At 35.9% G+C, this 72,089-nt stretch overlaps 2 long non-coding RNA genes across 2 annotated transcripts in view; both read right to left on the reverse strand.

Moving 5' to 3' along the window:
• LOC110923182 overlaps positions 1 to 10,533 on the reverse strand; it is an 11,203-nt gene extending 670 nt beyond the window's left edge. Inside the window, exons 1-2 of the long non-coding RNA XR_002583807.2 lie at positions 10,396 to 10,533; positions 9,786 to 9,841 (exon numbers count right to left, since the gene is read on the reverse strand). This is a non-coding gene — a long non-coding RNA (uncharacterized LOC110923182). The remainder of the gene's footprint in view (positions 1 to 9,785; positions 9,842 to 10,395) is intronic.
• A 44,063-nt stretch (positions 10,534 to 54,596) lies between these two features.
• Positions 54,597 to 56,194, reverse strand: LOC110926760. Its single transcript, XR_002585393.2, has 3 exons — positions 56,057 to 56,194; positions 55,447 to 55,502; positions 54,597 to 54,906 (listed from the first exon to the last, which is right to left on the reverse strand). It is a non-coding gene; the product is annotated as an uncharacterized LOC110926760 (long non-coding RNA).
• Positions 56,195 to 72,089: the final 15,895 nt, after the last annotated feature.

The raw sequence follows: 72,089 nt of genomic DNA on the forward strand, positions 1-72,089 counted from the left end.
GTAGCGGAAGCATAAGTAAGGTAGTTTAAAACAAGTTCATGATTCAAAATGAGGTAACACCCAACACAGGGGTGAACAGACACTACGCGTTCCCAAGCTGCAAGCTCCATCGTCACTGGTTACCTGCAAAGCATGCAGTAAGGGGTCAACAATAATGCTGAGTGAGTTCACTAGTTGTCCAGTTTTAATTACCCAAAAACTTTGTTTCACCGGTTAATTTATCCGTTTACACATGCCCTGGGGAGCTACCCCAAAAGTTAGCGACTAAACTGTTTTTCCAATACCGAACACTAGGTAACCGTTGCGTATCCGCAGGATGCCCCGATGTCAATGTTCTATCATCATTGACGGATTTCTGAGTACATTAGTTCACGCCCGTCCCAAACCAGGGCACGGTGTGAGGCTGGTAAACACCTAAATAGCGCTATCAACTAATAACCCGCTCGCCTAACCCGGCGACTAATCGGTATTTGTAGTAGGGACTTGAGTGATAGAGCTTCGTTTAGTGCTGTTAGTTGCAATCCGTATAAACAGTAATTAACCAAAAGGTTTCCCAATACCCGGGAAGGAAAAGTAAGTTTTGTTCCCAATAACTAGGGAAGGTATGTAAATGGTATCCCCTTTTTACCAGGGGATAGGATTGTTAGTCTCGTGTCCCAAACCACCGGGACGCATGCTTTTAAGTTGTGAACTCACCTTGGGTTGCTCGGTAGGTTTAGGTTACTTGTCAATCACGTTGGTCACCACGTCCTAACATGGTTACCGGTATAGGTCAGGTTCGGTGTACAAGCATTCACGTAAAAGCACATATAGGCACGTAACATACATACAGGTAAACAGTCATTGGGTTATTGGGCCGGCCTAAACAATTAAACAGTCAACAGCAACACATAGTCCATTTAACAGATAGCCCAAGTTAACACAAAATGGCCCAATAACCAAAATGGACAGCCCACTCGCAACCAGCTGGTCTCGAGTCGCAATCGTGGTCTCGAGTTGTCACGTGTTGGTTGCGAGTCGCAACCGTCGTAGTCTCGAGTCGAAATCTCGTGGTTTCGACTTGTCATGCTTTGGTTGCGAGTCGCAACCGTGTGGTTTCGAGTCGTAATGCCGTCGTTGCGAGTCGGAATGCTGTCGTTGCGAGTCGTAATCTGTCACTTTCATATACACGTGATGATGCAGAAAAGACAGTCCAAATTGTACATATGAAATCAGACCCATATTTGGAAACAGCCAATAAGGTTTCTACAAACACTTTTCCTAATTTTGACCATATACAACAATAGATCAAACATTACCATTTTAAAATCTTCAAACTATCTTCAACAAGTTCATCAAGTTCATAGTTTTTCCTAGGGTTTTCATGTTAACATAATCACACATTTTTGGACCGAAAATCACCTATTTCTAACAAGATTAATATGCAAGAACAAGTAAAACATACACTTAGTGGCATTAACATAACTCGGTTGGCCCTAAACATCCTTAAACCATTATTCCATAACCATTTAAGCATGTTAGCAAGTATCATACATAGGGTTTAACACACATAGTCAAAACTTCACAATCTTCCTAAAAATCATGCATAGTATTTCTAACCAAGCATAATACTTCTAGTTCATTTAACCAACATAAATCTTATACACAAAAGATACACAAAGATAACACTAACCGGTTATGAAAGGAGGAGCCGAAAACAAAGAAAAGAGAACCGAGAAGATGGAGTGTCCGAATTTGGTCTTGACCGAGTTTCCTCGTCCGAGATCCTTGAGCTTGAACCGAAAGTTTGGAAGAGTTTGGATGTTGTTGGCTTGGGGTTTTTAGTTGAGAGAAAATAGAAGAGGTGTGTGTTTGTTTGGTGTAACAAATGAAGGAAATGAGGAGGAGGTGGGATATATATATGGGGTGTTTCGGGTTGGGCTTGGGGGTTTCGGCCCAAACCGGTTACGACCCAAGGGCCACTCGAAACCAAGAGGCCCACTCGCAACCGCCCGGTTGCGAGTCATGGTCTCGGGTCGTGGTTTCGGCTCTCATATAAATATATACATAATACATACATATCACACATATCATGCAAAAATCACGTTTCCATTTAATAATATATATATACACACAAAATATTACAAGGTGATCGTTCGGAAAAACCTCGAGTGTCACATTATCCCCAAGTTTTAAGAACTTTCGTCCCGAAAGTTGAAGCAGCCACTGCCAAGCTAGCGTGTTTCAACGGGGTGTCACATCATCCCCCCGTTAGTTTGGAATTTCGTCCCGAAATTCGGCTGTAGCTTCAGTGCTGGGGTTTTCGTTTGGGAATAACTGGGGATACTTGGACTTCATCTGGTCCTCCCGCTCCCAGGTAAACTCTGGGCCGCGCCGTGAGTTCCAACGAACTCGTACAAGGGGTATCTGGCTACGTTTGAGGGTTTTGATTTCTCGATCCGTGATCTCAATCGGTTCCTCAGTAAAGTGTAGCTGTTCATCAATAGTCAGTTCCTTAAAAGGAATTACAAGTGTTTCATCCGACAAACACTTCTTCAGGTTAGATACGTGAAAAACGTTGTGCACTGCACTCAGCTCTGCAGGCAGGTTTAATCTATAAGCAACCTTACCGATTTTCTCGGTAATTTCGAATGGTCCAACATACCGTGGATTCAGCTTGCCCCGTTTACCGAAACGGACCACACCCTTCCAGGGTGAGACTTTAAGTAGAACCCGGTCCCCGACCTGGAATTCTAAAGGTTTCCTACGCTTATCAGCGTAGCTTTTCTGACGGTCACGAGCTGCCGCCATGCGTTGCCTGATCTGTGAAATCTTTTCAGTTGTATCTACCACTAACTCTGGGCCTGTGAGTTGACTGTCACCGACTTCCGCCCAGCAGAGAGGTGATCGGCATTTACGACCGTACAATGCCTCAAAAGGTGCCGCCTGAATGCTAGTGTGGTAGCTGTTGTTGTAGGAGAATTCCACCAACGGTAGATGCTTCTCCCAGTTCTTGCCAAAATCGATCACACATGCTCTAAGCATGTCTTCCAGGGTTTGGATGGTGCGTTCAGACTGCCCATCCGTTTGCGGGTGATAAGCGGTGCTCATGTCCAAACGTGAGCCAAAGGATTTGTGCATAGCTTGCCACAACTCGGAAGTAAAACGAGCGTCTCGGTCGGAAATAATAGAAGTTGGCACCCCGTGCCTGGAGACTACTTCCTTCAAATAGATTTCTGCCAAGGTGGAAAACTTGTCTGTTTCCTTAATGGCCAGAAAGTGTGCAGACTTAGTCAAACGATCTACTATCACCCAAATAGTATCATTCCCGCGTTGAGATCTAGGTAGCCCTGTAACAAAATCCATGGAAATCTGTTCCCATTTCCATTTCGGGATTTCGGGTTGCTGTAGTAGGCCTGCTGGTTTCTGATACTCGATCTTGACTCTTGCACAGGTCAAACACTTGCCAACATAGGCTGCTATGTGGGCTTTCATGCCAGGCCACCAGTATGTGGTTTTCAAGTCGTGGTACATCTTATCTGCACCAGGATGTACTGAATAACGGGACTTATGGGCTTCGTCCATCACAAGCTCTCGTAGATCTCCGTAAAGTGGGACCCAAATGCGCCCTGCCACATAGTAGGCGCCGTCCTCTTTCTGTTCTAGTTGCTGTCTCGATCCTCGCAGGGACTCAGCCCTGATGTTTTCCGGTTTCAAAGCTTCAACCTGAGCATTTCGGATCTGGGTAGGGAGACTAGACCGGATGGTAAGTTGTAATGCTCGCACGCGCTTTGGTACAGTGTCTTTCCGGCTGAGGGCGTCTGCCACAACATTGGCCTTGCCCGGATGATACTTGATGGCGCATTCATAATCATTCAAAAGTTCAACCCACCGGCGTTGTCGCATGTTTAATTCTTTCTGCTTAAAGATATGCTCGAGACTCCTGTGATCGGTGTAAATGGTGCACTTGGTACCGTACAGGTAATGTCTCCATATCTTAAGCGCAAATATCACTGCTCCCAGTTCCAAATCATGCGTTGTGTAGTTCCTTTCGTGTGTCTTGAGTTGTCGGGATGCATAGGCAATAACTTTCTCGCGTTGCATCAACACGCAACCGAGTCCATGAATAGACGCATCGCAGTAGACCACAAAGTCGTCAGTGCCTTCAGGTAACGAGAGAATAGGAGCACTGCAGAGGTTATCCTTAAGCCTCTGAAAAGCAGATTCCTGTGCTTCATTCCACTTGTAGGCGACGCCTTTCTGAGTGAGTGTAGTGAGGGGTTGAGCGATCCTTGAGAATCCCTGAATAAATCTGCGGTAGTAACCTGCCAATCCCAAGAATTGGCGAACTTCAGTCGGAGTCTTAGGGGTAGGCCAATTCTTTATAGAGTCGATCTTAGCTGGGTCGACGTGGATTCCATCCTTGTTAACCACGTGCCCAAGGAAATGGACTTCTCGAAGCCAGAAGTCGCATTTCGAGAACTTGGCATACAGTTGCTCATTGCGAAGGAGTTCGAGGATAAGGCGTAGGTGCTGTTCATGCTCTTCCTGACTTTTCGAGTAGATCAAGATGTCGTCTATAAACACAATCACGAACTTGTCGAGGTAGGGTTTGCATACTCGGTTCATAAGATCCATGAACACTGCAGGGGCGTTGGTCATTCCAAAGGGCATAACGAGGAATTCATAATGACCATAACGAGTTCTGAATGCAGTTTTGGAAATGTCTTCATTACGGACCCTTAACTGATGGTAGCCTGATCGCAGATCAATCTTAGAATAGTAGCTCGATCCTTGCAGTTGATCAAACAAATCGTCGATGCGCGGGAGAGGGTAACGATTCTTGATGGTAACCTTGTTCAACTCACGATAGTCTATGCACATTCGGAACGTGCCATCCTTCTTCTTAACAAAGAGTACCGGTGCTCCCCAGGGTGATGAACTAGGACGGATAAATCCTTTATCCAAAAGTTCCTGTAGTTGTGCCGAGAGTTCCTTCAATTCTGCGGGGGCTAATCGATAAGGTGCACGAGCTATAGGCGCTGCTCCGGGAGCTAGCTCGATTTGGAATTCGACCTGACGATGGGGAGGGAGTCCAGGTAATTCCTCAGGAACTACCTCGGGGTAGTCACGCACTACTGGAAAGTCTTCAATCCTCTTTTCCTTTTCCTGCGTGTTGGTGACAAGTGCCAAGATAGCGGTGTGCCCTTTCCGTAAACACTTCTGGGCCTTCAAGAACGAGATAATGCCGGAGATTTCTCCACTTTTGCCACCTTGTACAATGAGGGGTTTGCCAGAACGGCGAGGAATACGAACTGCTTTCTCTTGACAGAGGATCTCAGCGCGATGCTTGGATAACCAATCCATACCAATAACGACGTCGAAGCTTCCAAGAGTAACAGGGAAAAGATCGATACTAAATGTCTGACCAGACAACTCTAGTTTGCAGCTTTTGACAACATGTGAGGCCTCGATGTTTCTACCATTAGCTAACTCGACGAGGTGAGGAGAACTTAGTAACGAAAGCGGACGCTTAAGCTTCTTACTAATACGTAGGGATACATAACTAGCATCGGCACCGGAATCAAATAACACAGAAACATAACGATCATCGAGTAGGAACTTACCCGCCACGACATTGGGGTCATTCCTTGCTTCACCAGCTCCAATCACGAAAGCCCTTCCTCTAGCACCATTCCCAGCATTGTTGTTCTGATTGTTGTTCCCAGCTCCCTGATTATTGTTGCGATTCTGATTCAGTTCAGGGCAATCCTTCTTAAAGTGCCCCTCAGCTCCACACTTAAAACATGCCCGGTTGTTTCCCTGCTGCTGTTGCTGTTGAGGTTGTTGCTGGTTCTGTCTAGCTGGGAACTGACTTCTACAATCCTTGGCCTCATGCCCCATTTTGTTACATCGCTGACACTGGCCCTTCACACACTGCCCGCTGTGATGTCGATTGCACTTGTTGCACTTGGGGTGGTTTCCACGATAGCCACCCTGTTGTTGAGCGCCCTTGTTGTTTTCGGTTTTCCTTTGCTGTGCTGGGGCCTGAGTGGGGTTAGCATCCTTGCTTTGACTTCCTTCCCACTTACGCTTGTTGTCACTAGAAGTTCCGACAGTAGCATTGATCCTCTTGGGCAACCGGCCCTCTTCTACGGCCTGATCAGTAAGTTTGTGAGCAAGTCGAACAATCGGCTGAATGGTAGTGTGGTTGGCTGTAGTGACATGGCTTCGAATTTCAGGAGCCAAACCCTTGATGTACAGTTCGATTCGTCGATACATTGGTCGAGACATGTTTGGGCAAAGAGCAGCATAGTCGTTGGACAACTTGGTGTAGGTTTCAATCTCTGACCCAACCATCTTGAGCTCATAGTACTCATTCTCAAGCTTGTGGATGTCATCTCGGTGACAGTATTCATCCTTAATCATATCCTTGAAATCCTCCCATGCCGTAGCATTTGCAGTTTCCAACCCAAACATCTGAATCTGCGCCTTCCACCAAGAAAGCGCGCTTCCTTCAAGCGTAGCAGTAGCAAACTTCACCCAGTTCGCAGGGGGACACTCGCAAACAGCAAAAACAGCTTCAATTTTCTCAATCCAATGCAGAAGACCTATGGCACCCTCCGTGCCGTTGAAAGGGAGAGGCTTGCAATCCATGAAAGTTTTGAAAGTACACACTGGTGGTTGCGCAGGTGCATGCTGACCTGTTCGTGAGAAGCGAAGCGTATAGGTTTAGAGGCGAAAAGTCGATGTGGCGGTAGGATCTAAACATCCTAAAACAACGAGCTTACCTAAAGGGTGAGCTGCAAAAGCCGCAGCCACTGTGTTGAGCAGGTTAGTGAACTGAGCCTGCGTCATGTTGATGTTTCCTCTTCCGCGTCCACTCATTGTCTTCATAACCAGAAAACACAGTATGAGTGTGATGCCGTAGTGTAGCGAGAATGAGATAGAAGAGAGAGGTGTATCTATCTAGTTAGGCACACTAGTACGTATAGCATAACAGGAAACATAAGTAAACAAGTAAACACTGGTCCGAGCTATGAGGTCAAATGTGTCGAGCCTTGCACTTGGAGTGTAGTGTCGTCGCGAGTCACAGGTTATAGTCTGGTTTTCTCCAAAAAGATTTTCCCCTTTTTAAAACCAAGTTCACTATAACCAATGGCTCTGATACCAATCTGTCACACCCCCAAAATCCACCTGCGGATAACACCCGCTTCGGGGGCGTGACTGACCAGGATCCAGCCACCAATTATACTGAATACTTTAGTTGATAACAAAAGTAATACTTACTATTCGTAAGCTTAGCAAATATTAAGTTCAGAGTTTAAAGTTTTGGTTCAAAACAGTACTAAGTAGCGGAAGCATAAGTAAGGTAGTTTAAAACAAGTTCATGATTCAAAATGAGGTAACACCCAACACAGGGGTGAACAGACACTACGCGTTCCCAAGCTGCAAGCTCCATCGTCACTGGTTACCTGCAAAGCATGCAGTAAGGGGTCAACAATAATGCTGAGTGAGTTCACTAGTTGTCCAGTTTTAATTACCCAAAAACTTTGTTTCACCGGTTAATTTATCCGTTTATACATGCCCTGGGGAGCTACCCCAAAAGTTAGCGACTAAACTGTTTTTCCAATACCGAACACTAGGTAACCGTTGCGTATCCGCAGGATGCCCCGATGTCAATGTTCTATCATCATTGACGGATTTCTGAGTACATTAGTTCACGCCCGTCCCAAACCAGGGCACGGTGTGAGGCTGGTAAACACCTAAATAGCGCTATCAACTAATAACCCGCTCGCCTAACCCGGTGACTAATCGGTATTTGTAGTAGGGACTTGAGTGATAGAGCTTCGTTTAGTGCTGTTAGTTGCAATCCGTATAAACAGTAATTAACCAAAAGGTTTCCCAATACCCGGGAAGGAAAAGTAAGTTTTGTTCCCAATAACTAGGGAAGGTATGTAAATGGTATCCCCTTTTTACCAGGGGATAGGATTGTTAGTCTCGTGTCCCAAACCACCGGGACGCATGCTTTTAAGTTGTGAACTCACCTTGGGTTGCTCGGTAGGTTTAGGTTACTTGTCAATCACGTTGGTCACCACGTCCTAACATGGTTACCGGTATAGGTCAGGTTCGGTGTACAAGCATTCACGTAAAAGCACATATAGGCACGTAACATACATACAGGTAAACAGTCATTGGGTTATTGGGCCGGCCTAAACAATTAAACAGTCAACAGCAACACATAGTCCATTTAACAGATAGCCCAAGTTAACACAAAATGGCCCAATAACCAAAATGGACAGCCCACTCGCAACCAGCTGGTCTCGAGTCGCAATCGTGGTCTCGAGTTGTCACGTGTTGGTTGCGAGTCGCAACCGTCGTAGTCTCGAGTCGAAATCTCGTGGTTTCGACTTGTCATGCTTTGGTTGCGAGTCGCAACCGTGTGGTTTCGAGTCGTAATGCCGTCGTTGCGAGTCGGAATGCTGTCGTTGCGAGTCGTAATCTGTCACTTTCATATACACGTGATGATGCAGAAAAGACAGTCCAAATTGTACATATGAAATCAGACCCATATTTGGAAACAGCCAATAAGGTTTCTACAAACACTTTTCCTAATTTTGACCATATACAACAATAGATCAAACATTACCATTTTAAAATCTTCAAACTATCTTCAACAAGTTCATCAAGTTCATAGTTTTTCCTAGGGTTTTCATGTTAACATAATCACACATTTTTGGACCGAAAATCACCTATTTCTAACAAGATTAATATGCAAGAACAAGTAAAACATACACTTAGTGGCATTAACATAACTCGGTTGGCCCTAAACATCCTTAAACCATTATTCCATAACCATTTAAGCATGTTAGCAAGTATCATACATAGGGTTTAACACACATAGTCAAAACTTCACAATCTTCCTAAAAATCATGCATAGTATTTCTAACCAAGCATAATACTTCTAGTTCATTTAACCAACATAAATCTTATACACAAAAGATACACAAAGATAACACTAACCGGTTATGAAAGGAGGAGCCGAAAACAAAGAAAAGAGAACCGAGAAGATGGAGTGTCCGAATTTGGTCTTGACCGAGTTTCCTCGTCCGAGATCCTTGAGCTTGAACCGAAAGTTTGGAAGAGTTTGGATGTTGTTGGCTTGGGGTTTTTAGTTGAGAGAAAATAGAAGAGGTGTGTGTTTGTTTGGTGTAACAAATGAAGGAAATGAGGAGGAGGTGGGATATATATATGGGGTGTTTCGGGTTGGGCTTGGGGGTTTCGGCCCAAACCGGTTACGACCCAAGGGCCACTCGAAACCAAGAGGCCCACTCGCAACCGCCCGGTTGCGAGTCATGGTCTCGGGTCGTGGTTTCGGCTCTCATATAAATATATACATAATACATACATATCACACATATCATGCAAAAATCACGTTTCCATTTAATAATATATATATACACACAAAATATTACAAGGTGATCGTTCGGAAAAACCTCGAGTGTCACAGTTATAGCATTCAAAACCACCCATTCGAAACGGATGGTAGCATTATTCTTATTCGACTTGTTCAACTAGAACCGGTCGACTCGCATAGCTTATCATAACTTTCGTTAGCATAACCAAATCCGCAATGGATTTGCTATTTCGCATTCGTTACAACATAACTTCTAAACCCTCTTCGATATATTTCCTTACATCTAAATCAATTTTTAATCCACAACGGAAAATAGTACGAATTCATATTATCATTAATATTATTCATAAATCCACTAGTAGAGTAAACGAAGTTCATAAGAACTTACCGGAGTTGTGCGCTCCTATTTCCTTTGCTTGGCTTGATTCTCCTCTTTTCTTCGACCTATAAGGTGCATCACATTCACGTTTAGCTTTCACATTATACATTGCTTTCACGCATTTACATCATTACTATAACGTTCATTATTCGTATTCATATTTCATGCCATCATTAGATCATTAAAACTACAATTTCTCATGTTCATACATAACCAATTCGGCTCAAGCATTTCATCGAACACCTTATGTGCGTACAATCTTAACTAGCACAATATACAAGCATAGCAAACGCATCTCTACCAAGTCATTCTAAAATCATGGCAATACATCTCAAACACATAAATTCCTCAAATATTCAGATTATTATAACATCATTATGCATATATTAACCTTACCCATCATACTACATCAAGAATAAACACATGCATCATTATCTCTAATCATATCATCACAACTTCAAATGGGTTTTCACTAAAATCTTCATACCAAACTGAAGTCAACATGGTTTCTTGTTCTAGAGAGCAATTCAAACTCAGATTTATCACATTTGACACAAGAAATCGAGATTGGGTTTAACCCCTCATTCTACAAATCATAAATTCAGAAAATTAAACTCACCACTTCACTAGTTAGGGTTAGTTTTTCGCAAAAGAGGCCTCATGCATCGAATTTTCTTGTGATTTAGGCTTCAATTTCTTGATACATTGAGTTTAGGGTTTCCCTTCTCTTTGCCTGTTCTTGGTCGATCGATCCCCAGGGATCTTTTACTATCTTTTTGTGTTTTAATTTGTTTTTAGTAATTAAGTTTTATCATTTTGCACTTAACCCCTTACACTTAATTACTAATTACAATTCTTAATGTTTAACCACATTTAGCTACCATCTTGCCATACATCCTTAACTATGTTAAGTTTACTATTTACCTTTATTATTATATATATATATATATATATATTTTATCATTTTGGGGTGTTACAAGTCTACCCTTCTTAAAAGAGGTTTCGTCCTCGAAACCTTGCTCATTTCCACGGGACCCAAGTCCTTAACTGACCGGTCCCTCTACGTAACACAATTCTGAAATACATTCACATATCTTTAAATTCTGAATTCTTGTCTCATGTTAGCTCCTTAGTGGTGTTCATCAGTGCACGTTTATTCATTCATTTCATTCAAAATAAATACAATGGCAAGAATGCACCCATATTTTGTAAAAAGGGTCTCATTCATGAACATACATAGCTATACGTCCTATCGTTACTTTCTTCAATCAAGTATAATACTCATATACTTATAATTACACGTATGCTCCTACATACCTTCATGAATACATTTACACATACATACATACATACATACGTACATACGTACATACGTACATACGTACATACGTACATACGTACATACGTACATACGTACATACGTACATACGTACATACGTACATACGTACATACGTACATACGTACATACGTACATACGTACATACGTACATACGTACCTACGTACATACGTACATACATACATACATACATACATACATACATACATACATACATACATACATACGCTGGCTTGCGCGTGTTGTAAAGTTAATTGGAAATTTTCTTCCATATGCATTTTTTATTCTTTTAACTACTATCAAGTGATGACATGGTGTTTTTAGTATAATTTGGTAGGCTACTATATCAAAAGTAATTTTGTTAAATCTTTCTAAAAAATCATTTCCTAATAATACATCTGATCCAGAATTATAAAAGTAAAATGGTGGACATTTAACCATGTATGATCCGATTATTATTATTGGATTTTTTATTCCTCTTTTTAGGGGAACGATAGTTTTTGAAAAGCTAACTCCATTACATGGTGTTAAATCCTCATGATATTCCTTTGGAAAACAATCTGGTTTACATATACACAATCCTGAGCCACTATCTATATAAGCAGCAAAGTATTCAGCTTTGTAATCTTTATAAGTAATACCTATTGGGATGTATATGCTTTTAGGGCTTGTCATTTAGGTATATAAATCATTTTGCCATTGTATGTAATTTTTAATCCATATGAGGTTATTTGATATGGTTTTACATTTTCTAAGAAAGTTAATCCTAACATGATTTCTAATGAATCGTTTTCATCTTCATTACCTATTAAGAGTCTTAAAGGAATTTTTTCTTCTCCAAACTTTATTATGGTTTCTACAGCTTCATTAATTTCATGTAGTTCACCATTAAAGTTTGTGTATTGATGGGGTTCTTCTAATGGATATTTTTGTAAGTATTTACAAATTTTATGGTTTATATAATTCCCATTAGCGCCTGTATCTATTAGCATATTTACTTCCGAAAATCTTTTTCCATTGAAATATTCTCCTTGAATTTTGTAATTCCTTACATTATCTTCTTTTGCACTAATTATATCATTATATCTATTTGAATTGGATATTCTTAGAGGATAACTTATTACCTCTTTGTTTTGAGAACAACAATCTAGGGGTTATCTGGTTAGAAGACATCATTGGTTTATCTCGTAAATCAAGACTTAAAGGTCTTGAATCTATTTCTTCTATTTTAGGTAAGGTCGGTATTTGTATTTGACAAACATCGTTAAACAAATAAGGAAAATCAATAGTGTCTTTTATACTAAAACATTCAGAATGATGAGTATTTGACACTGCATAAGAAATAGCATATGTAATAGAATAAGGTCTATTTTGTTGTTTAAAGAAATCTTTTCTCTTAAAATCTTGTAATAGACTTAAAGTTTTATCAAAATCTTTATCTTGAATATTATAGGAATTGCCTTGGGAAGTTAGACATTTAAGACCTGCATCTTTTGTCTTTATGGACATGTCTACCCACTTTATTTATGTCAATCTTATCTTTACTTTTTCCAATACCAAGTTTTGTACGTATCGGTTAGAAATCTAGAAGAGAATCTTCTATCATAATTAGGTGTTTAAACTCACATGTTTAAACCCTTTAATCTATGCTTAATGCCTATTCATTAGAATTTAAGCTATCCCTTGATGAGTTGGTACTCATATTGGTCTTATTAGGAGAACATGATGGGCAGGTTCCAGGAGGGTGTTTCCTATATTGACAAATTTTATACTGTGCTTCCGGACTTGATCTGACTGAACCAGTTTCTAACAAATTAATCTTGCTATTTAAAAATTTTATCGCTGCATCTGGTGATTTTCGGGCCGGAGCAATCATAACTGGAGAATTTTTATATTCTCCTCCATAAGTTCTGAATGGTTTTTTAAGAGTAGATTCCATTCCCTGAATTACTACTCTTATCCCAATAGCCCTTCTGTAGTGAATATCATTTTCATTAAAGTTTGTAATAGAATAAGGTCTATTTTGTGTATGCAATACTATCAGATTATTTACTTAAACATAAAATTGTTTTATCTAAATACCCAATAGGTATTTACTTAAACATAAATATAAAATTTTGGTATAAATAAACTAGTTTCATTATCCATTTTCTTTGATAAAATGAGTGGGATCACAAATTAAAAAGAGTGTTTAAGTAAATTAATTTGTCAAAATCAGTTTCTAGTATTTGTTGGCGTAGTTGTAGAGCCCCCGCAAAAGAAATATCGGTGGCTCTGATACCATTTTGGGTGGTAGTAGCCGAAATATTTTGTCGGTTCAAAATCGTTACTTCATGTAGGCAATTATCAAAATAGTTTAAAAACATATCAAAAGTTCCTATAGTTGTTATTTTTATCATCCACATATTGTATAATTAATTTATATCTTAGAAAAATCAAAAGACATAGTACACCTTAATTTCAGATTAAAATTTATATTATCATCAAAAACATCACAAAATTTAATTAAGATTTTCTTTTGTTTGTAAAATATTTCCTTACAAAAACTAAGAGTAACAATTATTTAGTGATATTTCAAAATTAAAAAGAAAAAAGGGTCCAACATGCTTCCGTACCTTTTTCCCGTTTTGACCAAGATATCGCCGGGTTATACCAAGAGTCTTTTTACTAGGCTCTTTCAGGCCAAACCTAAGTTGTCTTAGGTAACTCCTCTTTGGCTCCTTCAGCAATATTCAGCACAAACTGGTTTCGTTTCCTACCTCCGGTGTAAGGAAAAAAGAGACAGTTTGAGGTTGGAGGATTTTTCTTATTAAGAGAAAAATATCTCTAAATAAAGATGAACACTCTCAGAATTTATAAGGAAATCAAAGACTTTTATTCCATGGTGGAAATCTTACAAAGGGAAATATCTTACAAAAGGGAAAATAAAAACACTCTAAACACTCTTGAAAATACAAAAGACTTTTATTACATGAAAGAAAACATTCTAAGACATGAGTGAAGACCGATGCCTTTCCTTCCTCTCTTTTCCCTTTTTTATAGGCCTTTATTCATGATGAGTCTTCTTGTTGCAAGATACGTGTCCTCTTTTGCATTTCTTTTGGCTAGGTGACTTTATGGCTTGCCTTGAAGTGTCCCATCTCTTATTTCAAAGTTGCCTTGGGAAGTTAGACATTTAAGACCTGCATCTTTTGTCTTTATGGACATGTCTACCCACTTTATTTATGTCAATCTTATCTTTACTTTTTCCAATACCAAGTTTTGTACGTATCGGTTAGAAATCTAGAAGAGAATCTTCTATCATAATTAGGTGTTTAAACTCACATGTTTAAACCCTTTAATCTATGCTTAATGCCTATTCATTAGAATTTAAGCTATCCCTTGATGAGTTGGTACTCATATTGGTCTTATTAGGAGAACATGATGGGCAGGTTCCAGGAGGGTGTTTCCTATATTGACAAATTTTATACTGTGCTTCCGGACTTGATCTGACTGAACCAGTTTCTAACAAATTAATCTTGCTATTTAAAAATTTTATCGCTGCATCTGGTGATTTTCGGGCCGGAGCAATCATAACTGGAGAATTTTTATATTCTCCTCCATAAGTTCTGAATGGTTTTTTAAGAGTAGATTCCATTCCCTGAATTACTACTCTTATCCCAATAGCCCTTCTGTAGTGAATATCATTTTCATTAAAGTTTGTAAATTCTTTTCTTTTGGAATCGATTTTGCAGGAAAATGCTTGACATTTTTCAAGATGTATAAAATGATAAGCAAGGTAATAGTAATCATTGAAAAAATCTGGTCCTGCAGATAAAAACTTTAGAGCTAAAGTATCTCTAGGGGTCATGGTTGGGTTATTTTGATAACAATTTTTCACTGAAGTTATGACCCATCTTGGTAAATCTGATAATTCAGGAAAATCAGGTGAGGTAAGATAAAATCATGTTTATGGCACCAAAATCGTACCAATATCTGATCTCATCTGCTGGTGATCCTTGCAGATAATTTAATCTAGGGTATACCCCTGTGAAATCAACATACCTTGACTCAGTTTGAGCAAGGCTGTATAGCTCTATCATTTTATTCCTCTGTCTAGCAACAGGATCTAATAAAAAAGGTTGTTGTTGGGGAGGAATCTGTGGTTGGAGAGGAATCTGTTGGGGAACTTTTCCAAAAGTGGTTGTTTTATCTGAATGAGGTTTAAAAGAAAATTTTTCTCTTACCTCTTCTTCAATGTCTGGAGCATTTTCCATCACATGATCTCCCGAAGAAGTAGATGGAATATCTGTTTTTTCTAGAATGAATGACATATCTACTTTTTCTATCATTTGATGTTTTATCATAAGCTTCATCTTCATACTATCGAACTCATACATGGTAACTTTGTTACTTATCATCCTGAAGTGGCTTTTCACAAGATTTTTTATTTCTGCAATATGTTCAGGAATGGTTTCGATTATATCTATGAGTTCTCCCATATCGGTTGCAATTTCTTTAATTGCTTGTATCTGTTCGTCCATCATCTTTAGACGGCTATCAAGTTGTTGTCCTAATTCTTCCATCTCTAGTCAAGAAATCTGCCAAAACATTTTTATCAGATTTTATTATTTCAATATCAAAATTATATTCAGATAAAAGGGTTTGCCATCTTATGAGCCTTTTATACTCAGGTTTAGAAGGCAAATTATTCTTTATAAAAGCTTTTACCTGGGTATTATCAGTTCTTAAAAGAAATTTGTTAGGTAATAAGAAATAATAAAACTTTTGGCAGCTTCTAATAACTGCTAGTAATTCTTTTTCATTAATATGATATCTTGTTTCAGTGTCACTAAAAGTCCCTGAACAATATCTACAAATGCTTTCACCAATTTTTTCTTCTTCAGAGTTATAGTCTATCCTTTTAAGTATCCCACTCCAATAGTATTCTGAAGCATCAGTTTCTAAAATTAAATCATCCTTTTCTTTGGGTAATTGTAATTTTGGTAACCTTTTACAATATTCTTTTATCTTTTTTACTTGTTCTTCTAGACCTTTATCAAAACTAAATACTTTATCCTTTTTAAGAAGAGCTTGAAAGGGTCTTCTTAAAGCTGCAAGATTTTCTATAAAATCAGAAGCATAATTTAATATCCCAAGAAAACTTTGAACTTGTTTTTTATCAGTCAATTTATTTGGGAAGGCAGTTATTTTTTCCAAAATATGGGTTTGAAGTTCTATCCCCTGGCCATCTATCTTCATTCCCAAAAAATCTATAGTTTCTTGTAACAAACTAGTTTTTCTTTCCGAAAGAGCTAATCCATGTTTCATACATAAATCTGTAAAAATGTCAAGATGTTTTAAATGAGAATTAATATCATCTGATAGGATTAGGATATCATCTATGTATACAAAAATAAAGTCATAGTTTCTAAATATAATATCCATTTTTCTTTGAAATATTTGAGGAGCATTTTTCAATCCAAAAGGCATTACAAGCCATTCATATTGCCCTTGAGGAGTAGAAAATGCTGTGTATGCAATACTATCAGGATGCATTTTTATTTGCCAAAATCCACTTTTACAATCAAATTTTGAAAATATCTTTTTGTTTCTAGTCGAATTTATTAAACTTTCTTTATGAGGTAAAAAATATCCATCAAAAACAGTATTATCATTTAGTTTTTTATAATTTATTACCATTCTAGGTTTACCTCTTGCAACCTCAGCATGTTTTCTTACTAAGAAGGCAGGAGAGCTGTGTGGACTATGGCTAGCTCTGATCAACTTTAAATCTAGGAGTTCTTTTATCTGGGACCTAAATTCTTTTTGGTCTTCTGGATTGTATCTCATTGGTTTTACTCTAATCTCTTTATCTTTATCTTTCATTTCTAATTTTGCTGTAATCTGATTTTTATCCCAAAATTGTAACGGGTTACTTGTATAACATTGTTTTAACTTATCTTTTATGTTTTCTATATGGTTATCCAATCTTCTTAAATTTACTTGATAATCTAAGGGTTCTCTTAAGTAATATTCCAAGACCGGTATCCCTTTTTCTAATTTTGGATTTTGTTTGTATCCCATATCACCACGCTGGCTTGCGCGTGTTGTAAAGTTAATTGGAAATTTTCTTCCATATGCATTTTTTATTCTTTTAACTACTATCAAGTGATGACATGGTGTTTTTAGTATAATTTGGTAGGCTACTATATCAAAAGTAATTTTGTTAAATCTTTCTAAAAAATCATTTCCTAATAATACATCTGATCCAGAATTATAAAAGTAAAATAGTGGACATTTAACCATGTATGATCCGATTATTATTATTGGATTTTTTATTCCTCTTTTTAGGGGAACGATAGTTTTTGAAAAGCTAACTCCATTACATGGTGTTAAATCCTCATGATATTCCTTTGGAAAACAATCTGGTTTACATATACACAATCCTGAGCCACTATCTATATAAGCAGCAAAGTATTCAGCTTTGTAATCTTTATAAGTAATACCTATTGGGATGTATATGCTTTTAGGGCTTGTCATTTAGGTATATAAATCATTTTGCCATTGTATGTAATTTTTAATCCATATGAGGTTATTTGATATGGTTTTACATTTTCTAAGAAAGTTAATCCTAACATGATTTCTAATGAATCGTTTTCATCTTCATTACCTATTAAGAGTCTTAAAGGAATTTTTTCTTCTCCAAACTTTATTATGGTTTCTACAGCTTCATTAATTTCATGTAGTTCACCATTAAAGTTTGTGTATTGATGGGGTTCTTCTAATGGATATTTTTGTAAGTATTTACAAATTTTATGGTTTATATAATTCCCATTAGCGCCTGTATCTATTAGCATATTTACTTCCGAAAATCTTTTTCCATTGAAATATTCTCCTTGAATTTTGTAATTCCTTACATTATCTTCTTTTGCACTAATTATATCATTATATCTATTTGAATTGGATATTCTTAGAGGATAACTTATTACCTCTTTGTTTGAGAACAACAATCTAGGGGTTATCTGGTTAGAAGACATCATTGGTTTATCTCGTAAATCAAGACTTAAAGGTCTTGAATCTATTTCTTCTATTTTAGGTAAGGTCGGTATTTGTATTTGACAAACATCGTTAAACAAATAAGGAAAATCAATAGTGTCTTTTATACTAAAACATTCAGAATGATGAGTATTTGACACTGCATAAGAAATAGCATATGTAATAGAATAAGGTCTATTTTGTTGTTTAAAGAAATCTTTTCTCTTAAAATCTTGTAATAGACTTAAAGTTTTATCAAAATCTTTATCTTGAATATTATAGGAAATTCTAGGATAGATATTAAATTTCAGTTTTCCATATTGTAAATTTCCTCTTAATATTCCAAGGCATGCTTCTTCTCTATTTTGTATTCTATTATCCATAACAGCTAATTCTATAGGGGTATCTATACCTTCTTTAAAGGTGGATTTTATTATTATTTGAATAGCTCCTATATGTACCCATCCCAAAGTGTTTCTTATTTCTGGTTTTATCTTTTGTAATTTTTCTTGGATATCTTTTTTAGATAATAAAGGTATCATAACTTTGTTAGATGTTATGTTAATATCTAAAGCCCTTTCTTGAATATTTAGCCCATAATATAAATGATGATCTCTAGGTTTTATTCCTAGTTTTTGTAAAGTATTCATTTTAAATCCTGAATGATTTGATAATGAGAAATTTTCATGTTGTATTTGTTTAAGTTTTTTCTTATCTATTAATACTTCTTGTTTATATTCTCCAAATTGTTCATTTTGGCAATCAATTATATCATCATCTATTTTACTAGTGGTGGCTATATCTAATCTATTCATCTTCGGATGATGTGTATTCTGTTTCGGTTAATATAAATATGCTTTCATCAGAATCTTCATTATGAAAATCATTAATTTGTATAAATTCTCCTTCATTCATCATTTTTTCAATGTCTTCATCTATTTCAAAGATCTTGAGATTTTTATTAAATTTCTTAGGACATTTATTTGCATAATGTCCTTCTTCATGACAAAGAAAACACCTACACTTTTTAGGACTTTGCTTTCTTTTATAGGTAGGTTTAAAAGTCTTTTTATATCCTTTTCTTTTATAAAATTTTGTTTTACGCTTTTTGAAAAATCTTTTTCTAAAATGAGTTCGTTTCTTATATCTTCTTTTTATCTTTCCGTAATAATAAGAACTATCACAACCTATCATTAAAGGCATTTTTGGGTTACTACAACATAAAGATATTTTTCTTTTCAATCCTTTGCTCAATTTAGCTAATATTGCATCCCCACACCACTCGCTTAATTTGTCTCTGACATGCGTTATTCTTTTTCCTAAGGTATCTGATGTTCCTGGGTTATAAGTACTTATTAGTTTTTGTCCCCAAGGATCAGGTATTTTTGCAAAAAATAAGGGTAAATAATTACCCGTATCAGGTACTTGATTATAGATATGGTAATAATAATCTTGAAAAACACAAATATATCTATCAATTTCACAAATATCACATAATTGTAATCTTAGTAAAGCTGTTAAATATTTTTGTATAGTTGCTGGGTCTCTTATTATATTACCTTCTCCACAAAACTCTAATCTAAAAGCCTCTACGGCTCTTGTTATTATGTTGGCCAAATCTTCATCTGAATTAAATATATATTGTTTAGCATCAGGACTTATATTTTGCCAATATCTTAAAGCACTATTTAATAGAGTTCTTTCTAAAAATCCTTTTATTGTTTCTATATCCATTTTATTAACAGAAACGGCTATTCTAAAAGCGGTTTCCCATTTGTCAATTGCTTCTTCCGTGTTATTAACACAATCTAAATCTAAATATATTCCAAAAGGATTTATTGGTTCATTCTTCATTGAAGGATAAGGCCTATAATTATCTTCCTGTCTTATTGTTGATTTTATAGCGGCGTATCCTAGGGATGGTCTTTGAGATTCATTTCTTATTGGTAATCTAGTGCTTGTACTAGCTGTATCATTTATATTAAAATTTTCTTGAGTTTTAATATTGATGAAATTATCATTTAATTCCATATCCCCTATTTTTGTTGTTAAATTTTCTATTTCAGAATCGTCTAACTTAGGAATTATATTATTTTCACTTTCCGTATCTGAATTCATTTTAATTGTTTTTATAACCTTTAGGTATCTTCATATTTTGCAAAAGTTGAACTAAAGGGTCTTGTAAATTAGTTATTGTTTCTTTATCTTTCCTACTAGGATAGGCAGATTGAAGTAATTCCATAATTTTATCTAGTCTAAATATTATTTTATCTCCATAAAAAATTATTGTTTTTTGTATTTCTATTATATCTTTATCTATTTTTAAAGAATTTTCACCTTCTTTTAGTTTATTAAAATTTTTGTTTTCCATTAAGAAGAACTATATTGCCAATCAGTATCATCATAAGTAAAATCAGAACTTGTCCATTCATAGTGACTAAAATTAAAATCTTCATCAGAAATATAATCATCATCAAAATCAGTATTTGTGCTCAAAACTTCACTTTCAATAAAATTAGTTTGGGTATTTAGCTTAATAAGTCTAATTTCATTATCAATCAATTTTATGTTTAAGTAAATTAATTTGTCAAAATCAGTTTCTAGTATTTGTTGGCGTAGTTGTAGAGCCCCCGCAAAAGAAATATCGGTGGCTCTGATACCATTTTGGGTGGTAGTAGCCGAAATATTTTGTCGGTTCAAAATCGTTACTTCATGTAGGCAATTATCAAAATAGTTTAAAAACATATCAAAAGTTCCTATAGTTGTTATTTTTATCATCCACATATTGTATAATTAATTTATAGGAAATTCTAGGATAGATATTAAATTTCAGTTTTCCATATTGTAAATTTCCTCTTAATATTCCAAGGCATGCTTCTTCTCTATTTTGTATTCTATTATCCATAACAGCTAATTCTATAGGGGTATCTATACCTTCTTTAAAGGTGGATTTTATTATTATTTGAATAGCTCCTATATGTACCCATCCCAAAGTGTTTCTTATTTCTGGTTTTATCTTTTGTAATTTTTCTTGGATATCTTTTTTAGAGAATAAAGGTATCATAACTTTGTTAGATGTTATGTTAATATCTAAAGCCCTTTCTTGAATATTTAGCCCATAATATAAATGATGATCTCTAGGTTTTATTCCTAGTTTTTGTAAAGTATTCATTTTAAATCCTGAATGATTTGATAATGAGAAATTTTCATGTTGTATTTGTTTAAGTTTTTTCTTATCTATTAATACTTCTTGTTTATATTCTCCAAATTGTTCATTTTGGCAATCAATTATATCATCATCTATTTTACTAGTGGTGGCTATATCTAATCTATTCATCTTCGGATGATGTGTATTCTGTTTTTGACCAAGATATCGCCGGGTTATACCAAGAGTCTTTTTACTAGGCTCTTTCAGGCCAAACCTAAGTTGTCTTAGGTAACTCCTCTTTGGCTCCTTCAGCAATATTCAGCACAACCTGGTTTCGTTTCCTACCTCCGGTGTAAGGAAAAAAGAGACAGTTTGAGGTTGGAGGATTTTTCTTATTAAGAGAAAAATATCTCTAAATAAAGATGAACACTCTCAGAATTTATAAGGAAATCAAAGACTTTTATTCCATGGTGGAAATCTTACAAAGGGAAATATCTTACAAAAGGGAAAATAAAAACACTCTAAACACTCTTGAAAATACAAAAGACTTTTATTACATGAAAGAAAACATTCTAAGACATGAGTGAAGACCGATGCCTTTCCTTCCTCTCTTTTCCCTTTTTTATAGGCCTTTATTCATGATGAGTCTTCTTGTTGCAAGATACGTGTCCTCTTTTGCATTTCTTTTGGCTAGGTGACTTTATGGCTTGCCTTGAAGTGTCCCATCTCTTATTTCAAAGTTGCCTTGGGAAGTTAGACATTTAAGACCTGCATCTTTTGTCTTTATGGACATGTCTACCCACTTTATTTATGTCAATCTTATCTTTACTTTTTCCAATACCAAGTTTTGTACGTATCGGTTAGAAATCTAGAAGAGAATCTTCTATCATAATTAGGTGTTTAAACTCACATGTTTAAACCCTTTAATCTATGCTTAATGCCTATTCATTAGAATTTAAGCTATCCCTTGATGAGTTGGTACTCATATTGGTCTTATTAGGAGAACATGATGGGCAGGTTCCAGGAGGGTGTTTCCTATATTGACAAATTTTATACTGTGCTTCCGGACTTGATCTGACTGAACCAGTTTCTAACAAATTAATCTTGCTATTTAAAAATTTTATCGCTGCATCTGGTGATTTTCGGGCCGGAGCAATCATAACTGGAGAATTTTTATATTCTCCTCCATAAGTTCTGAATGGTTTTTTAAGAGTAGATTCCATTCCCTGAATTACTACTCTTATCCCAAGCCCTTCTGTAGTGAATATCATTTTCATTAAAGTTTGTAAATTCTTTTCTTTTGGAATCGATTTTGCAGGAAAATGCTTGACATTTTTCAAGATGTATAAAATGATAAGCAGGGTAATAGTAATCATTGAAAAAATCTGGTCCTGCAGATAAAAACTTTAGAGCTAAAGTATCTCTAGGGGTCATGGTTGGGTTATTTTGATAACAATTTTTCACTGAAGTTATGACCCATCTTGGTAAATCTGATAATTCAGGAAAATCAGGTGAGGTAAGATAAAATCATGTTTATGGCACCAAAATCGTACCAATATCTGATCTCATCTGCTGGTGATCCTTGCAGATAATTTAATCTAGGGTATACCCCTGTGAAATCAACATACCTTGACTCAGTTTGAGCAAGGCTGTATAGCTCTATCATTTTATTCCTCTGTCTAGCAACAGGATCTAATAAAAAAGGTTGTTGTTGGGGAGGAATCTGTGGTTGGAGAGGAATCTGTTGGGGAACTTTTCCAAAAGTGGTTGTTTTATCTGAATGAGGTTTAAAAGAAAATTTTTCTCTTACCTCTTCTTCAATGTCTGGAGCATTTTCCATCACATGATCTCCCGAAGAAGTAGATGGAATATCTGTTTTTTCTAGAATGAATGACATATCTACTTTTTCTATCATTTGATGTTTTATCATAAGCTTCATCTTCATACTATCGAACTCATACATGGTAACTTTGTTACTTATCATCCTGAAGTGGCTTTTCACAAGATTTTTTATTTCTGCAATATGTTCAGGAATGGTTTCGATTATATCTATGAGTTCTCCCATATCGGTTGCAATTTCTTTAATTGCTTGTATCTGTTCGTCCATCATCTTTAGACGGCTATCAAGTTGTTGTCCTAATTCTTCCATCTCTAGTCAAGAAATCTGCCAAAACATTTTTATCAGATTTTATTATTTCAATATCAAAATTATATTCAGATAAAAGGGTTTGCCATCTTATGAGCCTTTTATACTCAGGTTTAGAAGGCAAATTATTCTTTATAAAAGCTTTTACCTGGGTATTATCAGTTCTTAAAAGAAATTTGTTAGGTAATAAGAAATAATAAAACTTTTGGCAGCTTCTAATAACTGCTAGTAATTCTTTTTCATTAATATGATATCTTGTTTCAGTGTCACTAAAAGTCCCTGAACAATATCTACAAATGCTTTCACCAATTTTTTCTTCTTCAGAGTTATAGTCTATCCTTTTAAGTATCCCACTCCAATAGTATTCTGAAGCATCAGTTTCTAAAATTAAATCATCCTTTTCTTTGGGTAATTGTAATTTTGGTAACCTTTTACAATATTCTTTTATCTTTTTTACTTGTTCTTCTAGACCTTTATCAAAACTAAATACTTTATCCTTTTTAAGAAGAGCTTGAAAGGGTCTTCTTAAAGCTGCAAGATTTTCTATAAAATCAGAAGCATAATTTAATATCCCAAGAAAACTTTGAACTTGTTTTTTATCAGTCAATTTATTTGGGAAGGCAGTTATTTTTTCCAAAATATGGGTTTGAAGTTCTATCCCCTGGCCATCTATCTTCATTCCCAAAAAATCTATAGTTTCTTGTAACAAACTAGTTTTTCTTTCCGAAAGAGCTAATCCATGTTTCATACATAAATCTGTAAAAATGTCAAGATGTTTTAAATGAGAATTAATATCATCTGATAGGATTAGGATATCATCTATGTATACAAAAATAAAGTCATAGTTTCTAAATATAATATCCATTTTTCTTTGAAATATTTGAGGAGCATTTTTCAATCCAAAAGGCATTACAAGCCATTCATATTGCCCTTGAGGAGTAGAAAATGCTGTGTATGCAATACTATCAGGATGCATTTTTATTTGCCAAAATCCACTTTTACAATCAAATTTTGAAAATATCTTTTTGTTTCTAGTCGAATTTATTAAACTTTCTTTATGAGGTAAAAAATATCCATCAAAAACAGTATTATCATTTAGTTTTTTATAATTTATTACCATTCTAGGTTTACCTCTTGCAACCTCAGCATGTTTTCTTACTAAGAAGGCAGGAGAGCTGTGTGGACTATGGCTAGCTCTGATCAACTTTAAATCTAGGAGTTCTTTTATCTGGGACCTAAATTCTTTTTGGTCTTCTGGATTGTATCTCATTGGTTTTACTCTAATCTCTTTATCTTTATCTTTCATTTCTAATTTTGCTGTAATCTGATTTTTATCCCAAAATTGTAACGGGTTACTTGTATAACATTGTTTTAACTTATCTTTTATGTTTTCTATATGGTTATCCAATCTTCTTAGATTTACTTGATAATCTAAGGGTTCTCTTAAGTAATATTCCAAGACCGGTATCCCTTTTTCTAATTTTGGATTTTGTTTGTATCCCATATCACCACGCTGGCTTGCGCGTGTTGTAAAGTTAATTGGAAATTTTCTTCCATATGCATTTTTTATTCTTTTAACTACTATCAAGTGATGACATGGTGTTTTTAGTATAATTTGGTAGGCTACTATATCAAAAGTAATTTTGTTAAATCTTTCTAAAAAATCATTTCCTAATAATACATCTGATCCAGAATTATAAAAGTAAAATGGTGGACATTTAACCATGTATGATCCGATTATTATTATTGGATTTTTTATTCCTCTTTTTAGGGGAACGATAGTTTTTGAAAAGCTAACTCCATTACATGGTGTTAAATCCTCATGATATTCCTTTGGAAAACAATCTGGTTTACATATACACAATCCTGAGCCACTATCTATATAAGCAGCAAAGTATTCAGCTTTGTAATCTTTATAAGTAATACCTATTGGGATGTATATGCTTTTAGGGCTTGTCATTTAGGTATATAAATCATTTTGCCATTGTATGTAATTTTTAATCCATATGAGGTTATTTGATATGGTTTTACATTTTCTAAGAAAGTTAATCCTAACATGATTTCTAATGAATCGTTTTCATCTTCATTACCTATTAAGAGTCTTAAAGGAATTTTTTCTTCTCCAAACTTTATTATGGTTTCTACAGCTTCATTAATTTCATGTAGTTCACCATTAAAGTTTGTGTATTGATGGGGTTCTTCTAATGGATATTTTTGTAAGTATTTACAAATTTTATGGTTTATATAATTCCCATTAGCGCCTGTATCTATTAGCATATTTACTTCCGAAAATCTTTTTCCATTGAAATATTCTCCTTGAATTTTGTAATTCCTTACATTATCTTCTTTTGCACTAATTATATCATTATATCTATTTGAATTGGATATTCTTAGAGGATAACTTATTACCTCTTTGTTTGAGAACAACAATCTAGGGGTTATCTGGTTAGAAGACATCATTGGTTTATCTCGTAAATCAAGACTTAAAGGTCTTGAATCTATTTCTTCTATTTTAGGTAAGGTCGGTATTTGTATTTGACAAACATCGTTAAACAAATAAGGAAAATCAATAGTGTCTTTTATACTAAAACATTCAGAATGATGAGTATTTGACACTGCATAAGAAATAGCATATGTAATAGAATAAGGTCTATTTTGTTGTTTAAAGAAATCTTTTCTCTTAAAATCTTGTAATAGACTTAAAGTTTTATCAAAATCTTTATCTTGAATATTATAGGAAATTCTAGGATAGATATTAAATTTCAGTTTTCCATATTGTAAATTTCCTCTTAATATTCCAAGGCATGCTTCTTCTCTATTTTGTATTCTATTATCCATAACAGCTAATTCTATAGGGGTATCTATACCTTCTTTAAAGGTGGATTTTATTATTATTTGAATAGCTCCTATATGTACCCATCCCAAAGTGTTTCTTATTTCTGGTTTTATCTTTTGTAATTTTTCTTGGATATCTTTTTTAGATAATAAAGGTATCATAACTTTGTTAGATGTTATGTTAATATCTAAAGCCCTTTCTTGAATATTTAGCCCATAATATAAATGATGATCTCTAGGTTTTATTCCTAGTTTTTGTAAAGTATTCATTTTAAATCCTGAATGATTTGATAATGAGAAATTTTCATGTTGTATTTGTTTAAGTTTTTTCTTATCTATTAATACTTCTTGTTTATATTCTCCAAATTGTTCATTTTGGCAATCAATTATATCATCATCTATTTTACTAGTGGTGGCTATATCTAATCTATTCATCTTCGGATGATGTGTATTCTGTTTCGGTTAATATAAATATGCTTTCATCAGAATCTTCATTATGAAAATCATTAATTTGTATAAATTCTCCTTCATTCATCATTTTTTCAATGTCTTCATCTATTTCAAAGATCTTGAGATTTTTATTAAATTTCTTAGGACATTTATTTGCATAATGTCCTTCTTCATGACAAAGAAAACACCTACACTTTTTAGGACTTTGCTTTCTTTTATAGGTAGGTTTAAAAGTCTTTTTATATCCTTTTCTTTTATAAAATTTTGTTTTACGCTTTTTGAAAAATCTTTTTCTAAAATGAGTTCGTTTCTTATATCTTCTTTTTATCTTTCCGTAATAATAAGAACTATCACAACCTATCATTAAAGGCATTTTTGGGTTACTACAACATAAAGATATTTTTCTTTTCAATCCTTTGCTCAATTTAGCTAATATTGCATCCCCACACCACTCGCTTAATTTGTCTCTGACATGCGTTATTCTTTTTCCTAAGGTATCTGATGTTCCTGGGTTATAAGTACTTATTAGTTTTTGTCCCCAAGGATCAGGTATTTTTGCAAAAAATAAGGGTAAATAATTACCCGTATCAGGTACTTGATTATAGATATGGTAATAATAATCTTGAAAAACACAAATATATCTATCAATTTCACAAATATCACATAATTGTAATCTTAGTAAAGCTGTTAAATATTTTTGTATAGTTGCTGGGTCTCTTATTATATTACCTTCTCCACAAAACTCTAATCTAAAAGCCTCTACGGCTCTTGTTATTATGTTGGCCAAATCTTCATCTGAATTAAATATATATTGTTTAGCATCAGGACTTATATTTTGCCAATATCTTAAAGCACTATTTAATAGAGTTCTTTCTAAAAATCCTTTTATTGTTTCTATATCCATTTTATTAACAGAAACGGCTATTCTAAAAGCGGTTTCCCATTTGTCAATTGCTTCTTCCGTGTTATTAACACAATCTAAATCTAAATATATTCCAAAAGGATTTATTGGTTCATTCTTCATTGAAGGATAAGGCCTATAATTATCTTCCTGTCTTATTGTTGATTTTATAGCGGCGTATCCTAGGGATGGTCTTTGAGATTCATTTCTTATTGGTAATCTAGTGCTTGTACTAGCTGTATCATTTATATTAAAATTTTCTTGAGTTTTAATATTGATGAAATTATCATTTAATTCCATATCCCCTATTTTTGTTGTTAAATTTTCTATTTCAGAATCGTCTAACTTAGGAATTATATTATTTTCACTTTCCGTATCTGAATTCATTTTAATTGTTTTTATAACCTTTAGGTATCTTCATATTTTGCAAAAGTTGAACTAAAGGGTCTTGTAAATTAGTTATTGTTTCTTTATCTTTCCTACTAGGATAGGCAGATTGAAGTAATTCCATAATTTTATCTAGTCTAAATATTATTTTATCTCCATAAAAAATTATTGTTTTTTGTATTTCTATTATATCTTTATCTATTTTTAAAGAATTTTCACCTTCTTTTAGTTTATTAAAATTTTTGTTTTCCATTAAGAAGAACTATATTGCCAATCAGGTCTATTACAAAGGGAAATATCTTACAAAAGGGACACGTATCTTGCAACAAGAAGACTCATCATGAATAAAGGCCTATAAAAAAGGGAAAAGAGAGGAAGGAAAGGCATCGGTCTTCACTCATGTCTTAGAATGTTTTCTTTCATGTAATAAAAGTCTTTTGTATTTTCAAGAGTGTTTAGAGTGTTTTTATTTTGTTGTTTTCACTTTCCGTATCTGAATTCATTTTAATTGTTTTTATAACCTTTAGGTATCTTCATATTTTGCAAAAGTTGAACTAAAGGGTCTTGTAAATTAGTTATTGTTTCTTTATCTTTCCTACTAGGATAGGCAGATTGAAGTAATTCCATAATTTTATCTAGTCTAAATATTATTTTATCTCCATAAAAAATTATTGTTTTTTGTATTTCTATTATATCTTTATCTATTTTTAAAGAATTTTCACCTTCTTTTAGTTTATTAAAATTTTTGTTTTCCATTAAGAAGAACTATATTGCCAATCAGTATCATCATAAGTAAAATCAGAACTTGTCCATTCATAGTGACTAAAATTAAAATCTTCATCAGAAATATAATCATCATCAAAATCAGTATTTGTGCTCAAAACTTCACTTTCAATAAAATTAGTTTGGGTATTTAGCTTAATAAGTCTAATTTCATTATCAATCAATTTTATGTTTAAGTAAATTAATTTGTCAAAATTAGTTTCTAGTATTTGTTGGCGTAGTTGTAGAGCCCCCGCAAAAGAAATATCGGTGGCTCTGATACCATTTTGGGTGGTAGTAGCCGAAATATTTTGTCGGTTCAAAATCGTTACTTCATGTAGGCAATTATCAAAATAGTTTAAAAACATATCAAAAGTTCCTATAGTTGTTATTTTTATCATCCACATATTGTATAATTAATTTATATCTTAGAAAAATCAAAAGACATAGTACACCTTAATTTCAGATTAAAATTTATATTATCATCAAAAACATCACAAAATTTAATTAAGATTTTCTTTTGTTTGTAAAATATTTCCTTACAAAAACTAAGAGTAACAATTATTTAGTGATATTTCAAAATTAAAAAGAAAAAACGGTCCAACATGCTTCCGTACCTTTTTCCCGTTTTGACCAAGATATCGCCGGGTTATACCAAGAGTCTTTTTACTAGGCTCTTTCAGGCCAATCCTAAGTTGTCTTAGGTAACTCCTCTTTGGCTCCTTCAGCAATATTCAGCACAACCTGGTTTCGTTTCCTACCTCCGGTGTAAGGAAAAAAGAGACAGTTTGAGGTTGGAGGATTTTTCTTATTAAGAGAAAAATATCTCTAAATAAAGATGAACACTCTCAGAATTTATAAGGAAATCAAAGACTTTTATTCCATGGTGGAAATCTTACAAAGGGAAATATCTTACAAAAGGGAAAATAAAAACACTCTAAACACTCTTGAAAATACAAAAGACTTTTATTACATGAAAGAAAACATTCTAAGGTATGTATAAATTTAGGATGATTTAATTTTAGAAATAGCATATGTAATAGAATAAGGTCTATTTTGTTGTTTAAAGAAATCTTTTCTCTTAAAATCTTGTAATAGACTTAAAGTTTTATCAAAATCTTTATCTTGAATATTATAGGAAATTCTAGGATAGATATTAAATTTCAGTTTTCCATATTGTAAATTTCCTCTTAATATTCCAAGGCATGCTTCTTCTCTATTTTGTATTCTATTATCCATAAATTAGAGAAATGCAAAAGAGGACACGTATCTTGCAACAAGAAGACTCATCATGAATAAAGGCCTATAAAAAAGGGAAAAGAGAGGAAGGAAAGGCATCGGTCTTCACTCATGTCTTAGAATGTTTTCTTTCATGTAATAAAAGTACTTATCTTTTATGTTTTCTATATGGTTATCCAATCTTCTTAGATTTACTTGATAATCTAAGGGTTCTCTTAAGTAATATTCCAAGACCGGTATCCCTTTTTCTAATTTTGGATTTTGTTTGTATCCAATATCACCACGCTGGCTTAAAAAATGCATATGGAAGAAAATTTCCAATTAACTTTACAACACGCGCAAGCCAGCGTGGTGATATTGGATACAAACAAAATCCAAAAGGTGAACTACATGATAGAGCTATATTGACAAATTTTATACTGTGCTTCCGGACTTGATCTGACTGAACCAGTTTCTAACAAATTAATCTTGCTATTTAAAAATTTTATCGCTGCATCTGGTGATTTTCGGGCCGGAGCACATGTGAGTTTAAACACCTAATTATGATAGAAGATTCTCTTCTAGATTTCTAACCGATACGTACAAAACTTGGTATTGGAAAAAGTAAAGATAAGATTGACATAAATAAAGTGGGTAGACATGTCCATAAAGACAAAAGATGCAGGTCTTAAATGTCTAACTTCCCAAGGCAACTTTGAAATAAGAGATGGGACACTTCAAGGCCTTCTTAAAGCTGCAAACCAGATAAAAGGCATTACAAGCCATTTAAGACCTGCATCTTTTGTCTTATTTAAAACATCTTGACATTTTTACAGATTTATGTATGAAACATGGATTAGCTCTTTCGGAAAGAAAAACTAGTTTGTTACAAGAAACTATAGATTTTTTGGATTCGAAATTTATTATCAAATAAAAGGATTTTTAGAAAGAACTCTATTAAATAGTGCTTTAAGATATATCTGAAGAAGAAAAAATTGGTGAAAGCATTTGTAGATATTGTTCAGGGACTTTTAGTGACACTGAAACAAGATATCATATTAATGAAAAAGAATTACTAGCAGTTATTAGAAGCTGCCAAAAGTTTTATTATTTCTTATTACCTAACAAATTTCTTTTAAGAACTGATAATACCCAGGTAAAAGCTTTTATAAAGAATAATTTGCCTTCTAAACCTGAGTATAAAAGGCTCATAAGATGGCAAACCCTTTTATCTGAATATAATTTTGATATTGAAATAATAAAATCTGATAAAAATGTTTTGGCAGATTTCTTGACTAGAGATGGAAGAATTAGGACAACAACTTGATAGCCGTCTAAAGATGATGGACGAACAGATACAAGCAATTAAAGAAATTGCAACCGATATGGGAGAACTCATAGATATAATCGAAACCATTCCTGAACATATTGCAGAAATAAAAAATCTTGTGAAAAGCCACTTCAGGATGATAAGTAACAAAGTTACCATGTATGAGTTCGATAGTATGAAGATGAAGCTTATGATAAAACATCAAATGATAGAAAAAGTAGATATGTCATTCATTCTAGAAAAAACAGATATTCCATCTACTTCTTCGGGAGATCATGTGATGGAAAATGCTCCAGACATTGAAGAAGAGGTAAGAGAAAAATTTTCTTTTAAACCTCATTCAGATAAAACAACCACTTTTGGAAAAGTTCCCCAACAGATTCCTCTCCAACCACAGATTCCTCCCCAACAACAACCTTTTTTATTAGATCCTGTTGCTAGACAGAGGAATAAAATGATAGAGCTATACAGCCTTGCTCAAACTGAGTCAAGGTATGTTGATTTCACAGGGGTATACCCTAGATTAAATTATCTGCAAGGATCACCAGCAGATGAGATCAGATATTGGTACGATTTTGGTGCCATAAACATGATTTTATCTTACCTCACCTGATTTTCCTGAATTATCAGATTTACCAAGATGGGTCATAACTTCAGTGAAAAATTGTTATCAAAATAACCCAACCATGACCCCTAGAGATACTTTAGCTCTAAAGTTTTTATCTGCAGGACCAGATTTTTTCAATGATTACTATTACCTTGCTTATCATTTTATACATCTTGAAAAATGTCAAGCATTTTCCTGCAAAATCGATTCCAAAAGAAAAGAATTTACAAACTTTAATGAAAATGATATTCACTACAGAAGGGCTATTGGGATAAGAGTAGTAATTCAGGGAATGGAATCTACTCTTAAAAAACCATTCAGAACTTATGGAGGAGAATATAAAAATTCTCCAGTTATGATTGCTCCGGCCCGAAAATCACCAGATGCAGCGATAAAATTTTTAAATAGCAAGATTAATTTGTTAGAAACTGGTTCAGTCAGATCAAGTCCGGAAGCACAGTATAAAATTTGTCAATATAGGAAACACCCTCCTGGAACCTGCCCATCATGTTCTCCTAATAAGACCAATATGAGTACCAACTCATCAAGGGATAGCTTAAATTCTAATGAATAGGCATTAAGCATAGATTAAAGGGTTTAAACATGTGAGTTTAAACACCTAATTATGATAGAAGATTCTCTTCTAGATTTCTAACCGATACGTACAAAACTTGGTATTGGAAAAAGTAAAGATAAGATTGACATAAATAAAGTGGGTAGACATGTCCATAAAGACAAAAGATGCAGGTCTTAAATGTCTAACTTCCCAAGGCAACTTTGAAATAAGAGATGGGACACTTCAAGGCAAGCCATAAAGTCACCTAGCCAAAAGAAATGCAAAAGAGGACACGTATCTTGCAACAAGAAGACTCATCATGAATAAAGGCCTATAAAAAAGGGAAAAGAGAGGAAGGAAAGGCATCGGTCTTCACTCATGTCTTAGAATGTTTTCTTTCATGTAATAAAAGTCTTTTGTATTTTCAAGAGTGTTTAGAGTGTTTTTATTTTCCGTTTTGTAAGATATTTCCCTTTGTAAGATTTCCACCATGGAATAAAAGTCTTTGATTTCCTTATAAATTCTGAGAGTGTTCATCTTTATTTAGAGATATTTTTCTCTTAATAAGAAAAATCCTCCAACCTCAAACTGTCTCTTTTTTCCTTACACCGGAGGTAGGAAACGAAACCAGGTTATGCTGAATATTGCTGAAGGAGCCAAAGAGGAGTTACCTAAGACAACTTAGGTTTGGCCTGAAAGAGCCTAGTAAAAAGACTCTTGGTATAACCCGGCGATATCTTGGTCAAAACGGGAAAAAGGTACGGAAGCATGTTGGACCCTTTTTTCTTTTTAATTTTGAAATATCACTAAATAATTGTTACTCTTAGTTTTTGTAAGGAAATATTTTACAAACAAAAGAAAATCTTAATTAAATTTTGTGATGTTTTTGATGATAATATAAATTTTAATCTGAAATTAAGGTGTACTATGTCTTTTGATTTTTCTAAGATATAAATTAATTATACAATATGTGGATGATAAAAATAACAACTATAGGAACTTTTGATATGTTTTTAAACTATTTTGATAATTGCCTACATGAAGTAACGATTTTGAACCGACAAAATATTTCGGCTACTACCACCCAAAATGGTATCAGAGCCACCGATATTTCTTTTGCGGGGGCTCTACAACTACGCCAACAAATACTAGAAACTGATTTTGACAAATTAATTTACTTAAACATAAAATTGATTGATAATGAAATTAGACTTATTAAGCTAAATACCCAAACTAATTTTATTGAAAGTGAAGTTTTGAGCACAAATACTGATTTTGATGATGATTATATTTCTGATGAAGATTTTAATTTTAGTCACTATGAATGGACAAGTTCTGATTTTACTTATGATGATACTGATTGGCAATATAGTTCTTCTTAATGGAAAACAAAAATTTTAATAAACTAAAAGAAGGTGAAAATTCTTTAAAAATAGATAAAGATATAATAGAAATACAAAAAACAATAATTTTTTATGGAGATAAAATAATATTTAGACTAGATAAAATTATGGAATTACTTCAATCTGCCTATCCTAGTAGGAAAGATAAAGAAACAATAACTAATTTACAAGACCCTTTAGTTCAACTTTTGCAAAATATGAAGATACCTAAAGGTTATAAAAACAATTAAAATGAATTCAGATACGGAAAGTGAAAATAATATAATTCCTAAGTTAGACGATTCTGAAATAGAAAATTTAACAACAAAAATAGGGGATATGGAATTAAATGATAATTTCATCAATATTAAAACTCAAGAAAATTTTAATATAAATGATACAGCTAGTACAAGCACTAGATTACCAATAAGAAATGAATCTCAAAGACCATCCCTAGGATACGCCGCTATAAAATCAACAATAAGACAGGAAGATAATTATAGGCCTTATCCTTCAATGAAGAATGAACCAATAAATCCTTTTGGAATATATTTAGATTTAGATTGTGTTAATAACACGGAAGAAGCAATTGACAAATGGGAAACCGCTTTTAGAATAGCCGTTTCTGTTAATAAAATGGATATAGAAACAATAAAAGGATTTTTAGAAAGAACTCTATTAAATAGTGCTTTAAGATATTGGCAAAATATAAGTCCTGATGCTAAACAATATATATTTAATTCAGATGAAGATTTGGCCAACATAATAACAAGAGCCGTAGAGGCTTTTAGATTAGAGTTTTGTGGAGAAGGTAATATAATAAGAGACCCAGCAACTATACAAAAATATTTAACAGCTTTACTAAGATTACAATTATGTGATATTTGTGAAATTGATAGATATATTTGTGTTTTTCAAGATTATTATTACCATATCTATAATCAAGTACCTGATACGGGTAATTATTTACCCTTATTTTTTGCAAAAATACCTGATCCTTGGGGACAAAAACTAATAAGTACTTATAACCCAGGAACATCAGATACCTTAGGAAAAAGAATAACGCATGTCAGAGACAAATTAAGCGAGTGGTGTGGGGATGCAATATTAGCTAAATTGAGCAAAGGATTGAAAAGAAAAATATCTTTATGTTGTAGTAACCCAAAAATGCCTTTAATGATAGGTTGTGATAGTTCTTATTATTACGGAAAGATAAAAAGAAGATATAAGAAACGAACTCATTTTAGAAAAAGATTTTTCAAAAAGCGTAAAACAAAATTTTATAAAAGAAAAGGATATAAAAAGACTTTTAAACCTACCTATAAAAGAAAGCAAAGTCCTAAAAAGTGTAGGTGTTTTCTTTGTCATGAAGAAGGACATTATGCAAATAAATGTCCTAAGAAATTTAATAAAAATCTCAAGATCTTTGAAATAGATGAAGACATTGAAAAAATGATGAATGAAGGAGAATTTATACAAATTAATGATTTTCATAATGAAGATTCTGATGAAAGCATATTTATATTAACCGAAACAGAATACACATCATCCGAAGATGAATAGATTAGATATAGCCACCACTAGTAAAATAGATGATGATATAATTGATTGCCAAAATGAACAATTTGGAGAATATAAACAAGAAGTATTAATAGATAAGAAAAAACTTAAACAAATACAACATGAAAATTTCTCATTATCAAATCATTCAGGATTTAAAATGAATACTTTACAAAAACTAGGAATAAAACCTAGAGATCATCATTTATATTATGGGCTAAATATTCAAGAAAGGGCTTTAGATATTAACATAACATCTAACAAAGTTATGATACCTTTATTATCTAAAAAAGATATCCAAGAAAAATTACAAAAGATAAAACCAGAAATAAGAAACACTTTGGGATGGGTACATATAGGAGCTATTCAAATAATAATAAAATCCACCTTTAAAGAAGGTATAGATACCCCTATAGAATTAGCTGTTATGGATAATAGAATACAAAATAGAGAAGAAGCATGCCTTGGAATATTAAGAGGAAATTTACAATATGGAAAACTGAAATTTAATATCTATCCTAGAATTTCCTATAATATTCAAGATAAAGATTTTGATAAAACTTTAAGTCTATTACAAGATTTTAAGAGAAAAGATTTCTTTAAACAACAAAATAGACCTTATTCTATTACATATGCTATTTCTTATGCAGTGTCAAATACTCATCATTCTGAATGTTTTAGTATAAAAGACACTATTGATTTTCCTTATTTGTTTAACGATGTTTGTCAAATACAAATACCGACCTTACCTAAAATAGAAGAAATAGATTCAAGACCTTTAAGTCTTGATTTACGAGATAAACCAATGATGTCTTCTAACCAGATAACCCCTAGATTGTTGTTCTCAAACAAAGAGGTAATAAGTTATCCTCTAAGAATATCCAATTCAAATAAATATAATGATATAATTAGTGCAAAAGAAGATAATGTAAGGAATTACAAAATTCAAGGAGAATATTTCAATGGAAAAAGATTTTCGGAAGTAAATATGCTAATAGATACAGGCGCTAATGGGAATTATATAAACCATAAAATTTGTAAATACTTACAAAAATATCCATTAGAAGAACCCCATCAATACACAAACTTTAATGGTGAACTACATGAAATTAATGAAGCTGTAGAAACCATAATAAAGTTTGGAGAAGAAAAAATTCCTTTAAGACTCTTAATAGGTAATGAAGATGAAAACGATTCATTAGAAATCATGTTAGGATTAACTTTCTTAGAAAATGTAAAACCATATCAAATAACCTCATATGGATTAAAAATTACATACAATGGCAAAATGATTTATATACCTAAATGACAAGCCCTAAAAGCATATACATCCCAATAGGTATTACTTATAAAGATTACAAAGCTGAATACTTTGCTGCTTATATAGATAGTGGCTCAGGATTGTGTATATGTAAACCAGATTGTTTTCCAAAGGAATATCATGAGGATTTAACACCATGTAATGGAGTTAGCTTTTCAAAAACTATCGTTCCCCTAAAAAGAGGAATAAAAAATCCAATAATAATAATCGGATCATACATGGTTAAATGTCCACCATTTTACTTTTATAATTCTGGATCAGATGTATTATTAGGAAATGATTTTTTAGAAAGATTTAACAAAATTACTTTTGATATAGTAGCCTACCAAATTATACTAAAAACACCATGTCATCACTTGATAGGAGTTAAAAGAATAAAAAATGCATATGGAAGAAAATTTCCAATTAACTTTACAACACGCGCAAGCCAGCATGGTGATATTGGATACAAACAAAATCCAAAATTAGAAAAAGGGATACCGGTCTTGGAATATTACTTAAGAGAACCCTTAGATTATCAAGTAAATCTAAGAAGATTGGATAACCATATAGAAAACATAAAAGATAAGTTAAAACAATGTTATACAAGTAACCCGTTACAATTTTGGGATAAAAATCAGATTACAGCAAAATTAGAAATGAAAGATAAAGATAAAGAGATTAGAGTAAAACCAATGAGATACAATCCAGAAGACCAAAAAGAATTTAGGTCCCAGATAAAAGAACTCCTAGATTTAAAGTTGATCAGAGCTAGCCATAGTCCACACAGCTCTCCTGCCTTCTTAGTAAGAAAACATGCTGAGGTTGCAAGAGGTAAACCTAGAATGGTAATAAATTATAAAAAACTAAATGATAATACTGTTTTTGATGGATATTTTTTACCTCATAAAGAAAGTTTAATAAATTCGACTAGAAACAAAAAGATATTTTCAAAATTTGATTGTAAAAGTGGATTTTGGCAAATAAAAATGCATCCTGATAGTATTGCATACACAGCATTTTCTACTCCTCAAGGGCAATATGAATGGCTTGTAATGCCTTTTGGATTGAAAAATGCTCCTCAAATATTTCAAAGAAAAATGGATATTATATTTAGAAACTATGACTTTATTTTTGTATACATAGATGATATCCTAATCCTATCAGATGATATTAATTCTCATTTAAAACATCTTGACATTTTTACAGATTTATGTATGAAACATGGATTAGCTCTTTCGGAAAGAAAAACTAGTTTGTTACAAGAAACTATAGATTTTTTGGGAATGAAGATAGATGGCCAGGGGATAGAACTTCAAACCCATATTTTGGAAAAAATAACTGCCTTCCCAAATAAATTGACTGATAAAAAACAAGTTCAAAGTTTTCTTGGGATATTAAATTATGCTTCTGATTTTATAGAAAATCTTGCAGCTTTAAGAAGACCCTTTCAAGCTCTTCTTAAAAAGGATAAAGTATTTAGTTTTGATAAAGGTCTAGAAGAACAAGTAAAAAAGATAAAAGAATATTGTAAAAGGTTACCAAAATTACAATTACCCAAAGAAAAGGATGATTTAATTTTAGAAACTGATGCTTCAGAATACTATTGGAGTGGGATACTTAAAAGGATAGACTATAACTCTGAAGAAGAAAAAATTGGTGAAAGCATTTGTAGATATTGTTCAGGGACTTTTAGTGACACTGAAACAAGATATCATATTAATGAAAAAGAATTACTAGCAGTTATTAGAAGCTGCCAAAAGTTTTATTATTTCTTATTACCTAACAAATTTCTTTTAAGAACTGATAATACCCAGGTAAAAGCTTTTATAAAGAATAATTTGCCTTCTAAACCTGAGTATAAAAGGCTCATAAGATGGCTAGCTCTGATCAACTTTAAATCTAGGAGTTCTTTTATCTGGGACCTAAATTCTTTTTGGTCTTCTGGATTGTATCTCATTGGTTTTACTCTAATCTCTTTATCTTTATCTTTCATTTCTAATTTTGCTGTAATCTGATTTTTATCCCAAAATTGTAACGGGTTACTTGTATAACATTGTTTTAACTTATCTTTTATGTTTTCTATATGGTTATCCAATCTTCTTAGATTTACTTGATAATCATTGTTTTAACTTATCTTTTATGTTTTCTATATGGTTATCCAATCTTCTTAGATTGGATAACCATATAGAAAACATAAAAGATAAGTTTATCATCATCTATTTTACTAGTGGTGGCTATATCTAATCTATTCATCTTCGGATGATGTGTATTCTGTTTCGGTTAATATAAATATGCTTTCATCAGAATCTTCATTATGAAAATCATTAATTTGTATAAATTCTCCTTCATTCATCATTTTTTCAATGTCTTCATCTATTTCAAAGATCTTGAGATTTTTATTAAATTTCTTAGGACATTTATTTGCATAATGTCCTTCTTCATGACAAAGAAAACACCTACACTTTTTAGGACTTTGCTTTCTTTTATAGGTAGGTTTAAAAGTCTTTTTATATCCTTTTCTTTTATATCTCCTAATAAGACCAATATGAGTACCAACTCATCAAGGGATAGCTTAAATTCTAATGAATAGGCATTAAGCATAGATTAAAGGGTTTAAACATGTGAGTTTAAACACCTAATTATGATAGAAGATTCTCTTCTAGATTTCTAACCGATACGTACAAAACTTGGTATTGGAAAAAGTAAAGATAAGATTGACATAAATAAAGTGGGTAGACATGTCCATAAAGACAAAAGATGCAGGTCTTAAATGTCTAACTTCCCAAGGCAACTTTGAAATAAGAGATGGGACACTTCAAGGCAAGCCATATACATACATACATACATACATACATACATACATACATACATACATACATACATACATACATACATACATACATACATACATACATACAAACATACATACATACATACATACATACATACATACATACATACATACATACATACATACATACATACATACATACATACATACATACATACATACATACATACATACATACATACATACATACATACATACATACATACATACATACATACATACATACATACATACATACATACATACATACATACATACATACATACATACATACATACATACATACATACATACATACATACATACATACATACATACATACATACATACATACATACATACATACATACATACATACATGTGACACTTCGGACTTTCCCGAACAATCCTTTCGATGTAACAAACGTGTACGTAATCGACTAACAGTAAAAATATATAAAAACTATTTGCTATTATGTGTTATGTGCCGATTTGCTTATGTGTATGTATATATATATATAAGTGTTATACACGTAAACCGAAACCACAAGCAACCCGACTCGAGACCATGGTCTCGAGTGAACATTAGTAATGGGCCGGCTAGGCCTTGGCCTCGTAGGAATTAAACCCAACCCAAGCCCACACTCGCAACACTATATAAACCCAACCCCACCTCCCTTAACCATTTTACACACTCTCTTCTCACACTCTCATCTCTCACACCAAAACCCTAAAGCTCTAGCAACCAAGACCACTCTTCTCATCCTTCTCCTTCTTCTCGGGTCAACCAACATCAAGAACCTACTCGGTTTTAGCTCGGAACCGCCAACCGGAAGCTCATTCATCGATCCATCATACCCGCACACCTTGAATCTATAGCCGGTTAGTGGTTTTAGCTCTTTCTAGATGTTCATGTGTTAGTAAGGTCACTATGTGTTACCATGATTCTTGCTTGTATTAATATAGGATGATGGTATAAATTTCGGATAAAAGATTTGATGCTTGATTATGTTTGAAAAGCATGCCTAGATAACTTAGGGTGAATGTTTATGAAAGTATGTGAGTATTCGGTTTTGTGGGGAGATAGTTTTGTTTCCGGTTAACAAGGGTTTGGTTAAAGGGGATTTGGACATGATGTTGGATTGAGTGTTCATGACTTTCATGATTTGAGATTGTGGTTAAATATTGCTTGAATAACCTGATTTTGGTTAATTGTCATTTGGATACTTGTGATTGAATATGTTGAATGTGTGAAGAACAATTTGAATGTGTTATGAACATGATAAATATTTGAAATTGTGCTTGTTTGATCTGTTTTGGTTTGTAATCAGACAAGAAAACATGTTTTAGTGGAAATGGTACATATTGGTTTCATGAAAATGCATTTCCATTGGTTCGTACATATGACAGGTTCTAGAAGGTCTTCATGCACACGTAACTACGGTTGCGAGTCGCAACCTTTGGTTGCTACTCGAGACCGCACCAAGATCTGTCGAGACCTCCCGGTTGCGAGTCGTAATCAACGCGTATCGATCTGATTGCGAGTCGTAACCACAGCTGCTTTGTCGGAATCGCCGGTTGCGAGTCGGAATCTCTGATTGCGAGTCGCAACCAAAGCATGACGGACCGAGACCGCAGTTGCGAGTCGCAACCTCGGTTGCGAGTCGCAACCACCTTAGTTTCGACTGGGCTGTTTTATGTTATTGGGCCTTGACTGTTTGTCTTGTTGTTTTGGGCTTCAACTGTTGGGCCTCCTATTGACTGGACTTCATTCTGATCTGCTACTGTATGTACATATGTTACTGTTTGTAGTTCTGCCTGTTAACTGTTTGTATACGTGCATGCTATACGTGTTTACTTGTACCCGACTTGACCCATATTTGGTAACCATGTTAGGACGTGGTGACCAACATACTTAACCAAGTAACGTATCATACCGAGCAACCCAAGGTGAGTTCACAAATTAAAAGCATGCGTCCCGGTGGTTTGGGACACGAGACTAAAACAACCCTATCCCCTTGTAAAGGGGATACCGTCTACACTCCTTCCCTAGTTATTGGGAAACAAACTTACTTTATCTTCCCTTGTATTGGGAAACCTTTTTAGTTAATTACTGTTTATACGGATTGCAACTAACGGCACTAAACGCAACTCTATCACTCAAGTCCCTACTACATAATACCGATTAGTCGCCGGTGCCAGGCGAACGGGTTATTAGTTGATAGCGCTATTTAGGTCTTACCAGCCTCACACCGTGCCATGGTATGGGATCGGTCGTGAACTAATGTACTCAGGCATCCGTCAATGATGATAGAACATTGACATCGGGGCATCCTGCGGAAACGCATTCGGTTACCTAGTGTTCGGTATTGGAAAAACAGTTTAGTCGCTAACTTTTGGGGTAGCTCCCCATGGCATGTATAAACGGATAAATTAACTGGTGAAACAAGTTTTTGGTAATGAAAACTGGACAACTAGTGAACTCACTCAGCATTATTGTTGACCCCTTTACTGCATGCTTTGCAGGTGGCCAGTGACTGGAGCAGCTACTTGGGATGTGTAGTGGTCGTCTGCCCGTGTGTTGGGCATTTATTATGCTTACCTTATGAACACTGTTTAAAAACTATTTAATTATGCTTCCGCTACTTGTTACTGTTTAAACTTTAAAACCTTTAACTCTGAACTTGATATTTGCTAATTTTTATGGTTAGCAAGTATTACTTTAATATTAACCAATGCTTAGTATAATTGGTGGCTGGATCCTGGTCAGTCACGCCCCCGAAGCGGGTGTTATCCGCGGGTGGATTTTGGGGGTGTGACAGATTGGTATCAGAGCCATTGGTTATAGTGAACTTGGTTTTAAAAAGGGGAAAAATCTTTTTGAGAAAAACCAGACTATAACCCGTGACTCGTGACGACACTACACTCCAAGTACAAGGCTCGACTTATCTGACCTCATAGCTCGGACCCATAGTTACTTGCTTACTTGTCTTATGCTTTCTGCTTTACTATACGTACTAGTTGCCTGATTAGACAGATACATCTTCTCTCTTCTATCTTATTCTCGCTATCACGCACTCATACTATGTTTTCTGGTTATGAAGACAATGAGTGGACGCGGACGAGGAAACGTCAACATGACCCCGGCTCAGTTCACTAGCCTGCTCAACACTGTGGCTGCAGCTTTCGCAGCTCACCCTATAGGTCAGCCTGCACCTGTGCAACCACGTGTTTGTACCTTCAAGACCTTTATGGATTGCAAGCCTCTTCCTTTCAATGGCACGGAGGGTGCCATAGGCCTTCTGCACTGGATTGAGAAGGTCGAAGCTGTTTTTGCTGTCTGTGAATGCCCAACTGCTAATTGGGTGAAGTTTGCTACTGGTACTCTAGAGGGAAGCGCACTTTCATGGTGGAAGGCGCAAATTCAAATGCTTGGCTTGGAGACTGCAAACGCTACCGCGTGGGAAGATTTCAAGGATATGATCAAGGAAGAGTACTGTCACAGGGATGACATCCACAAGCTGGAAAATGAGTACTATGAACTCAAGATGGTTGGGTCAGAGATTGAGACCTACACCAAGCTGTCCAACGACTATGCTGCTCTTTGTCCAAACATGTCTCGACCTATGTATCGAAGGATCGAACTGTACATCAAGGGTCTGGCTCCAGAAATTCGAAGCCATGTAACTTCAGCCAACCACACTACCATTCAGCCGATCGTTCGACTTGCTCACAAACTCACGGATCAGGCTGTGGAAGAGGGCAGGTTGCCCAAAAGGATCAGTGCTGCGGAAGGAACTTCCAGTGATGGCAAACGAAAGTGGGATGGAAATCAGGGTAAGGATGCTAACCCTACTCAAGCCCCAGCTCAGCAAAGGAAAACTGACAACAACAAGGGCAATCAGCAACAGGGTGGCTACCGGGGAAACTACCCTAAGTGCAACAAGTGTAACAGGCACCACAATGGGGCATGTAACAAGGGTCAGTGTCAGCGATGCCACAAGATGGGGCACGAAGCCAAGGATTGCAGAAGTCAGTTCCCAGCAAGGCAGAATCAGCAACAACCTCAACAGCAACAGCAGCAGGGAAACAACAGAGCTTGTTTTAAATGTGGGGCAACAGGGCACATGCGAAAGGATTGCCCTGAACTGAATCAGAATCGCAACAACAACCAGGGAGCTGGGAACAATGAGCAGAATAACAATGCTGGAAATGCAAGGGGCAGAGCTTTCGTGATTGGAGCTGGAGAAGCTAGGAACGATCCCAACGTCGTGGCGGGTAAGTTCCTACTTGATGATCGTTATGTTTCTGTGTTATTTGATTCCGGTGCCGATGCCAGTTATGTATCCCTTCGCATTAGTAAGAAACTTAAGCATTCGCCCGCATTATTAAGTTCTAAGCATACCGTCGAGATAGCTAATGGTAAGAACATCGAGGCCACGCACGTGATCCACGACTGCACCCTAGAATTGTCTGGCCATACGTTTAGTATCGATCTTTTCCCTGTCAAACTTGGAAGCTTCGACGTCGTCATTGGTATGGATTGGTTATCCAAACATCGTGCTGAGATCCTCTGTCAAGAGAAAGCAGTTCGCATACCTCGTCGTTCCGGTCAACCCCTCATCGTCAAAGGCAACAAAAGTGGAGAAGTCACAGGCATTATCTCGCTTCTAAAAGCCCAGAAGTGTTTACAGAAAGGGCACACCGCTATCCTAGCACTCGTCACCAATACTCGCGAAAAGGAAAAGAGGATTGAAGATTTTCCTATAGTACGCGATTATCCCGAAGTATTTCCTGAGGAACTACCTGGACTCCCTCCTCACCGTCAGGTCGAATTCCAAATCGAGCTAGCTCCCGGAGCAGCACCCATAGCTCGTGCACCGTACCGATTGGCTCCTGCAGAACTGAAGGAACTCTCTACGCAACTACAAGAACTATTGGATAAAGGATTTATCCGTCCTAGTTCATCACCCTGGGGAGCCCCAGTACTCTTTGTCAAGAAGAAGGATGGCACATTCCGAATGTGCATCGACTATCGTGAGTTGAACAAGGTTACCATCAAGAATCGTTACCCTCTCCCGCGCATCGACGACCTATTCGATCAGTTGCAAGGGTCGAGCTACTATTCAAAGATTGACCTGCGATCAGGCTATCATCAGCTGAGAGTTCGTAATGAAGACATCTCCAAGACTGCATTCAGGACTCGTTATGGTCATTACGAGTTCCTCGTCATGCCTTTTGGAATGACCAACGCACCTGCAGTGTTCATGGATCTTATGAACCGCGTATGTAAACCTTACCTCGATAAATTTGTGATTGTGTTTATCGATGACATCTTGATTTACTCGAAGAGTCAAGAAGAGCATGAACAGCACCTACGCCTTATCCTCGAACTTCTTCGCAACGAGCAACTGTACGCCAAATTCTCTAAATGTGACTTCTGGCTTCGGGAAGTCCATTTCCTCGGTCATGTAGTTAATAAGGACGGAATTCACGTCGACCCAGCTAAGATCGAATCGATAAAGAACTGGCCTACGCCTAAGACCCCCACTGAAGTTCGCCAATTCTTGGGTTTGGCGGGCTACTACCGCAGATTCATTCAGGGATTCTCAAAGATTGCACAACCTCTCACAACACTCACTCAGAAAGGCGTCGCCTACAAGTGGAATGCAGCGCAGGAATCTGCTTTTCAGAGGCTTAAGGATAACCTCTGTAGCGCTCCTATTCTCACGTTGCCTGACGGCACTGACGACTTTGTGGTTTACTGCGATGCGTCTATTCATGGACTCGGTTGCGTGTTAATGCAACGCGAGAAAGTTATCGCCTATGCCTCTCGACAACTCAAGACGCATGAGAAGAACTACACGACGCACGACTTGGAACTAGGAGCAGTGGTTTTTGCTCTTAAGATATGGAGACATTACCTGTACGGTACCAAGTGCACTATTTACACCGATCACAGGAGTCTCGAGCATATCTTTAGGCAAAAGGAATTGAACATGAGACAACGTCGATGGGTCGAACTCTTGAACGACTACGAATGCGCCATCAAATACCATCCGGGCAAGGCCAATGTCGTGGCAGACGCCCTCAGTCGAAAGGACACCGTACCAAAGCGCGTGCGAGCACTGCAACTTACCATCCAGTCTAACCTCCCTACCCAGATTCGAAATGCCCAAGTTGAAGCATTGAAGCAGGAAAACATTAGGGCTGAGTCTCTGCGTGGATCGAGACAGCAAATGGAACAGAAAGAAGATGGTGCTTACTATGTGACAGGGCGTATCTGGGTTCCACTCTTTGGAGGTTTACGTGAACTCGTGATGGACGAAGCCCACAAGTCCCGCTACTCAGTACATCCTGGTTCGGACAAGATGTACCATGATTTAAAGACTACCTACTGGTGGCCTGGTATGAAGGCCCACATAGCAACATACGTTAGCAAATGTTTGACTTGCGCGAGAGTCAAGACAGAATACCAGAAGCCAGCAGGTCTACTCCAACAACCAGAAATCCCGAAATGGAAATGGGAGCAAATTTCCATGGATTTTGTTACAGGGTTACCTAGATCTCAACGAGGAAATGATGCTATTTGGGTAATCGTAGATCGATTGACCAAGTCCGCGCACTTTCTGGCTATTAAGGAAACAGACAAGTTTTCTACCTTGGCAGAGATTTACTTAAAGGAAGTAGTTTCGAGGCACGGAGTGCCAACCTCGATTATTTCCGACCGAGACGCTCGATTTACTTCGGAATTGTGGCAAGCTATGCACAAATGCTTTGGCTCACGTTTGGATATGAGCACTGCTTATCACCCGCAAACGGATGGACAGTCCGAACGTACCATCCAAACTCTAGAAGACATGCTTAGAGCGTGTGTGATCGACTTTGGCAAGAACTGGGAGAAGCATCTACCGTTAGTAGAGTTCTCATACAACAACAGCTACCACACTAGCATTCAGGCAGCACCTTTTGAGGCATTGTACGGTCGTAAATGCCGGTCACCTCTCTGCTGGGCGGAAAACGGTGATAGTCAAATCACGGGCCCAGAGATGGTGGTAGATACAACGGAAAAGATTGCCCAGATCAGACAACGCATGGCGGCAGCTCGTGACCGTCAGAAGAGCTACGCTGATAAGCATAGGAAACCATTGGAATTCCAGGTCGGTGACCGGGTTCTACTTAAAGTCTCACCCTGGAAGGGTGTGGTTCGCTTTGGTAAACGGGGCAAGCTTAATCCGCGATATATCGGACCATTCGAAATTACCGAGAAGATCGGTAAGGTCGCTTACAGATTGAACCTGCCTGAAGAACTGAGTGCGGTACACAACGTTTTTCACGTATCTAACCTGAAGAAGTGTTTGTCGGATGAAACACTTGTGATTCCTTTTAAGGAACTGACGATTGACGAACAGCTACACTTTACTGAGGAACCGATTGAGATCACGGATCGAGAGATCAAAATCCTCAAACGTAGCCAGATACCTCTTGTACGAGTTCGTTGGAACTCGCGACGTGGCCCAGAGTATACCTGGGAGCGGGAAGACCAGATGAAGCACAAGTATCCCCAGTTGTTCCCTAACGAAAACCCCAGCACTGAAGCTACGAACGAATTTCGGGACGAAATTCCAAACTAACGGGGGGGGATGATGTGACACCCCGTTGAAACGCTTTCACTTACACTAGCTTGACAGTGGCTGCCTTAACTTTCGGGACGAAAGTTCCTAAAACTTGGGGATAATGTGACACTTCGGACTTTCCCGAACAATCCTTTCGATGTAACAAACGTGTACGTAATCGACTAACAGTAAAAATATATAAAAACTATTTGCTATTATGTGTTATGTGCCGATTTGCTTATGTGTATGTATATATATATAAGTGTTATACACGTAAACCGAAACCACAAGCAACCCGACTCGAGACCATGGTCTCGAGTGAACATTAGTAATGGGCCGGCTAGGCCTTGGCCTCGTAGGAATTAAACCCAACCCAAGCCCACACTCGCAACACTATATAAACCCAACCCCACCTCCCTTAACCATTTTACACACTCTCTTCTCACACTCTCATCTCTCACACCAAAACCCTAAAGCTCTAGCAACCAAGACCACTCTTCTCATCCTTCTCCTTCTTCTCGGGTCAACCAACATCAAGAACCTACTCGGTTTTAGCTCGGAACCGCCAACCGGAAGCTCATTCATCGATCCATCATACCCGCACACCTTGAATCTATAGCCGGTTAGTGGTTTTAGCTCTTTCTAGATGTTCATGTGTTAGTAAGGTCACTATGTGTTACCATGATTCTTGCTTGTATTAATATAGGATGATGGTATAAATTTCGGATAAAAGATTTGATGCTTGATTATGTTTGAAAAGCATGCCTAGATAACTTAGGGTGAATGTTTATGAAAGTATGTGAGTATTCGGTTTTGTGGGGAGATAGTTTTGTTTCCGGTTAACAAGGGTTTGGTTAAAGGGGATTTGGACATGATGTTGGATTGAGTGTTCATGACTTTCATGATTTGAGATTGTGGTTAAATATTGCTTGAATAACCTGATTTTGGTTAATTGTCATTTGGATACTTGTGATTGAATATGTTGAATGTGTGAAGAACAATTTGAATGTGTTATGAACATGATAAATATTTGAAATTGTGCTTGTTTGATCTGTTTTGGTTTGTAATCAGACAAGAAAACATGTTTTAGTGGAAATGGTACATATTGGTTTCATGAAAATGCATTTCCATTGGTTCGTACATATGACAGGTTCTAGAAGGTCTTCATGCACACGTAACTACGGTTGCGAGTCGCAACCTTTGGTTGCTACTCGAGACCGCACCAAGATCTGTCGAGACCTCCCGGTTGCGAGTCGTAATCAACGCGTATCGATCTGATTGCGAGTCGTAACCACAGCTGCTTTGTCGGAATCGCCGGTTGCGAGTCGGAATCTCTGATTGCGAGTCGCAACCAAAGCATGACGGACCGAGACCGCAGTTGCGAGTCGCAACCTCGGTTGCGAGTCGCAACCACCTTAGTTTCGACTGGGCTGTTTTATGTTATTGGGCCTTGACTGTTTGTCTTGTTGTTTTGGGCTTCAACTGTTGGGCCTCCTATTGACTGGACTTCATTCTGATCTGCTACTGTATGTACATATGTTACTGTTTGTAGTTCTGCCTGTTAACTGTTTGTATACGTGCATGCTATACGTGTTTACTTGTACCCGACTTGACCCATATTTGGTAACCATGTTAGGACGTGGTGACCAACATACTTAACCAAGTAACGTATCATACCGAGCAACCCAAGGTGAGTTCACAAATTAAAAGCATGCGTCCCGGTGGTTTGGGACACGAGACTAAAACAACCCTATCCCCTTGTAAAGGGGATACCGTCTACACTCCTTCCCTAGTTATTGGGAAACAAACTTACTTTATCTTCCCTTGTATTGGGAAACCTTTTTAGTTAATTACTGTTTATACGGATTGCAACTAACGGCACTAAACGCAACTCTATCACTCAAGTCCCTACTACATAATACCGATTAGTCGCCGGTGCCAGGCGAACGGGTTATTAGTTGATAGCGCTATTTAGGTCTTACCAGCCTCACACCGTGCCATGGTATGGGATCGGTCGTGAACTAATGTACTCAGGCATCCGTCAATGATGATAGAACATTGACATCGGGGCATCCTGCGGAAACGCATTCGGTTACCTAGTGTTCGGTATTGGAAAAACAGTTTAGTCGCTAACTTTTGGGGTAGCTCCCCATGGCATGTATAAACGGATAAATTAACTGGTGAAACAAGTTTTTGGTAATGAAAACTGGACAACTAGTGAACTCACTCAGCATTATTGTTGACCCCTTTACTGCATGCTTTGCAGGTGGCCAGTGACTGGAGCAGCTACTTGGGATGTGTAGTGGTCGTCTGCCCGTGTGTTGGGCATTTATTATGCTTACCTTATGAACACTGTTTAAAAACTATTTAATTATGCTTCCGCTACTTGTTACTGTTTAAACTTTAAAACCTTTAACTCTGAACTTGATATTTGCTAATTTTTATGGTTAGCAAGTATTACTTTAATATTAACCAATGCTTAGTATAATTGGTGGCTGGATCCTGGTCAGTCACGCCCCCGAAGCGGGTGTTATCCGCGGGTGGATTTTGGGGGTGTGACAATACATACATACATACATACATACATACATACATACATACATACATACATACATACATACATACATACATACATACATACATACATACATACATACATACATACATACATACATACATACATACATACATACATACATACATACATACATACATACATACATACATACATACATACATACATACATACATACATACATACATACATACATACATACATACATACATACATACATACAATACATACATACATACATACATACATACATACATACATACATACATACATACATACATACATACATACATACATACATACATACATACATACATACATACATACATACATACATACATACATACATACATACATACATACATACATACATACATACATACATACATACATACATACATACATACATACATACATACATACATACATACATACATACATACATACATACATACATACATACATACATACATACATACATACATACATACATACATACATACATACATACATACATACATACATACATACATACATACATACATACATACATACATACATACATACATACATACATACATACATACATACATACATACATACATACATACATACATACATACATACATACATACATACATACATACATACATACATACATACATACATACATACATACATACATACATACATACATACATACATACATACATACATACATACATACATACATACATACATACATACATACATACATACATACATACATACATACATACATACATACATACATACATACATACATACATACATACATACATACATACATACATACATACATACATACATACATACATACATACATACATACATACATACATACATACATACATACATACATACATACATACATACATACATACATACATACATACATACATACATACATACATACATACATACATACATACATACATACATACATACATACATACATACATACATACATACATACATACATACATACATACATACATACATACATACATACATACATACATACATACATACATACATACATACATAAATACATACAAGCTTTATTACTTGTGCACCTACAATCCCTCTAACTCATACGTACGTACATTCATATATATATATACACTCATACATCTATTTACATATACCTGAAAACATACTTGAAACATAACTACTATTTCATACTCACCTTTCGTACTTAACTCGAGATTCGTCATCACGCTACGTTTGTTACAGACCTGTACTATGCACATTTAATCCCATTTCTAGTTTCTATAAAACCTTGGTTTGTTTGACCCATCTATAACAGGTCAATGCATGATCGCTCTCTAACATATCATTTTCATTCATTTGACCTGTTTGTGTCAGGTCATTTCATATTGGAGTATACACTGTACTTACTTCTAATCAAAGCATTCTTACAACATGTCACTTCATTCTTCTTATATTTAACATCGATGGTTATCTTATTTCATTTCATTCTTTTGTTCAACTTGGTGTTTATTAACCCATAACCCCTTCACGAATTTCTCATTTGTATCAGCATTATACTGTACTTGGATCAAATAATATAACTTGTAAGACTAAAGCTTACATAATTGAGAATTCATAAGAATCTTTGCATTTAATACAATAATAGCCCTAACTTTCATACAATGTATATAACACTTCAATACTTTAGATATGATAAGATATTCGTACTCATAAAACCCTTACAAGGTTCCTAATTGGTTTAATTCGTAACATAACGTAACTTTACCCTTTCCAAGATCAACTTCAATTCCTTGTGCATCCAATGTTCTCATACTTTCATTACTTTGCTTTCTCAACGGGAACACGTTTAATAATGTTAGTACTCAAACGTATCCATATCGTACATTCGCACATGCTTTTACACGTGCATACATACATACATTCATTCATTCATACTTACATACATTCATACATTTTTGCATACATTCATACATACTTGCATACATGCATATATTCATACATATATATATACATAATTACATACATTCCTGCACCTCTACGTACATGCGTACATTCATACATATCCCTCATACCTTCATGGACGATAATTCTTTCTTCATGCATTCGTACATTCATGCCTACTTACGTACATATTCACATACGTTCATACATTGCTTCATCTCTACATATACACACACTCATGCATACATCGTACTTACCTACATACGCACCTTCATACATACATGCATTCCTACATCTTAATACGTACCTGTCTTCTACTTGCTTCATCTTTACATATACACACACTCATCCATACATACATTCCTACATCTTTACATACGTGTGTACAATCATACATAACCTCATACGTGCATACCTTACTATGTAACTTCACACGTGCATATCTTTCATACATTACTTTATATTTGCATGCTTAAACGCGCATAACTTTTGGTCCGCTTACCCGATTAACCTCCTGTTTTTTTTTTCCTACATGACCAAAATTTGGTCCTCTTTCATATGGACTTGAAATCCTATGTCCAGATAAAGAAAATTTCTAGCTTATAAGTTCTTGGCTTAATAATCCTTATGAATTATTCGACTCATTTAATAAGATTTAAGCACTTTGCCCGAATCTCGCTTGTACTTTTCATGCCTCCTATTTTCACACTAAGACTTCTTTTGTTTTTTTTTTTTTTTTTCACCACAACTATATTCGTGGTGGATCTACCTTGCTAAAATCAAATATTCCACATTTTACCCTTCGGTTCGACAATTAACGGATTTCCATCCTTACATATCAGTACTTTTGTAATATCATTAGTTTATGTGAGCATACATACGACTGTTCACTTTCTTTCTATTCATACATTAATCGACTTTCGTTAGTAAAATTTTCATATAATTGAGACGTTCATTAATAGTCATCTCATTTCAAATCCATACAACTAAACTATCATCCATCATAACACGTAATTCATCTAGTACGTAACACATTAACTCTTTACTTAATCAATTGTGTCTAATGGCTATCTCATGATATCCCTTTATTGTTGACCGTCAAAAAGTCAACTGTCTCGTTTACATACTTCAAACCTTCGGACATGTGTTCATCTAACTATGGTAGGTCATAATAATAATACCCTGCGTCTCTCATACTCGTATTGTACGACATGTACAATTTACGTGATCCTCTAAACAATACACATATACATTCACATACACGTATTTTCACATGCTAATGCTCCATGATTCTATAGTTAGCAAATTTCATTCGAAACAACTATATAACATAATTTCAACATATCCTTTACTAGTTAGCTCGTATGATTCACATTTAGCACATATTCGCCTCTTAATCCTACTAAAGCAAATCATTAAATGCACATAAGCATCACTCCATTCATGTACAAGGTACAAGCCTCAAATGCATAATTCTATCATAGCATACATTCATCCGAATTTTCATACGAATTCCAACTCCACTTTATGCATTCATCATTCATTTCATGTCATTCATTTATTACATTCGACTTTTTATAAATTTTACTTTATCGTCGACGATCTACGTGATCTTGTTATATCTTCTTATGACTTGACAGGAACACAAAACGGGCATTTCTAAGAAGTATGGAAACTTAAATCATAATTTACAAGCTTCAGTACATCATAATTCATTAATCCGTATTTACTTCATTCACATTCTCATATTCTAGACTTTACTCATTTTCATTTTTTTTTTTTTACTTTCAGCGTTCATTCGTGTCATTCGACACTTTACTTTTGACTTTTACAAATTTCTTTCCATCGTAACCACTAATTGTGGTTATATATATCATGTTAGGTCTTACATGGACCCTAAGTAAACGTTGAAGTGGCTTTCGGAAAGTACTTTTGGCTAAAACATGAAAAACATAAAAAAAATCTGGCGAACTAGCTTAACACAACATCATGTTTCCGTTTAACACAAATCATAAGCTTTCCATATAACACATACTTCGACTTTTGTTTACTACACTTGTAATCGTGCAATTCAAAATCTTGATCATCTAAGGCTCATTTTTCAACTTATGTTATTCACATCATTACCTTTAATTCTTTATAAATTCTTTTTCGTTGTGATCACGGATTGTGGTCATAAGTATCTTATCATCCTGCTTATAAGGACCCTATGCTATCATCTAATGGTCCTTTGAATCACACGGAACTCCCAAACATAAATACTATAAAATAAAAGAAATTTTTTTTTTCTGCGGATCACCTTTGTAAAGGCCGTCGGCGACGGCTGGTCATACCGTCGGCGACGGGTTCTAATTATGGGCCGTCGTCCACTTTGTCCGTAGGCAGGAAGTTTAGGCGTCGGCTGAATGGGGGCGTCGGCGACGGCATAAGAGCCCGTCGGCGACGGCTTCCCGAATTGCTGAAACGCTGCTGTGTCATTTTATTTATTTATTTATTTTTTGTTACCTTGTCTATTTCCCGTGCATATTTCCAGCCATACGGTTCCCGAATTCTCCGTATGACCTCCCTATCTATTCATCTATAAACTTAGCTTTTATTTTTGCATCCGAAACATATTACACATACCATTATTATTACTGAGAACTTAGCGTATTACCTCATTGGCGATCTTTGAGCGAGCACATTAGCACGAGCCATTTGGTTTGAGTTCGAGCACTAAGACTCTTGCCCGAATCCCTCAAATCTTGGCTCTGATACCAACTTGAAACGTCCGTTTTTGCGTCTAGGAGAAGTGACAACCAAAGACGCTAGAAAACATAAACTTTTCAAAATATACGAATCTTTCACAACTCAAAAAGATAAATTACTTACTAGAGTAATTTAAAGACATCAAAAATACCAACTTTGATACATAGTAAAATTTTTACAAAAATTCGGCATGACCCGTTCGTAAAACGAACGTGCCCCCTGTTTTTAACATAATAAACTAAACAACATACTACGATCCGTTTGACATTAAACTACTCAAAGCAAGTCGACAAGCTTTACAAATGTACGACTACTAACAAAGTTAAAAAAAAAAATAACAAGTCATGGACCATAAAGATGAACATAAGCTAGCGGAAGCATTTGGTATAACATGACATGGACATGTGCTCGCTCCATTTCGCCGAGTCGCCTAAGTTGAGGATTTACCTACATTCAACAACAATACTTAAAAGTTAGTCATCACACTTGTTAATTATAATTCCTTCGTTTTAGTTCCATCCGCATATGAGCTTTCATCCTTTTTACACATTCGACTACCCAAATACTTGGGTATGGCATAAACACTCTCAACGAGAGTTAAGCATACACATTCAACCCGTTTAGTTGGGTTATTTGCTTTCAACATAAATTCTTCTTTCTATCCGTATAACGGATTAAACTTCTAGCATTCGTTATAGCATTCAAAACCACCCATTCGAAACGGATGGTAGCATTATTCTTATTCGACTTGTTCAACTAGAACCGGTCGACTCGCATAGCTTATCATAACTTTCGTTAGCATAACCAAATCCGCAATGGATTTGCTATTTCGCATTCGTTACAACATAACTTCTAAACCCTCTTCGATATATTTCCTTACATCTAAATCAATTTTTAATCCACAACGGAAAATAGTACGAATTCATATTATCATTAATATTATTCATAAATCCACTAGTAGAGTAAACGAAGTTCATAAGAACTTACCGGAGTTGTGCGCTCCTATTTCCTTTGCTTGGCTTGATTCTCCTCTTTTCTTCGACCTATAAGGTGCATCACATTCACGTTTAGCTTTCACATTATACATTGCTTTCACGCATTTACATCATTACTATAACGTTCATTATTCGTATTCATATTTCATGCCATCATTAGATCATTAAAACTACAATTTCTCATGTTCATACATAACCAATTCGGCTCAAGCATTTCATCGAACACCTTATGTGCGTACAATCTTAACTAGCACAATATACAAGCATAGCAAACGCATCTCTACCAAGTCATTCTAAAATCATGGCAATACATCTCAAACACATAAATTCCTCAAATATTCAGATTATTATAACATCATTATGCATATATTAACCTTACCCATCATACTACATCAAGAATAAACACATGCATCATTATCTCTAATCATATCATCACAACTTCAAATGGGTTTTCACTAAAATCTTCATACCAAACTGAAGTCAACATGGTTTCTTGTTCTAGAGAGCAATTCAAACTCAGATTTATCACATTTGACACAAGAAATCGAGATTGGGTTTAACCCCTCATTCTACAAATCATAAATTCAGAAAATTAAACTCACCACTTCACTAGTTAGGGTTAGTTTTTCGCAAAAGAGGCCTCATGCATCGAATTTTCTTGTGATTTAGGCTTCAATTTCTTGATACATTGAGTTTAGGGTTTCCCTTCTCTTTGCCTGTTCTTGGTCGATCGATCCCCAGGGATCTTTTACTATCTTTTTGTGTTTTAATTTGTTTTTAGTAATTAAGTTTTATCATTTTGCACTTAACCCCTTACACTTAATTACTAATTACAATTCTTAATGTTTAACCACATTTAGCTACCATCTTGCCATACATCCTTAACTATGTTAAGTTTACTATTTACCTTTATTATTATTATATATATATATATATATATATATATATATATATATATATATATATATATATATTTTATCATTTTGGGGTGTTACAAGTCTACCCTTCTTAAAAGAGGTTTCGTCCTCGAAACCTTGCTCATTTCCACGGGACCCAAGTCCTTAACTGACCGGTCCCTCTACGTAACACAATTCTGAAATACATTCACATATCTTTAAATTCTGAATTCTTGTCTCATGTTAGCTCCTTAGTGGTGTTCATCAGTGCACGTTTATTCATTCATTTCATTCAAAATAAATACAATGGCAAGAATGCACCCATATTTTGTAAAAAGGGTCTCATTCATGAACATACATAGCTATACGTCCTATCGTTACTTTCTTCAATCAAGTATAATACTCATATACTTATAATTACACGTATGCTCCTACATACCTTCATGAATACATTTACACATACATACATACATACATACATACATACATACATACATACGTACATACGTACATACGTACATACGTACATACGTACATACGTACATACGTACATACGTACATACGTACATACGTACATACGTACATACGTACATACGTACATACGTACATACGTACATACGTACATACGTACATACGTACATACGTACATACGTACATACGTACATACGTACATACGTACATACGTACATACGTACCTACGTACCTACGTACATACGTACATACATACATACATACATACATACATACATACATACATACATACATACATACATACATACATACATACATACATACATACATACATACATACATACATACATACATACATACATACGCTGGCTTGCGCGTGTTGTAAAGTTAATTGGAAATTTTCTTCCATATGCATTTTTTATTCTTTTAACTACTATCAAGTGATGACATGGTGTTTTTAGTATAATTTGGTAGGCTACTATATCAAAAGTAATTTTGTTAAATCTTTCTAAAAAATCATTTCCTAATAATACATCTGATCCAGAATTATAAAAGTAAAATGGTGGACATTTAACCATGTATGATCCGATTATTATTATTGGATTTTTTATTCCTCTTTTTAGGGGAACGATAGTTTTTGAAAAGCTAACTCCATTACATGGTGTTAAATCCTCATGATATTCCTTTGGAAAACAATCTGGTTTACATATACACAATCCTGAGCCACTATCTATATAAGCAGCAAAGTATTCAGCTTTGTAATCTTTATAAGTAATACCTATTGGGATGTATATGCTTTTAGGGCTTGTCATTTAGGTATATAAATCATTTTGCCATTGTATGTAATTTTTAATCCATATGAGGTTATTTGATATGGTTTTACATTTTCTAAGAAAGTTAATCCTAACATGATTTCTAATGAATCGTTTTCATCTTCATTACCTATTAAGAGTCTTAAAGGAATTTTTTCTTCTCCAAACTTTATTATGGTTTCTACAGCTTCATTAATTTCATGTAGTTCACCATTAAAGTTTGTGTATTGATGGGGTTCTTCTAATGGATATTTTTGTAAGTATTTACAAATTTTATGGTTTATATAATTCCCATTAGCGCCTGTATCTATTAGCATATTTACTTCCGAAAATCTTTTTCCATTGAAATATTCTCCTTGAATTTTGTAATTCCTTACATTATCTTCTTTTGCACTAATTATATCATTATATCTATTTGAATTGGATATTCTTAGAGGATAACTTATTACCTCTTTGTTTTGAGAACAACAATCTAGGGGTTATCTGGTTAGAAGACATCATTGGTTTATCTCGTAAATCAAGACTTAAAGGTCTTGAATCTATTTCTTCTATTTTAGGTAAGGTCGGTATTTGTATTTGACAAACATCGTTAAACAAATAAAGAAAATCAATAGTGTCTTTTATACTAAAACATTCAGAATGATGAGTATTTGACACTGCATAAGAAATAGCATATGTAATAGAATAAGGTCTATTTTGTTGTTTAAAGAAATCTTTTCTCTTAAAATCTTGTAATAGACTTAAAGTTTTATCAAAATCTTTATCTTGAATATTATAGGAATTGCCTTGGGAAGTTAGACATTTAAGACCTGCATCTTTTGTCTTTATGGACATGTCTACCCACTTTATTTATGTCAATCTTATCTTTACTTTTTCCAATACCAAGTTTTGTACGTATCGGTTAGAAATCTAGAAGAGAATCTTCTATCATAATTAGGTGTTTAAACTCACATTGTGACAACTCGAACCCTTGGTCCTGATCGTCGAGAGACGGGCCAGTTATTATTATTATTATTATTATCATTACTATTATTATTATTATTATTATTGATGATTATTATTATTATCATTATTAATAACCAACAACGGGAAATACGAGTTGCCTATCGGAAAACACGAATCATACGTAAAATAACTTGCTATAATTTAAACCGGGTGTTCGGGCTTGGCGAAACCTAGTATTAGGTGGATCCACACACACTTGGGCTAGGCCCAACCTAACCAACCCAAACCCTACACTATTTAATTGTCTTAAACCCCACCCCCCTCAATTCTTGGACAAAAACCCTACACAAACACATCAGCCGACAAATCCCCCTTCTTCCCCTCCCTCCTTCCCGATTGATCAGACCTCCGGTGACCGGAGCCGATTTCCGGCGAGCTCCGATGATTCCTTCTGCCGACAACCCGCACCCACACTCCTTGTCTCCTCCTCACTCTCATTCTGTCCGATCACACAGCTCAATCACGCTATTCCTTCTCTCTCTCTCCTGAAGAACACAGCCGACCACCACCGTGAACAATGGTGGCGCTGGGTAATACCCCAACAGCCAGAAACCAGTCAGCAGTGCTCGGCGGCGGCATGAATCGTCACTCTGACGACACCGAGGTGCGACGATGATGAACGGTGGCAAACGGAGGTCTCCGGGACCCCGATTCAAGCTGCAACAGTGGCAACAGGGAATCTTTCTCTTTGTCTCGAATTCCCAGAGTCAGTGAGGTATTTGTTACCTTTGAATATTTATTTATGTGTGTATTTTGTATATGAATCAAAATAGGAATAAGATGTTTCTTGCATTTTGAAGTCTTGAGTGCATACAGTAGTTAACCATCTTGGCCAATATGTATAAATTGTTTGTGTTTGTAAGTCTTGGTTAAGATATAAAGAATTGTTAAATGGTTGATGATAATAGGATTAAATAGTGGGTTCATAACAGTTCTGTATGTTTGGTGGATTTATATTGGGTTGGGGTTTTTCATATAATTATGGCTGTGATAGTTGAAAATTGCTTAAGTTAGAATAATATAGTTTTTGAATAATGAAACTGCTGTATACTTGATTGTTATTTAAATGTTGGACTTTGATGTAGGTTATGGTAGTAACACTTAGTCAGATGATTTTGGTTAAATGTTAATTGTAACGGTGGCATGAAGATGAATAAAACATTAGTGCTAGCTGTATATTTATTATTTTCTAGAAATTAGTGTCGGAATGGAGGATAGGTGATAGATGGATGTTGTGTTATCGTGATTTGAATCTGTTTTGATGAATATAGAAAACCCCAATAAAGAACAGTTTGAATAATGATGAGTGGTTGAAATTGTTGGTTTGATCCATTTTGATTTAGGGTAGAATATTGGAAAATTGTTTGTGGCATATGACCTGGACAGTACATGAAATCATGATAAGGAAATCCTATTGGTTCGTACAATGTTTGGACAGGTTCTAGAAGGATTCCCACAATGGTTGCGAGTCGAGAACATGTGGTTTCGACTCAAGAAGCACTCGGTGACTACTCGAGACCAAGCATGCATATCAGGGGACTAGAGACCAACTAGGTTGCGACTCGAGATCTCCTTGTCTCGATTCAAGACCTGACTCGAAATCTCGAGGTTTCGACTCGTGCATGCATCACTCGAGACCTCACATTTGCAACCCGAGACCCCTTGGTTGCGACTCGAGACCGCATGTTCTCGAGTCGAGACCATCTGGTCTCGATTGGGCTGCTCGACTTGGTTATTGGGCCACAATGTGCATTGATGTACCTTGACTGTGTGTTTAACTTTACTACATGCTGCTACTGGTTGACTGTTTATATGATTAGGACAGGCCCAATAACATTGGCGTGCATTATGTACTATGTGTTAACTGATGTTTTGGGACTGTGTGCTGGTGTTAATGTCTAACTGTACTGTTTAACTTTTCACATGGTGGATAGGCCCAGTAACGTATATTCTAGTATGACATACATGGTATGTGTTAGATACGTGTAGGACTATACGTGACTACGTGACCCTACTTGCACACGAACCTAATAAGTATTTATAAACCATAATAGGGTATGGTTGACCAACGTAACACAAGTAAATTATCTACCGAGCAAGGCAAAGGTGAGTTCACTACTTTTTACTTAAAGCATGCATTCCCGGTGGTTGGGAAACGGAACGAAACAACTTTTCCTGGTTTGGAATTGCTTACTATCTCCTTATGAGGGATGCGGTATTTCTATCTCCTTGTGTGGGATACGGGTAACAACATTATCCCCGGTGAGGGATACAAACTTACTTTTCTTCCCTTGTTACTGGGAACTTTTAGTTAATTACTGTTTATACGGAAATGCAACGAGCAACACTAAACGAAACTCTATCACTTAAGTCCCTACTACATAATACCGATTAGTCGCCGGGGCCAGGCGAACGGGTTATTAGTTGATAGCGCTATTTAGGTCTTACCAACCTCACACCGTGCCATGGTATGGGATCGGTCGTGAACTAATGTACTCAGGCATCCGTCAATGATGATAGAACATTGACATCGGGGCATCCTGCGGAAACGCAACGGTTACCTAGTGTTCGGTATTGGAAAAACAGTTTAGTCGCTTACTTATGGGGTAGCTCCCCATGGCATGTATAAACGGGTAAATTAACTGGTTAAAACGAGTTTTTGAAATTAAAACTGGAAAACTGCAAACACGTGAACTCGCCAACATTATGTTGACACTCTACTGCATGCTTTGCAGGTTGCTCGATACAGCTTTGGACGGACGTTGCAATCGGATGGAGTGTGTGGTTTGTAAGTAACATGTTAATAAACTTGTGGTTTCAATTATGATAAGTTTTCTTCCCCTTTCCGCTGCGAACTTAAACTATGTTTTGAAAAATTTAAATTAGGTCACTAATTATGCAAATGTTTATAACCATAACTAATCCGTTCAAAATAATTAGTGGCTAAGATCCTGGCCGTCACACGCCTCGCGGTAATACTCCGCGTATGGATTTTGAGGGTGTGACAGATTGGTATCAGAGCCATTGGTTATAGCGAACTAGGTTTTAAATATAAAATATTTTTGGTTGGGAAATAAAATATTTTTATATGAAAACCAGACTATAATTGTTCTTTAGTGGAAACCACAACGACACCACACTCCGGATTGCAAGATTCGTCAATCTCAGATGCTCACCTGGTAATGGTAGATTAATGACATTTACTTGTGCATAACTTATGTGCGTGAACACGCATGTGTGTATGTGTATAGATGGTATATATGTGGTAGTACGTATGCGTATATTTAGTATTTAATCCAGTGGATCATACGAAGGCTAGGCTAGCTTGTTACGTGTTAAACAGGAGCGAGTCCTCCTAAACCTGGTTCGAAACCATGATACGCTAAGGGCAAGGAACAAGTTATTCCAAGCCCTCATCCATGTACGTCCTGATATCACCCCTGGATTGGAACGAATCGGCGCGGTGAACGATTGCTCGATATACTTGCTTAGGAGAGGCCTGTTACGAAACACATAGAGAAGTTACGAGAACGAATCGCCAAAGGGGAGCCACCCCTACATCATGGGATATTAGAAGGATCGACGACGTCATTTGCATTCTTTTACTTGCATATTTCTTTTTCCAACTTAAGTAGTGAGACTTGTTCCCTCACACGACTGATCACCTGAATTCTTGAAGCATTCTAGTAAGTCTACACTTTTGGGTTTCTGTTTGCACGTCTCGAACACGAAAAGCATGCGTGGTGTATACCTCTCATTGTAGTGCCAGCAATTGTATCACCTTTCCATCGACCACGAAGTAATTTCCCCTAATTCCTCGTTACATGGTTAATCCTTATCCAAGTTGAACCTTATGCCTTAACACACCCCAAAACCTAGTAACGTGATATCTTTCTTACAAACCGGTGTATTTGAAGGCGTGCCAAGACGAAGATACGAGCCAGTCAACCCACCGAGGAGTACGGTGACCAAGATGCTTACCTTATCCTCCATATGCCAGAACCGTTATTCTTTGACTACAACCCTGATTCCATGAATCCTTTCACTAGTTTTCGTACGAGTCCGCGTTTATTACTCAAGATGGTATCCACGCCCCTACCGTTTCTTTATCGCGACATCCACGTTACTTCATATGGGAATCTCGACCAAATTTCTCTCCAGATTAATGAATTCAGCAAGATCGACCTTTAGTCTACAAACTTCATAAACCCTGAAATTTGGCAATGTTTATCTCATCGTGCCTTTTCGAAAGCCCGTTTCCGCAGTTTCACATTGAAGCCCCTCGACGACGCCAGCGCTACTCCTAACTCATAAGCACGACTCAGACTAATTCACTCGAACTTGATTTTCTACCGGCCTGAGGAATCACATCCTGCCAGATGTCTCAGTAGACCCTAAAACCTACAGGCCCGCACGAAGACCATCCCTCGCTAGCTACTCCTTTTCGTGCTAACCCAATTGACGTAACACTCCTTGTCAGCAAGCGACGTTCTTAATTCTAAACCGCCCACAGCTTGTGTACGACCAACTACCTTGTCAACACCAGGTAAATCCCTATTGTCGACCTCAAAGCCTTTTGTGTTTTGTCTTAAGTTGGACGCACCAATTTTGACTACCCATCTTGCATTATCTCGCTACTCGTGTTATGTTACACGGATTCCATGATCCTTATCCTACTCTACTCTTCACAAATCTTCGTTTGGAGGAATTGCTTCCTATGAATGTTACTCGTTGGAGCAACGAGCCAAGGATACCCCGGGGGTAACGGGTATCGCATGCACTGTTCTTCGAACTCGATACGATCAACACCTAGTTACGACACTCGAAATCATTCCATCCTTTAAAATTCAATGCTTGTTTCTTTCGACAACATCTGAACCCACTCCGAAAACCTGAGGTAGTCCGAACGACTCCTCCGCTCTACCCTGGTATCTACGACGCAGACCGCCTTGCGCTAAGTTTTCGATGCACGACTTTAACGTCGCAAAGCCCGCTTTTCTCGACCGTATATGAAACCCCTCACGATTTGAACTCGAAAGAGCCTCACCTAGCATTCGAGAGATGCTCAAATATCCGTAACTTCAGCAATTGGAAGATGATCTATGAGATGCTTCCATCTAATTCTAACTTGCCCAAGGCATTGACGAGATGTCTGCTAGTAACAACACACGACGGCATGCGACCAAGGAAACCGACAAGTTTTCAAACTTGCAACCATCCACTTGATGATAGCAGTTGCTGGGCACGGAGTGTCAAGCTTCTATCACTTTTGAGCGAAACCCAAGTTTTGTATCCGATTCGTCTCAAGCTTTATACAAAAACCTTCGGCTCACAGTTAGGCATGAGCACCACATATCGCCTACAAACAGATGGCCAGGCCAAACGAACCATCCAAACACTCAAAGGCATGCTAAGAACATGTATTATCGTCCCTGGGCACGAGTGACACTTCCCTTTGTAGAATCTCTTCCAACCACTGCTACCGCATTGGCATTCAGGCAGCATCATTTGAGGCATTGCACGGACGCAGATACCGGTCACCTCTGTGTTGGGCGGAAGCCAAATTACCGGCCCAGAACTTGCACTTGACACAACGGGTAGGATTGCCCAGAATAGACAACGCATGGCGGCAGCTCCAGGCCGTCAGAAAGGCTACGCGGATAAGCGTAGGAAACCTCTAGAACTCCGAGTCGGAGACCGGGCTCTACTTAAAGTTTCACCCTGTAAGGGTGTGGTACTTGGACCGTTCGAAATTTACCGAGAGGATCGGTAAGGTTGTTATAGACTAAACCTGCCTGAAGAGCCGAGTGCGGTACACAACGCCTATCACGTGCCTAATCTGAAGAAGTGTCTGTCAGATGAAACATTCGTTATTCTTTTCTAGGAACTCGTGATCAGCAACAAATTACGCTTTGTTGAGAAACCGGTTGAGATCAAGGATCAAGAAATCAAAACCCTCGAGCGTAGTGTAACCAACAGAACGAGTTCGTTGTAGCTCACGCTGTGGCCCAGAGCTTACCTGGGAACGGGGAAAACCAGCTGATGCGCATGTATCCCTAGTTGTTTACAAACATTACTTCCAGCACTGAGGCTACCGCTAAATTTCGGGAAGAAATTCCAAACCAACAGGGGGTGAAGTAACGCCCTACGAAAACGTTTAAACACACTAGCTTGTCAGTGGCTGCGTGCTAAAATTTCGGGACGAAATTTCTTGAACTTGGGGATAATGTGACACTTCGGGTTTTCCTGCGCATTAATTAATTTTGTGAAATTCTATACTATGTGAAATACGTACAAACTCTGTGGATCTTGTGATATGTGGCTATTACGTGCTATGTACGTGCTATGTGACCTTATGTGCTATGTGGTTTAGATGTTTATTTTGTGAACTTGTGTGGACTACGTGTAATCAGATATAACAATAAGGTTATTAACAAAATCGTATGACTCTTGCTTAAATTTCGAGGACGAAATTCCTGTAACTTGGGGAGAATGTGACAACTCGAACCCTTGGTCCTGATCGTCGAGAGACGGGCCAGTTATTATTATTATTATTATTATCATTACTATTATTATTATTATTATTATTGATGATTATTATTATTATCATTATTAATAACCAACAACGGGAAATACGAGTTGCCTATCGGAAAACACGAATCATACGTAAAATAACTTGCTATAATTTAAACCGGGTGTTCGGGCTTGGCGAAACCTAGTATTAGGTGGATCCACACACACTTGGGCTAGGCCCAACCTAACCAACCCAAACCCTACACTATTTAATTGTCTTAAACCCCACCCCCCTCAATTCTTGGACAAAAACCCTACACAAACACATCAGCCGACAAATCCCCCTTCTTCCCCTCCCTCCTTCCCGATTGATCAGACCTCCGGTGACCGGAGCCGATTTCCGGCGAGCTCCGATGATTCCTTCTGCCGACAACCCGCACCCACACTCCTTGTCTCCTCCTCACTCTCATTCTGTCCGATCACACAGCTCAATCACGCTATTCCTTCTCTCTCTCTCCTGAAGAACACAGCCGACCACCACCGTGAACAATGGTGGCGCTGGGTAATACCCCAACAGCCAGAAACCAGTCAGCAGTGCTCGGCGGCGGCATGAATCGTCACTCTGACGACACCGAGGTGCGACGATGATGAACGGTGGCAAACGGAGGTCTCCGGGACCCCGATTCAAGCTGCAACAGTGGCAACAGGGAATCTTTCTCTTTGTCTCGAATTCCCAGAGTCAGTGAGGTATTTGTTACCTTTGAATATTTATTTATGTGTGTATTTTGTATATGAATCAAAATAGGAATAAGATGTTTCTTGCATTTTGAAGTCTTGAGTGCATACAGTAGTTAACCATCTTGGCCAATATGTATAAATTGTTTGTGTTTGTAAGTCTTGGTTAAGATATAAAGAATTGTTAAATGGTTGATGATAATAGGATTAAATAGTGGGTTCATAACAGTTCTGTATGTTTGGTGGATTTATATTGGGTTGGGGTTTTTCATATAATTATGGCTGTGATAGTTGAAAATTGCTTAAGTTAGAATAATATAGTTTTTGAATAATGAAACTGCTGTATACTTGATTGTTATTTAAATGTTGGACTTTGATGTAGGTTATGGTAGTAACACTTAGTCAGATGATTTTGGTTAAATGTTAATTGTAACGGTGGCATGAAGATGAATAAAACATTAGTGCTAGCTGTATATTTATTATTTTCTAGAAATTAGTGTCGGAATGGAGGATAGGTGATAGATGGATGTTGTGTTATCGTGATTTGAATCTGTTTTGATGAATATAGAAAACCCCAATAAAGAACAGTTTGAATAATGATGAGTGGTTGAAATTGTTGGTTTGATCCATTTTGATTTAGGGTAGAATATTGGAAAATTGTTTGTGGCATATGACCTGGACAGTACATGAAATCATGATAAGGAAATCCTATTGGTTCGTACAATGTTTGGACAGGTTCTAGAAGGATTCCCACAATGGTTGCGAGTCGAGAACATGTGGTTTCGACTCAAGAAGCACTCGGTGACTACTCGAGACCAAGCATGCATATCAGGGGACTAGAGACCAACTAGGTTGCGACTCGAGATCTCCTTGTCTCGATTCAAGACCTGACTCGAAATCTCGAGGTTTCGACTCGTGCATGCATCACTCGAGACCTCACATTTGCAACCCGAGACCCCTTGGTTGCGACTCGAGACCGCATGTTCTCGAGTCGAGACCATCTGGTCTCGATTGGGCTGCTCGACTTGGTTATTGGGCCACAATGTGCATTGATGTACCTTGACTGTGTGTTTAACTTTACTACATGCTGCTACTGGTTGACTGTTTATATGATTAGGACAGGCCCAATAACATTGGCGTGCATTATGTACTATGTGTTAACTGATGTTTTGGGACTGTGTGCTGGTGTTAATGTCTAACTGTACTGTTTAACTTTTCACATGGTGGATAGGCCCAGTAACGTATATTCTAGTATGACATACATGGTATGTGTTAGATACGTGTAGGACTATACGTGACTACGTGACCCTACTTGCACACGAACCTAATAAGTATTTATAAACCATAATAGGGTATGGTTGACCAACGTAACACAAGTAAATTATCTACCGAGCAAGGCAAAGGTGAGTTCACTACTTTTTACTTAAAGCATGCATTCCCGGTGGTTGGGAAACGGAACGAAACAACTTTTCCTGGTTTGGAATTGCTTACTATCTCCTTATGAGGGATGCGGTATTTCTATCTCCTTGTGTGGGATACGGGTAACAACATTATCCCCGGTGAGGGATACAAACTTACTTTTCTTCCCTTGTTACTGGGAACTTTTAGTTAATTACTGTTTATACGGAAATGCAACGAGCAACACTAAACGAAACTCTATCACTTAAGTCCCTACTACATAATACCGATTAGTCGCCGGGGCCAGGCGAACGGGTTATTAGTTGATAGCGCTATTTAGGTCTTACCAACCTCACACCGTGCCATGGTATGGGATCGGTCGTGAACTAATGTACTCAGGCATCCGTCAATGATGATAGAACATTGACATCGGGGCATCCTGCGGAAACGCAACGGTTACCTAGTGTTCGGTATTGGAAAAACAGTTTAGTCGCTTACTTATGGGGTAGCTCCCCATGGCATGTATAAACGGGTAAATTAACTGGTTAAAACGAGTTTTTGAAATTAAAACTGGAAAACTGCAAACACGTGAACTCGCCAACATTATGTTGACACTCTACTGCATGCTTTGCAGGTTGCTCGATACAGCTTTGGACGGACGTTGCAATCGGATGGAGTGTGTGGTTTGTAAGTAACATGTTAATAAACTTGTGGTTTCAATTATGATAAGTTTTCTTCCCCTTTCCGCTGCGAACTTAAACTATGTTTTGAAAAATTTAAATTAGGTCACTAATTATGCAAATGTTTATAACCATAACTAATCCGTTCAAAATAATTAGTGGCTAAGATCCTGGCCGTCACACGCCTCGCGGTAATACTCCGCGTATGGATTTTGAGGGTGTGACACACATGTTTAAACCCTTTAATCTATGCTTAATGCCTATTCATTAGAATTTAAGCTATCCCTTGATGAGTTGGTACTCATATTGGTCTTATTAGGAGAACATGATGGGCAGGTTCCAGGAGGGTGTTTCCTATATTGACAAATTTTATACTGTGCTTCCGGACTTGATCTGACTGAACCAGTTTCTAACAAATTAATCTTGCTATTTAAAAATTTTATCGCTGCATCTGGTGATTTTCGGGCCGGAGCAATCATAACTGGAGAATTTTTATATTCTCCTCCATAAGTTCTGAATGGTTTTTTAAGAGTAGATTCCATTCCCTGAATTACTACTCTTATCCCAATAGCCCTTCTGTAGTGAATATCATTTTCATTAAAGTTTGTAATAGAATAAGGTCTATTTTGTGTATGCAATACTATCAGATTATTTACTTAAACATAAAATTGTTTTATCTAAATACCCAATAGGTATTTACTTAAACATAAATATAAAATTTTGGTATAAATAAACTAGTTTCATTATCCATTTTCTTTGATAAAATGAGTGGGATCACAAATTAAAAAGAGTGTTTAAGTAAATTAATTTGTCAAAATCAGTTTCTAGTATTTGTTGGCGTAGTTGTAGAGCCCCCGCAAAAGAAATATCGGTGGCTCTGATACCATTTTGGGTGGTAGTAGCCGAAATATTTTGTCGGTTCAAAATCGTTACTTCATGTAGGCAATTATCAAAATAGTTTAAAAACATATCAAAAGTTCCTATAGTTGTTATTTTTATCATCCACATATTGTATAATTAATTTATATCTTAGAAAAATCAAAAGACATAGTACACCTTAATTTCAGATTAAAATTTATATTATCATCAAAAACATCACAAAATTTAATTAAGATTTTCTTTTGTTTGTAAAATATTTCCTTACAAAAACTAAGAGTAACAATTATTTAGTGATATTTCAAAATTAAAAAGAAAAAAGGGTCCAACATGCTTCCGTACCTTTTTCCCGTTTTGACCAAGATATCGCCGGGTTATACCAAGAGTCTTTTTACTAGGCTCTTTCAGGCCAAACCTAAGTTGTCTTAGGTAACTCCTCTTTGGCTCCTTCAGCAATATTCAGCACAACCTGGTTTCGTTTCCTACCTCCGGTGTAAGGAAAAAAGAGACAGTTTGAGGTTGGAGGATTTTTCTTATTAAGAGAAAAATATCTCTAAATAAAGATGAACACTCTCAGAATTTATAAGGAAATCAAAGACTTTTATTCCATGGTGGAAATCTTACAAAGGGAAATATCTTACAAAAGGGAAAATAAAAACACTCTAAACACTCTTGAAAATACAAAAGACTTTTATTACATGAAAGAAAACATTCTAAGACATGAGTGAAGACCGATGCCTTTCCTTCCTCTCTTTTCCCTTTTTTATAGGCCTTTATTCATGATGAGTCTTCTTGTTGCAAGATACGTGTCCTCTTTTGCATTTCTTTTGGCTAGGTGACTTTATGGCTTGCCTTGAAGTGTCCCATCTCTTATTTCAAAGTTGCCTTGGGAAGTTAGACATTTAAGACCTGCATCTTTTGTCTTTATGGACATGTCTACCCACTTTATTTATGTCAATCTTATCTTTACTTTTTCCAATACCAAGTTTTGTACGTATCGGTTAGAAATCTAGAAGAGAATCTTCTATCATAATTAGGTGTTTAAACTCACATGTTTAAACCCTTTAATCTATGCTTAATGCCTATTCATTAGAATTTAAGCTATCCCTTGATGAGTTGGTACTCATATTGGTCTTATTAGGAGAACATGATGGGCAGGTTCCAGGAGGGTGTTTCCTATATTGACAAATTTTATACTGTGCTTCCGGACTTGATCTGACTGAACCAGTTTCTAACAAATTAATCTTGCTATTTAAAAATTTTATCGCTGCATCTGGTGATTTTCGGGCCGGAGCAATCATAACTGGAGAATTTTTATATTCTCCTCCATAAGTTCTGAATGGTTTTTTAAGAGTAGATTCCATTCCCTGAATTACTACTCTTATCCCAATAGCCCTTCTGTAGTGAATATCATTTTCATTAAAGTTTGTAAATTCTTTTCTTTTGGAATCGATTTTGCAGGAAAATGCTTGACATTTTTCAAGATGTATAAAATGATAAGCAAGGTAATAGTAATCATTGAAAAAATCTGGTCCTGCAGATAAAAACTTTAGAGCTAAAGTATCTCTAGGGGTCATGGTTGGGTTATTTTGATAACAATTTTTCACTGAAGTTATGACCCATCTTGGTAAATCTGATAATTCAGGAAAATCAGGTGAGGTAAGATAAAATCATGTTTATGGCACCAAAATCGTACCAATATCTGATCTCATCTGCTGGTGATCCTTGCAGATAATTTAATCTAGGGTATACCCCTGTGAAATCAACATACCTTGACTCAGTTTGAGCAAGGCTGTATAGCTCTATCATTTTATTCCTCTGTCTAGCAACAGGATCTAATAAAAAAGGTTGTTGTTGGGGAGGAATCTGTGGTTGGAGAGGAATCTGTTGGGGAACTTTTCCAAAAGTGGTTGTTTTATCTGAATGAGGTTTAAAAGAAAATTTTTCTCTTACCTCTTCTTCAATGTCTGGAGCATTTTCCATCACATGATCTCCCGAAGAAGTAGATGGAATATCTGTTTTTTCTAGAATGAATGACATATCTACTTTTTCTATCATTTGATGTTTTATCATAAGCTTCATCTTCATACTATCGAACTCATACATGGTAACTTTGTTACTTATCATCCTGAAGTGGCTTTTCACAAGATTTTTTATTTCTGCAATATGTTCAGGAATGGTTTCGATTATATCTATGAGTTCTCCCATATCGGTTGCAATTTCTTTAATTGCTTGTATCTGTTCGTCCATCATCTTTAGACGGCTATCAAGTTGTTGTCCTAATTCTTCCATCTCTAGTCAAGAAATCTGCCAAAACATTTTTATCAGATTTTATTATTTCAATATCAAAATTATATTCAGATAAAAGGGTTTGCCATCTTATGAGCCTTTTATACTCAGGTTTAGAAGGCAAATTATTCTTTATAAAAGCTTTTACCTGGGTATTATCAGTTCTTAAAAGAAATTTGTTAGGTAATAAGAAATAATAAAACTTTTGGCAGCTTCTAATAACTGCTAGTAATTCTTTTTCATTAATATGATATCTTGTTTCAGTGTCACTAAAAGTCCCTGAACAATATCTACAAATGCTTTCACCAATTTTTTCTTCTTCAGAGTTATAGTCTATCCTTTTAAGTATCCCACTCCAATAGTATTCTGAAGCATCAGTTTCTAAAATTAAATCATCCTTTTCTTTGGGTAATTGTAATTTTGGTAACCTTTTACAATATTCTTTTATCTTTTTTACTTGTTCTTCTAGACCTTTATCAAAACTAAATACTTTATCCTTTTTAAGAAGAGCTTGAAAGGGTCTTCTTAAAGCTGCAAGATTTTCTATAAAATCAGAAGCATAATTTAATATCCCAAGAAAACTTTGAACTTGTTTTTTATCAGTCAATTTATTTGGGAAGGCAGTTATTTTTTCCAAAATATGGGTTTGAAGTTCTATCCCCTGGCCATCTATCTTCATTCCCAAAAAATCTATAGTTTCTTGTAACAAACTAGTTTTTCTTTCCGAAAGAGCTAATCCATGTTTCATACATAAATCTGTAAAAATGTCAAGATGTTTTAAATGAGAATTAATATCATCTGATAGGATTAGGATATCATCTATGTATACAAAAATAAAGTCATAGTTTCTAAATATAATATCCATTTTTCTTTGAAATATTTGAGGAGCATTTTTCAATCCAAAAGGCATTACAAGCCATTCATATTGCCCTTGAGGAGTAGAAAATGCTGTGTATGCAA

Source organism: Helianthus annuus, chromosome 17 (assembly GCF_002127325.2).
Source record: "Helianthus annuus cultivar XRQ/B chromosome 17, HanXRQr2.0-SUNRISE, whole genome shotgun sequence".
In the NCBI taxonomy this organism is placed as follows: Eukaryota; Viridiplantae; Streptophyta; class Magnoliopsida; order Asterales; family Asteraceae; genus Helianthus; species Helianthus annuus.